The 57,310-nt window shown below is 41.4% G+C and overlaps 2 protein-coding genes across 3 annotated transcripts; both read left to right on the forward strand.

The window, feature by feature from the left end:
- The first annotated feature begins 2,316 nt into the window (after window positions 1–2,316).
- CNDP2 (CNDP dipeptidase 2 (metallopeptidase M20 family)) lies at window positions 2,317–14,819 on the forward strand. 2 transcript variants are annotated; one of them, XM_009706387.1, is made up of 11 exons: window positions 2,317–2,400; window positions 3,353–3,496; window positions 6,148–6,310; window positions 7,906–7,994; window positions 8,920–9,120; window positions 9,335–9,419; window positions 9,988–10,148; window positions 12,102–12,266; window positions 12,774–12,915; window positions 13,524–13,671; window positions 14,106–14,819. In XM_009706387.1, exons 1-11 carry the CDS (start codon window positions 2,341–2,343, stop codon window positions 14,173–14,175), a joined length of 1,428 nt encoding a protein of 475 aa, XP_009704689.1. In that variant the 5' UTR covers window positions 2,317–2,340; the 3' UTR covers window positions 14,176–14,819. The 2 variants fall into 2 exon arrangements, with proteins under 2 accessions (XP_009704689.1, XP_009704690.1); XM_009706388.1 differs by lacking the exons at window positions 6,148–6,310; window positions 7,906–7,994 and having other exon boundaries at window positions 2,341–2,400; window positions 14,106–14,362.
- An 18,211-nt stretch (window positions 14,820–33,030) lies between these two features.
- Window positions 33,031–44,875, forward strand: CNDP1 (carnosine dipeptidase 1 (metallopeptidase M20 family)). The gene is made up of 11 exons (XM_009706389.1): window positions 33,031–33,099; window positions 33,904–34,047; window positions 35,665–35,827; window positions 36,909–36,997; window positions 38,971–39,171; window positions 40,589–40,673; window positions 41,253–41,413; window positions 42,822–42,986; window positions 43,170–43,311; window positions 43,672–43,819; window positions 44,770–44,875. Exons 1-11 carry the CDS (start codon window positions 33,031–33,033, stop codon window positions 44,873–44,875), a joined length of 1,473 nt encoding a protein of 490 aa, XP_009704691.1.
- Window positions 44,876–57,310: the final 12,435 nt, after the last annotated feature.

The following is a 57,310-nucleotide window of genomic DNA, read 5'->3' on the forward strand; positions in this document are numbered from 1 at the left end:
CAGAGGGAAGCTGCCGCTGTGTCCCTGTCCCCTTCCCCACGTTTGTTCTCTCTCCCCGTCAGCTTTCCCCGTCCTTAGGAGACCTGCGACATGCCCCCCCCGCCGCTTTCGGCTTACCTGTGTGTGGTCACGGAGCTGGGGGCTGCGGGGATCTTTCCCTTTTGCTGCAAATCCTTGTCAAGTCTCCAATTTGACCTCAAAGTCAACCTCAGCCCAAAAAGCAGGGCCTGTCATATGGACATGGGGTCGTATGCTGCCGCTTTCAGTGGCTTTAAAAAAAGTGCTCTGTGATAGCTTCAGACCTCTCCTGGCTTGATTAAATGCTCTCATCTTGCCTGTGGCTAAGGAGAGCAAAGTTGTCAGGGTGCACTGATAGTCCCTTGGGTTATCTGATTTCATAATGTCACAGTGCTGTGAAAAGGTGGAACGGCGGAGCCTCTTCTGTACAGGTAGGAAGGATTTGGCTCTCCAGTCTGAGGGATCTACAGGAAAATCTAGCCCTGGTTTTAAAAGCAGAGGGGAAGTAATATCCAGCCTTGTGCTGTGCAGTAAGCAACATTTGCTTTCCCAAGTTTGAAGCCTTCTCAGGTAGACTTTTTGCAGCTGTACAGTGAGACTTGAGTGACTGAATGCCCCCACTAATTTTTAAGACTATTGAACTATGTTTAAGGCAATACTTAAAGTACCCCCTGACTTGGTGAGCAGTTCAGATCTTGTTTGTGTTGGACAGAATATCAGCCTCCATGTAATATGTTGTATTTCGTGTCTGTGCTGGGAAGCTAGAGCCCTGGTGTTTCTATAGGAACTGGTTGGGTGAAGGGGAGGCTCAGATGCACAGGACTGATGCCTGTGTGCTGATTTCTCTGAAAAGCTCCAGGTGAATCATGCCTGAGCTCTGACTGCATGTGAGGATGGTTGCTTCGTTAGGGAAACCAGGATTCAGTGAGAAGCATTGATTTAACTTGCTTTTGTCTATATAGTCCTTTTGAAAGGCATTCAGTTTTCACTATTTGTGACTATTGAAGAGAATGCTTGCCCTGTCTGGTGGTTTGGGGTTGTTCTAATTGGTGCTTAAGACTCATTATCCAAATTTAAACTTGGTGGATCCTGTAAATTAAATAGGAGCCATCTCCAGTGAGTGAAATCTTTGTATGTCACACATCAGTCATCTAAGTACAACCCTGCTTGAAAGAAAATGGATTCTGTAAGTCTTCTTTGAGGTGGTAGGATGTGCTTATATCACAGTATGTTGTGTGGGACAACCTGCAGCTTGCAAGTTTTTCAACTAAGTAGTCAGCTGTTCAAGAAATCCTAAGACAAACAGTCAAATGTTTTAACAACTATCATACTTGTCTTGTGACTTCCATGAAGAAGAAAGACTTAAAGGATCTGGCATAGAGCTGACTGAGCAAAATACTGAATCACAGCAGCTGGTTCTGCTGAATGTGCTTGTTCAGTGTATTATGCAGACACTGGAGTTTTTCTAATGGTCCAGGCACTTGGATTTCAGAGGTGTGTTTGTAAAGCTCATTATTTTCCGGACTTGGAGGAGGTGCTGTATCTTTAGTTCTAACTTGAGAACTAAGTTTAAGCTTGCTGGTTGAGTGGACAGTGTCTTTTTTTAATATGGAATTTGAACTGGAAGGCAGACAGAAAACTGGGGGGAGGTCTAGGATTTTCTCACATGAACTTCAGTTGAAACTAAAACAAAACAAGGAAGTGGTAGCACTGAACTAGTCGCTGATGACTTGCTCATGGCCTGCTGGGGCTGGTTTCTGTTCCTGTGGCTTCAGTCTGGCCTTTGGGAATGCTGAGTGGCAGGTTGGGACTTTAAAGCTGAAGAAAACACAGCTCTTAAGCTGCCTGCTTTTAACCTCCTTTGTGGAGCACAAAGTAAGTGTGCTGTTTTCTTGGACCTGGCTACTAGCATTCAAGCCTATGGCGCGCTATTAGTTGAACTCTCACAATGAAATCTGCTCTTTGAAGTTGCATTTTACTTGAGTAACATTTTGCCTGTAATTCTGCAGTGAAGTGCATGACTTGATTGAAATACCTCTGTAGCCAAGCTTGCTGAGTTTAACTTCCAAAGTTAGGTTGGGGGGGAGGCAGAAACAGTAGTGTTGAGATTAAATATGCTTTTGTTTAGCCAGTTCACTGTGTGATTTCATGAGGAGGAGTGACCTCAAGTTTTATATTAGCACAGCTTGGTGTGTGACATTAGCAGTTGAAGGGTGAAAGTCTTCTGTGGCTGCTTGCTTACTGACTGTTGCTTCTCAAACCTGTGAAGGCTAAATTATTTTTCTGTCACAGAATCTTCAGCAACACCGTTCTGGTTGGAAAATGTCTGCTCTTGAAACCCTCTTTAAATACATCGATGAACACCAAGACCTCTATATTCAGGTAAGTTTTGAGTTTTATGCTGCAGCACAGACAGCTATGGGATATTAAAAGTTTGGTGTTCAGCTTGAAGTTTGTTACACGTATGTAATATGCCCAATAGAGTAATACCAGGTAATTGGGGAAAGGGGGAAGCAGGCAGCAGGTGTGACTGGTTAACACAAGCCAGAAAACTTTGTTTCTTAAGTTTAGGCATAGTTCTGTTCCAAGACCTAAATCTCCATTATAGATTTATTAGGAAATGCTCTATTACTGTGTAGTGCTGGCAGTGACTTATTTAGAGGTACAGGAAGTTTGATACTGATTACCGAATGCCAAACTAGGTTTATACTGTCTCCCCTTTTGAGATGGGCGAGGAAAGATGTAATCAAGGCTGGAATAAAGCTTTCTCATATGAAACAGTTCATGTTGGGGTACGGAGGGAGAAGTTACCTTCTGGACTTTGCTGTTTAACTGCTATTTAATTGCACCTTGTATTGCAGTCCCTTTCACCTGCGAAGGAATCGGTGGTATAGCACTGTAAACTCTCAGGCAAGAGCTATGTTGAACTTGACTTCTGCCAGTTTCTCTCACTGATCTCACATGGGGGGAGAAAGCTAAGGCGGCCTTTCTGAGAAGCCTGAAAGACACTAGCTGGTTCTGGATACTTCAGAAATGGCAACCAGAAAGGCACAATAATGCACAAGCTGTCATACTCTTAAGCTTACCTTATGTATCTGTAGACTGTGTGCTACGCTGCAGGGGCAGCTGTAGGATGGTGAGGTTTTTAGAGAGCTTTTGAGTGTAATATTAAGGGTTAGAGTACTCCTTTGGGCAGAGGACGGAGCTGATTTGCCTCAAGGTTAAGCTTGATTAAAACAGTATTAGATGAATTGCAAGGTGTTGTGTTTGTATAGTGTCTCCCATGCCAGAAGTCATGTGTAGTAAAACCTTTAGCTTTGCCATCTTTCTGTAGCGGCTGGCTCAATGGGTGGCAATCCAGAGTGTGTCAGCATGGCCGGAGAAGAGGGATGAAATCAAACGCATGATGCAGCTTGCTGCGAAGGATATCGAGCGACTGGGAGGCACAACCCAACTTATGGATATTGGGAAACAAAAGGTATGTGAGCATCTACATGTCAGTTGAGCAGAAGCGTCTTTAGAAGATGAGGTGTTTTGCACTAGGAGGTGCTGGCTTCTTATGATCCAGTAAGAAAGGCACTTAGACTCTGTAAAGTATCACTTAAAATGCTGTTTATTAGAGCTACTGCTGTAGAGAAAGACATAGATAAGGTTATGTCCCTTCGGGTACCGGGAACCCCAAGCTGTGCAGCTTCTAGAGGGCATCCCATCGATGGACAGCATGCTGTGCAGATCCCATTCATGGAAATGTTATCCCACTTTATTTAATCAAACTGTTTGATTCCACTGCCAAACAAAAGGGATATTCACATGAGAACTTCTTGCTGTGCTTTTATCTAAAGACAAGGACACACAGGTGGTGTAATCACCAGTACCAAGTGGGAACTGCCTGCAAGCTACAGTTGACTGGCTGAGTTTATCCTGCAGCCCAAGGATACGCACAGCACAATACAGGCAGGAAGGCGAAGCTGTGTCTGCAACATAGCACAGGCTTGAGTGTACTCAGGCTAATGATGTGCATCACTAATTTCTTGATGTCTGATGGTCTTCTGGCCAGGATCACCACGCAAGGGTCTTGTGGGTAGCGGCCTAGAAAGGCGGTAGCCTGTTGGGCTGTAGGATAATGTCTTTCCTGCCGCACAGTCTGAGCTTCCTGTTAAAAATCTTGGTTTATAGTAAACCTTGGGATCCAGATCAGTTAAGTATCTTGTATTACACTTTGGACTGTGTATAATTTTCTAACTAGAAAGGCAGTAGCCTGTTGGGCTGTAGGATAACGTCTTTCCTGCCGCACAGTCTGAGCTTCGTGTTAAAATCTTGGTTTATAGTAAACCTTGGGATCCAGATCAGTTAAGTATCTTGTATTACACTTTGGACTGTGTATAATTTTCTAACTGAACGTGAACAGAGCACCTGCAAACAAAACTGTTAGACATCTTTAACAGCAGGCTGGTGTTGGGCCTTAGACCCATAGACTGTAAAGATACTGACTGAAGTTTCAGTGAGTCTTCCAAAAGACTTTTAGGCTCTTCCAGAAGTGTTACATTTGTCATGACACTGCACTGCTCCATTACCAGATACAGAAAGATTCTTGATAGGATGAGTCCCCTCCTTATTTTTAGCTATGTGAACTGCTTTTCTTCACCTGAGAAATGTATGTGCTTATGTGAACAATGATAATCTCATCCTAGGGAACCATCCACTAGATGTGCTCCTCCTTTGAAGTGCCTAGCTGCTATAAGTCATAGAGTAAGACCCGTACCAAAATTGTTAGACTAGTGTTTGGATAGTGGAATTCAAAATCCTGTTGTACTCAAGTGTTTGGTAGTTTTAGAAGATTGTAGTTGTAATTGGTGCTAATGACTGCTGGGTGAGACCTGTGTGTATCAGGACCCTCTGAGCAGATCTTGCTTTTGGCAACAGGAATACACTTGTTTGTAGCCCTACAGATCCCAGCAGGGAAGCAGCTGACTTTGTGTGCTGCCTTGGGAGGGAATCTGTAGGATAATTCTAGCTCTGCTATGACCTACAGCCTAAAATCCCATCAAAAGTGTTTCAGTTAATTGAAGCAAACTTGTTCCTTTCATCAGTGTAACTCTTTTGGAGGCAGGAGCTGATTTTACAGAGTTTATTACAAGTAATGTTTCTAGTTAGCTTTAACCCAGCTGCAAGAATTTTTCTAACTTTAGTTTTATATTAAGCATAGACAAATCTAGTCAGTGTATTATGTACACTGCTGCTATATCAATTAAGGACAATGTAAAGCAGCTGGTGAACTTGTCTGGTCTAACTTAAGTTTACTGTGGCACAGCAGTTTGTACTGTGTACTGATAAAGTGTAAATCCTTACAATAATGCTTTAATTGCTTAGAGCTGCAGCTGGCCAAGGAGTGTGTAAGCTGTTGATAAAAAATCAGAGCTTGGAGCCCATGTGAGCAAAAAGTCAAAGCTGATCTTGATCTGCTGAACAGTGTCTAGGAGTATGTGTTCACTGGGAGGGGAATACATGCTGACTGAGAATAGCGTGTGATAATTGCTCATGGGGTTTTGCAAAGAACTAAGCCAAGTTCAACTCTTGAACTAAGTTCATTGGCACTACCCTGCCCTTTGCGTAACAGCATAGGCTAGTATAGAGGAAGACAACTGTTAGGCTGACCTTATTTGGGTGTAGGCACGTGTTATACTTGGTGGTACGGCTGTCAGGAAATTTTTGTCTAGGGAGCTATACTGTGGACAGGATGAAGGTGCAGCAACAAGCAATACAGAATGCAATATTGAATGGAGTTTGTCACTTATGCTTAGGTCAGCATTAGATATGGCAGTTTGGCATGCAGACAGCTTGCGCTGCTAAAATCTGATGTAGGATTGTTAGTTTAAAGCGAACGGTTCTGAGGGCCTTGGAACATTTTGACTGTTACCGAGACTTGTCAGGAAACTTACTGGCATGGTGCTGTCATGCCTTCATTGGCACCCTGCTTCTGGCAATCAGTTTAAGTGGCTTAGTTTTGTCTAGCTGCCTATGCACCTAATCTCATACCTTCTGCACTGTTAAAATAATTTATCCATCTGATAAAAATGTGCTGCTCTGACACTCTGCATTTGAATAAAACTTCTTGCCTCTTATTTCTAGCTGCCTGATGGCTCACAGATCCCTCTACCGCCAATTGTTCTGGGAACACTTGGCTCAGATCCACGCAAAAAGACGGTTTGTGTATATGGTCACCTGGATGTTCAGCCAGCAGCGCTAGAGGATGGTTGGGACAGTGAGCCCTTCACCCTGGTAGAAAGAGAAGGTAAGAGTGGTGAACTTCACAAACTGCAGAGCACTTCTTTTAACGAGTATGGTATTTCTCAACTGTTCTAAAGTCATACCCTTGATTGAAAGGGGGAAGGAGAATAAGAACAGACATGGGTGTTTGTTTAATACTGTTGAGAAAATATGCAGGAGGGGAAGTGGTAAACAAGTAGGGCTGCGAAATCTCTCTGGGCTGCTCTCAGGGCTCGTTTCTTCTTCTGATAGTCTAGGCTGTACTTGCACGTATCTTCCTTGTATCTACAACAAAGTCTTAACTGCTGCCTGCCATGGTAACAATTTGTTGCCAGAAAGCTTTCTAGAACTACTTTCTTGTGCTGTTCCTAACTTGCAGCCTGTAAGGTCATGTCAGACTGCAGGGGTTTTGAACTGCTACAGGGGACAAACGCTCAACACAGCTTCTTTATGGCTGGAGACAGGAGTGGTATGGCAGCCTCCCTGGGTTGCCTGGTGTTTGCATACTGTGCTATGACGAGTCCCGCAGGAGATGTGTTTTACAGAGCTGGTGCCCAGACAAGTGTCCCTCTCCTGTAAACGGGGATGAAGAAATCATCCAGTAACTCCTGTTGAAACAACACATTGCCAGTAACTAAGAGGGGACAAAAACTTTCTTTTCTACTTAAAGCTAGTGCTACCAACAGCCTCTTCCTTGTTTGATTTGCTTGGTGTTGGGTGTCAAAGGTCAGATGAATAGAAGGACATTAACCATTCTTATTGCATAAGCGTTAATCATTGCCAAGAAAAGTAGTCTCTGGTAGCTAGTATTTCTACTTGGGCACTTAGTAACTGGCGTTCTGCTGCCTGTGACCAAGTTGGATTATCTCATCTGATAGCAAGAGCTAGATTTGCCTCAGGCTGTGGTTTATCTCTGTGCAGCCTGGCAGTGTAAGAGACCTATTTATGAATGGCTCCTTACTTTGTGAGCCTGTTCTGTCACTGGTTATACCTAGTGCTTCGGGGTTGTAGCCACAGCTCTGGGTTGCAGCAGTATCTGCCTCTACTGTGATCCCATGTGCTGCATTTCTGGGGACTTCCCTATAGCCTGTAAAACTTGTCTTCGATTAAAGCCCTTTCTGGGGAGATTCACTCTTATCTGGAGAATCCAGAGAAGGGATTGGTCACTAACTACTGTATTCTTACTCTTCAAACAAAGAATTATTGAATTGAAGCCAGTACTGGATAGGTTTCTGTTAAAAGGCAGTAGCTTGTTTCTATCCCTGTACAACTGTGTTTGTAGAAAATGATATTATGGTGAAGGATATGGGAATGACATAGCCCAAGGCAGTTATATCTTTTCCAGGCTTACTTTCAACTCCTATCCAGGGAGCAGCTGGGGGAAGAGGTGAGGTAGCTCTAAGTGGGAGAACTAGTGCAGTCCTGCACCTGTGCCACTTGCATGGGTGTATGAAGTGGGATGTAAAACTGCTGACTTCAGAAGAATCAGAAATGAAAGTTAATACAAGCAGAGCTAAAAAGCTTATCGAAAGAAGGTATTTTTCTCATGAGGGCAAGAGATGACTGAAGCTTCATCCTAATTTTTCTCTGCACTGGTTAATTTATATCTTGTTTCTACAGGAAAGCTGTATGGGCGAGGATCAACAGATGACAAAGGTCCAGTGCTTGCCTGGCTGAATGCCTTGGAGGCTTATCAACAAACTAACCAGGTATGTGCCCAAAATGTATCCTGCTTTTTTACCTGCAGCTGAGTCTAGCAATAAATGTTATCCAAGTCACAAACCCTTAGGAGGCAAGCCTGCTTATTCAGCTGATGAGAGGAATGATGCAATAGTACTGTAAATTCCCCAATGTCCCAGGAGGGTTGAGTTGACTTGCTGACGAGTTAGTCTTGTAAATGCTTGGATTGCACTTTAAACATTTTTGCTTTAACAAAATGCATAGGAAGGGAAATACATATGCAAGCATCTGGAGCAGGAAGAATAAACAAATGTGATCACTTTCATGTAAGGATGTCAAATTAGCTTGGCCTTTAGCAGAGCTTAATGTCTCACTACCACTGAGCTCTAAGAAGAGATTAACTTAGTAACACTAAACTGGGAGCTTTGCTCTTTCTGTTCAAGAAAAAGTGCAATCAGAAAAAGCTTCAGGTGTCTGCTTTATCTTGCAAGACAAGTTGCCATTACTTGTGAGAAGAATTACCAGTTCTCAAATGACATCTAGGCATGGAGTATGGTAGATGGGATAGACAGGGTAGCTCTGACTCTCCTACTGTGGCATGCAGTTGCTGTGGTTAATATGAGTTTTCCTAGTCCTGTGACTTACCTTTGGCAACAGATTTCTGCTGCGTTCCCACAGTTAAGAGGCTTGGGAAGAAGTTGTTCCAGAGCTTAGTTAAAACTTTTTTTGAAGAGTTTGAATTCCATCAAATGAAGGGTGGTGTAAGTGCCCTCAACATAAATGCAGTCCAAACTTTGTAATACTTAGAGTATAATTAACAAAATTCACTGTTGTGGAACTAATTTATTCATGTCCATTTTGCTGCTTTCTACATGACAGATGAAAATTACTGATTGCTGAAGGAGTCCAGTGTTTTCATGTACTTAATCTGTTCTTGTTTTTCATTTTTCAAAGGAGTTTCCAGTAAATGTTAAGTTCTGCCTAGAGGGTATGGAAGAATCGGGATCTGAAGGCCTTGATGAACTGATTTTTGCTCAGCGAGATACTTTCTTCAAAGATGTGGATTATGTTTGCATTTCTGACAACTACTGGCTAGGCAAGCAGAAGCCTTGTATCACTTATGGCTTGAGGGGTATCTGCTACTACTTCATAGAGGTAAGTGCTGAAATAGATTGCAAAACCAGTATTATTAAACTGACTTTTCTACTGCAGAAGAGTAAATGCTTTAAGGTACAACAACTGAGTGGTCTGGTTTCAAAACCAGATGCAGTCTCAAAATACCTGCAGCAAAAAGCTGGGGTGAAAGTCTGTGCATTTGACAGTATCTTCATGCTGATATTAACCTGAATCTTAATTCACTTCAAACCAGGTGGAATGTAGTGACAAAGACCTTCACTCTGGAGTTTATGGTGGTTCGGTACATGAGGCCATGACAGATCTCATTGCTCTAATGGGTAAGAAAAAACAGGTTTCACTGAATGCACCTAAAATGGGAGCAAGAGCCATTAAAGCATGAGTGAATTTGCAGTGAGGGGGGGTTCCTAAGGGCTGCTTACGTTAGCAAAGCAATGACCGATGAAATGGTACTTGCCAGGTATGCAAGGCTGATGCCTTCAATACAGAAATATGATGAAGGTCTTGCCAAGAAGTTGTCTGTCTACTTTAACTTCCCCTAAAATCTTGTTGCAAACTTGTATGTTAATTAAATTGACTCTTTTCTGCAGACTCTTCTATGGATGCCATATCAAACTCCTTGGGAATCCTGCCTTCAAACAGCCAGCCAAACACGTAGCAGTAGAATTAAATACAACTCCAAGGAAGTGCACATCTTGGATAGCTGCAAATTCCATAAGTGCCTTGCATGCTTGGTGGTACAGGCTCTGGGAGGTAGAAGTCAGAATTTCACCACATTTACAGAGTTTTTGGAAGGCAAAGACTTCTATTTCCCATGGAAAGTGTTCCCAGCAATGACATCTTGTTTCTCCTGGTTGAATGCTGATATTAGGTGCTTCTTGTTTACAGGTTCTCTTATAGACAAGAAAGGGAAAATCCTCATCCCAGGCATTAATGAAGCAGTGGCACCTGTTACTGATGAGGAGCTGGCACTGTATGAAAAGATTGATTTTGAGCTGGAAGAATATGCAAAAGATGTAGGAGCAACAAAACTATTGCATGATACAAAGGTATACTGTACTACTCCCTCTACCCTGGTTAGCTGTGTTAGTTTAAGCTCTCTGTATTAGTAGGAGACGGAAACTTCTGTGGATACTTGTATAGTTGCCAAGTAATTTAGTAGGCAGAGAATTCATCTGGTGTCTTTAAAATAGTGAGATTTCCTTGAAGATAATTTCACATACTGTATTGTTGACTGGCAGTTCCCCTGCAAAGTGTTAGGTGCTTGGAAACTTAGTCTAGGTTATCCTATGTTTAAGACAAGCAGCACAGACAACTTTAAATTTACTCCTTAGTCTAAGTATAAGTAGCATTTCAAACTTGTAGAGAGCTTCCATTATCTAGTGCTGTTCTTCTAAGGCTAGATAAGAACTGCTAGCACTTTTCCAGAGGTCAGATACCACACCTACACAAAGCATCTGATTTCCTACATCTGTAGGAAGTTCAGTGGGTTATCAGAAATAAAGTAGTTGCTCAGAGATGACTTCTCGTTAAGTGAGAAAACAGCTTGAGATCAACCTGTGTTGAACTTAAGGTTGACATACTGAACATCTTCCTAGAGCTGACAAGCAAGGACTGTTTTGTAGCCATGAGCTAGGCAGCTGCCCAAATCTTTGAACAGGCTCAAGTTCAATAAACTCAAGTTTGAACTTCTCAAATCTTCATCCTGGGAGCTCTCCAAGTGAATGCTTTTAACAGCATTGAATCTTGCAAGGTACAGGTGTTACATACTAAATTTAAAGCATTAAACCCTAGATGTAAATACATCTCCTATCATAAAAAGCAGAAGTGAGTGTTGTAAAAGACAAGTTTACATGTGCAGGTCTGTCTTCTGTCCTAGTACTGTCAGGAGAAGACTTCAGACTGAACTCAAATAGGTATAAGTAACAATTTTATATCCTCAACCCTGTCTTTACATGTTCAGGTTTGTATCAACCAGGAGCACACAGACTTTCTTGTTTAGCCTTATCCTATAAATTAATAGATGAAATATAGCTTGTATATAAGGAGGAGCTGGCAAGATGCTCTTTATGTATGATACTGACCTAAAGCTGTTCAATCTTAGCGAGACTGAAATCCTAGCTTAACTTACCAAGGGAGTTCTAAGCAAACTGCATACATGCAAGAAGGGTCTTAGGGCTAAGGAGAGAGATGGGAGAGAAGGCTGTAATCTTCAAGTGAGAAACAATGTGCTTGAGAGATTTGAACTGTGGACAGTTAAATTTGCTTTGAGAGAAGATTGGAGGCAGGTTGTACCTGGAACAAAACAGTTAACATGAGGGCCACTAAATATCTAAGTCTCCTGAATTTCTGCAGTGAAGTTCAGGTTTGAGAACCTGTAGCTGTCCATACCGGACACAAAGTGTGCAGAGTTCAGTGTGCTGAACAGCTGTGTCCAAGGCAACAAGGAGGAAATGCAGAAGTGATTCTGAAAAAGGCAACAGTGCTTACTTTAACCAACCTGGAGTTCAGGCAGTTCAATACAACTGATGACATAAACAGGAGCACTCTTGTATGCCTCAGTCTGCACAGTGGCAAGGCTTTTAGAAAACTTGTGACTTCATAAGCATGTGACTCTGAAGGCGCCTGCCTACCTCAAGGCAGTGGGGACTAGAGCTTCCAATGCACTGCCTACGCACTGTGCTTGAGCACCTTATAAATGGGATTTGTGTCCTTGTCAGAAACAGGCTGGTCATGTCCTGTAAGTTCCATAGAACTAGGAGAAAGCCAAACTAGAACTACTAAATCTTTTCAGGTGCTGAAAACCCAGCTGTTGGATCAAAATGTGTGCTTAATGGGAGTAACAGTTTCTGTTTATAACTGAGTGGTCTTGAATGAGCTGTGTTTCTCCATGGGAGAAAGCACTGTTTCTCACAAAGTCTTTATTAGATTGAAGAAATTACTACTTTGGTGAACTTTGTCAAACTTCACATAACCTTGTGTCTTTGCCTTTGCTTCTGCAGAGAGATATCCTGATGCATAGGTGGAGATACCCTTCCTTGTCTCTCCATGGAATTGAAGGAGCCTTCTCAGCCTCTGGAGCCAAGACTGTGATTCCTAGGAAAGTGATTGGCAAGTTCTCCATCAGGCTTGTGCCAAACATGACTCCTGAAGAAGTCACAAAGCAGGTATGTTGAGACAGATTGATGGCGTCAAAACAACTAGAGTCTCTAAACTTCTTCTCCATGCCTGAGGGAAGAGTATTTCTGGTTTCTAAAGCAGTTCTGTTTGTTTGCTAGCATCTTCCCTGTTCTGCACCTCAGCTCTGCTCATTGAGGGAATTGCCGTATGGTACCACACTGGACTGCTGTGGCCTGGCTATTCAATTTCTCTCAATTATCTCAAAGGGCTCAGGAGTAAATGCTAATTTAATTGTAGGGCACTTGGATTACCAGGAGTGCATATTCAAAAGCATAAGAGTTTGATGTGTTGGCTAACGGTTCTACAGTATACTGTTAACTTGCCTAAAGGAGATACTCTGACTTCAGAGATATAGGAATTATATAAAATAATAAGAGGAAAGGCATTGCTGCACAATTTTGCCTGCAAGTCCCCAAGATGCTTTTAGTGTAGAGTCTTTACCAGTGTTTGTACAAATGCTAACAGTAGATAAGATTCTTCAACCTTTCTTATAGGTTGAAGACTACGTGAGCAAAAAGTTTGCAGAGCTGCAGAGCCCCAACAAATTCAGAGTGTACTTGGGCCATGGTGGAAAACCTTGGGTGTCAGACTTCAACCATCCCCACTATATGGCTGGTAGGAAGGCCATGAAGACAGGTCAGTGGGTTTTTCACTTGGCATTGGGAGGACTAAAAAACTCTTGTTCCAGCACCTCAAGAAATACTGAGGAGCTCACGTTTGCAGAATATTTAGTGTTCTGCATGTATCTCATAAGTTTGGCTCACCAAGTAACAAAGCATGTCATGTGCAATCCTTAAACTCAAGCCTGAGTTACGGGAAGGAAAGCAACTTGATATCAAGCTCACTCCTCCTATGCTGGAACAAGTCCATTGGTATGGTGTTACTTTTGCACAAGGATGAGACTGTGAGTTCAGATCACTTAGCCAAAGCCCTCAAAGCTTACTCATCCTAGCATCCCTCTTAATCTATTAGGCTGGGGCAACTAGAGCGAATCTAACTTGTGCTGGCGTACAAGCAGGTTTTTAAATGAAGTGTTATTTGTGTAACTGTTTGGACTGAACTCGGTGACTATACTCCAGCACTACACCTCAGGGGAGAAAGCTCCGCAGTTCTGTGGCCTGTGCAGTCTGGCTGATTAAAACAGAGCAAGATTTAGCCAGCACCTGGGATTGGTACTTGATGGCTTAAGGATTTGTTGGAAAAACCAATGCAACTCCAAACTGACTAGAGTATCACTTTTCTAGTTTTTGGAGTTGAACCAGACCTGACGAGGGAGGGAGGAAGCATTCCTGTCACCCTTACTTTTCAAGAAGCAACAGGCAAGAATGTCATGCTGCTTCCTGTTGGAGCTGCAGATGATGGTGCCCACTCTCAAAATGAGAAGCTAAATAGGTAAGAGAATACTTATCCCTGTGCCATGCTGAGTTTACTGTGGGTCTTGGTATATATTAAGAAAAGGAGCAAGAAGAATTGAGCTCTTGCTTTTCTATAATTCTCTGGAAGGCAAAGTGCCCTTTCCCCCTAGCAGAGAATTACTGGTTGGGTAACGGGTCTGTAGCTGAATCGTGATCTCATTACTGCATCTGGCTTTACACACTTGAAACCAGAAGCAGTTTTGTACTTTCTTCTCCAAGCTTGGCTACCCCCTGCCCCAAGGATGGCGTTTCTGTCTTGCTGCGGCAGATGGGGGGAGGTTGGGAGTCATGCCTGTTGCCTGCAACAGTAATGCCTGTAGTGTCTGGTGTGTGTAGGACTGATACTGCGAAAAGCACAACTGCTAGAAATACAGCTCAAAGACAACGCTAATAGAAGCATCTTCTTTCCAGGTACAACTACATCCAGGGGGTGAAGATGCTTGGTGCATACCTCTATGAAGTTTCCCAGCTGAAGGACTAAGTTAGACACCTTACCTTCTGGTTTATGGGTCAGAAGTCTGAGTTTTCTTATAAAATGTCATCAACTACCACCAAATCTTACATGGCTCCCCTTTTCCACCAAGACTCCACTGCTTTGGTGGGAGAGAGGGAAGCATGCAGTTCCACTTGACACAGAATACTGTATACCAAAAATATGTCTTTAAAAGCTTACTTCAGATGACACAGACTATTCCTTATCTGGCCAGTAGTCTTGAACTGCATCTTTGTCCCCTCTGTATCACTTCAAAGTTGTGGTTTGCTGTATTCTACTTTTCCTGTAAAGCAGGAGGAACGGTTTGCTCTCAGCTGTTTAAGCAGCCACATCAGTTGCAGAACTGCCAGCCAAATTTAAGGTTCTTGTTCCTGGATATGTCCTGGAAGTAGTCAAAGTGACAGATTACGGGGCTATACTGGAATGTGTTCAGGCTGTAGTGACGCATCTGTCTTGTGAACTGAGTGATTTGGAAAAGCAGTTTGTCTCTTACGGTTTATACCTGCCTGCAGGTTTCAGTTCACGGTGAATTAAGTTATAACAAAATTCACTCTGGTAATGACTACTGGCCATCTTTTTGTAAAGCTGCCTTTGTACTCCCTAAAAAGGACAATAAATAATCATGCTCTAGAGTCTGGCTCTTGGTTTCTAAGGATTAAATAATGACTTCGGAGGGAAACCAACTTCAGGTAACTTGGGAAGAACTTTTCTATAGCTATAAGGCAGATGAACAATGTGGTTACAGACTGTACTTCCTGGGAATCCAAAGTTTTGTTCCTTAGGCTCTGGCTCTGTAACAGCTTGTTGACTTGAAGCAGATGTTGCTAAATCCTGCTCTCCTGAGAGAAAACAAGCTCAGAAAAATGTTCCAATTTGGCTCTGTAAGCCAGGTCATCGCACTGTAGCACAACTGATGATACTGCAAGGGAGTGGATGGAATTTGTAGGCGTAAGTGGGGAGAGAAGAGCATCACTCATCGCAGCTACTGGCTGACATCCAACTTCAAGCTGTCAACATTAAACTCCATCACTTCTGGTATTTCAAAAAACTGCAAACCCTCTTAAATGTGTGCTAATCTGAACTGGATTTGGCTCGCTTTCTGACATTACCTGAGCAGCACTAGCGGGCTAAGCCAGGTAAGTATGTCAGGCGGTGATGCTTTGCTCTGAAGTGCCTGAGAGCATGACACAGTCCTGTATGCTGGGAAACAGGTGAGCAGCATGTGGTGCTGCCTCCCTTGGGGGCAGAAGGCAGGAATGTCTTGTCTGTCTGGTTGTCACTCTTGCTTGAGCTGGAGTCTTCATAATGGATGGTTGCTGGGGCAGGGAGGAGTCTTCTGTTCTCACTGTGGAGCTTCTACAGTTTCTCTGCCTTATTTGTTTTGTCCTCTTTGGTTTGTCGTGGAAGTTGATGGCTGGAGATCATCTGGTATGGTTAAACTTTGCGCTTGCAGCTGGGGTATGGCCTGAGACCCATGTGGTGTGCCTGTGTTGGTACTTGCTGGCACTAAGCATCTGCACAAACACTGGGCAGTGGCCTGCTAGGGTCTCCTTTCAATGACGGGGGAACTGCTCTGCTCCAACATGTGGCCTGTACATAGGGTGAGAGTGGCATGCCTGAATACTTGAAGGTATGCTGAGATTGTTAGTTAAACAGGGTAACTAGTCCTAGCAGTCAGTGTGTTTAAAGCGGCTTCCTCAGTTGCTGAACTGACACCTCTGACTTCTCTAAATGGGGTAACTTTACGCAAAAAGACAGTTCCCTGGATATTGATGAGTTCCTATTGCTTATTTTCTACCTATCAATTTGAAAAGCATCAAAACCTAAAAAAACCACCCATAGTTCCTGGACTGAGGTAAGACTAGTTTCTCACAATGTAAAGAAAAAGCTTATTTGGGCAGGATGAAAGCTGATAATGTCATGAACTATGTTCAGAAAGTGAGCATGTCTGTAGCTGTCATATTTAATTTGTAATGAATCTTTTGAGAAATAGTTAATTGGCTCAAGCTCTGCACTGAAGACACTGCATCAGGTCCTACGTTTCCTGAATAAGTACAGCATGGCAGAGTTGTGAAGGATGCCCAGAACAGAAGGTATGTTAAGGGGTTTGCGGAAGAGGCTGGGAAGCAGATCCTGTTGGATAGGCAGCAGAAATACTTTGGTGTGGGGTGAGTGCCAGAACCCTGTGAAAAGGAGATTAAAATGGGACTTTGGCCTGAGCAAAATGTAGGGGCCTATTTAAGCGCACAGGAGTAAGTTGCTAAAGGAACAGGTCCTTTATGAGACTTAATGGGATCTCAGATTTGTTTAGATGTATAATTTTAAAGTTGGAAATCATCAAGTTCTATTACCTTGCTACAGTAGAGCTTGCTTTAGCTGTAACCTCTCTAGTCCCTGCCTAAGGTGACCACAAAAGCAGTAGTACTTGGCCTGAGTGACCAATGCAAGCAGAAGGAGCAGTGGTGCCAGCTTATTTCTGTAGCCTGCCTGCCTTCGACCTGACTCCTTGAAGACTTCTCAAACTCGTATCTGTTGCAGAGATCTGGTTTGCTGCATCTTTGAATCCTTGTGCATCATACGAGGAGTTTCCTTACCCCAAGGGGTTTGAATAACAGCACTATCGTACAATACGCAAGTGTCTGATACGACATAGTGTGAACTGAACGTGAAAACCAAAATGCATCGGTGAGGCACAACCTCCCAGCGCTATCTCCTGGGTGTACAAAAGGCTGCTGGGCATTTTCCCCACAGAACTTCATAGCCTTGCTTTTTACCTGTTACAGTTTACCAAAAGGCTTTGCCAGCTCCAGCTAATACCTAACATGAAAGCCTGTATAATTAGTATCCCTCAACTGATGCTTGTTAAAAGACTCCTAGGTGAAAGACTTGACTGCCAGACCAATCTCTGGTTAGGGGGAAGTATGGCCAGGAGGAGGGCAAGACTGCAGATGTTTCAGGTGGCTTTGCTTGGCCTTGGTAGCTGCTAGGTAATTTTTGCTGTGCTAAGAAACTCCTATGCAATGGTAAGCACTGGAAAAATGTTCTGGCTGGTTTTGCAGTTTCTTCCTCATTGTCTTTGTCTACAATCACCTTAACTTCTCTAGGGTGGAGCTATGCCAGGAACAGTTTTACAAACGTGAACAGCTACAATCTCTAATTTTCCTGAGTAGAGATGTGCCAGCTCTATTTGTAAGGAAGGCTACTTAAAGGAATGTGGTTATGAACTTCTCTAATCTGATAAGTGTCTGAATCTTGGCTAACACATGCCTGCCTAGCTTAGATTTATTTACTGCTTAAACCATTACTTCAAGATGTTCTTTTCTCTTTCATGCCCAGGTTTTACTTGTCTACGACTTGGCTGTTAGGGGTAAACCAGGTAGGAACCCAGCTTATTGCCTGTTGACCCAAATGGCATGTGGCTGTAAATCCATGAGATTTTTTTTTTGCAAGCTTCTGTTTAGCCAAACCATGTCAAAGTAGGCCTAACACCTTCAAATACTAAAGTAGTCAGAGCACTTTTGTGCTTTCTCTGTGCTCTCCACCTCCAAGACAATTTTGCTTTTCTTGTCCAGATTCCCTTCAAGACAAAATAGATGGAACTGCACAACTTTGCTTTATTTGAAAGCTGGAGTTTTATTAAAGATGGGGGAAAATTCGTATATCTTCACTTTGCTAATTTTTCCCTTGCTTAAGTAACTGAAGTCAGCAGCAGTGGTTCCCTGGAAACTAATTTTAGGGACCTGGGAGGATTGCTTGCAGAAGGAAAGGTGACTTCTTAAAAGGCAGCTGGAAAAAAAAAGGGATATCTACTTGCCACAAAAGCAAAACACCTTGTGTCCTGTTTCCTAATGTGGAATGATAGCTGGGTTCCTGATAGGAAATTGGGAAATCTCTTGGTGGCACGTTGCTGTTTGCAAGTCTAGAAGGCCTGTACTTCCAGTTCTCCCACCCCAAGAATGGGGGAAGATCTGCAACATGCATTTTACAATCGTTTGTCCACAGGGTGAAACCACTGCAAAATTGAGAATGCAGACTTCTGGCTTGTCATACCTCGTTGCTTGCTAGATTTCTTGTGTTTTAGCAAAATCCTTGACAGTGCATCTTGATATGGAATATGCACTTAAAAGAGCAGCTGGAGTTATTACAAGCTATTATCCCTAAATGAATAAGCCCTAACTGCCTTTTTAAAATGTCACTTTTCTTTATTTTTGCTGTACTGGGAGACAATAGCATGCACATTAAAAACACAGCCCTGATTTTCAACTATGTGGCAATCCATTTTAGGCTTATCAAGCACAATGTTTCCTCATTTGAAACTGCTTTGAACTTGCAAAATAGACTTTGGTTTAGCATAATGAGAGTTTGGCTGTACTAACTAAATCAAAACTTATTTTTTCCATAAGGTTACATGATAGACTGTCTTAATTTCAAGAACTTAAGCTTTGTGATCTTGACCTTGAAGCAGTGTGAAGAGCGGAGATAACATAGAGCTAATCTAGATAAAGTATGCCAGTTTGTTCATTCTGTCAAAGTGCCAGCTTAAAAACCTTACAAATTTTTTTGGTGTTATCTGAAATCATTCAATTAAAATAGAATAGATTCATGTGTTAAGTACGCTTTTACATTATGAGGAGTGAATCTGAATAAATCACCTTTCTGATAATTAATAAAGCTATGCAGGGGATTTAAATCACTCTCCAGAGAATCTGCTTAGGCTACACAGGAAAGCTTAGCAGTGGATAATTTTGATTCTCGGCCCTTGCCAGCTTGATCGTACCATTCTACATCACGATGTTAGGTTATGACAAACCCTGAATGCAAAGACATGTTTTTCTACTACTTTTAAATATTCATCTTTCTATTAATTTTGCATATCCTTAGAGATTCTGAGATTTCTTGAGGACTGCTTGAAATGCATGCTGATAAGAGATGCCAGCTGATGCTGACACATTGGTATGCAGTATCGTCCTTCTGTCTAGGCAGGCTTATGGTCTTCTCAATCATGGAGACAGCCCGTGGACCTCTTATATTTCTGCCCTTTAGATTGAAAAATGAGGTAACAAATAGAGTTGAGCAGCTTCTTTTGTCATCGTTACCGTGCGATGCTCTCCTTTGGCACGCAGCCGTGCTGCACGCAGCGCATTTGAATCGTGCGACCTGTTGCATCCTCAGAGGATGTGCGATCTCCTCTCAAAAAGTAAAAGCGAATTCCACCAAGATTACCTACGTAGCTATAATCTATAGCAACAGATTTGACCCACAGCACAAAGTGCCAAATGTTATTTGAAAGTGAAATCTGTTGAATTATTAGATATTCAAAGTCTTCATACAGAGACATTTCTTCTGTGTTAGCTGTTGCTTGTGAATGTGTGCCCCACAGCTGTCAATCACAATCCGCTCATCTGTACTCAAAAACTTTAAGTGTTCATAAACAATGTGCATGACTAGCATTTAAGGAAGGATCACTTGAAGACTGCTGTTACTATATATATAAAAACATATATAGAAATGCTAAATGTCTTGATGTAAAGGTGCGTCTTTGGAGGACTGTTTTCTTGCTCTTTTGGACGGGGTAAGTAAATAGAATTGTAAATCTGAGCTGTTAATATAGGCAAAATTGTAGCTAAGGTATATGAGGAAATTAAACTTTGTGTTTCTGAACTACTTAATGGATTTAATGTCCATGCAGTGAATAGTGGAGTCAAGGTGAGAGACATGAGAAGAAATGCTGTCTTCTCTTGGACTGTTGTAAATGCTAGCAGGGGGAATTCTGAGATGCTGCTGCTTAATTTCAAGAAAGCCTGTTAAACTCTGCCTTAGACTTGCAGCAACTTGGAAAGTAACAATATTACTAAACTAACTAAAGTGTTAAAGTAGTACAACAGCTGCAAAAGGCTTTTGCAAGCTAGAATGCTGTATTGTATTTGTTTATTTGTAAATATGCCTTTGATAAGGTGGTGTTTTAGACTATCTTGCTGTATTAGTAATGGGTTGACATCTTTCTCTTGCATTATCCATTATGTACTGGTGCATCATTAGACACCTTTAAAATGCAAAAATTCTGTTTCTTTTGATGAGCTTTTTAATAGTACAGAATATCTGGCCTTTGTGGCCTTCTGTTCCCCCTCTCCTGCTATTTTTTTCCAGTCATTCACACAAGGGAAACTGGTCCTGCAAGGGTGACCCATGGGGTTTCCCAGGAATATGACCGGGCTTTCACTTTATAATGTGATAGTTATGTTGACTGGACTGAGTCTCTTCTACTTCTTGTATTAAGACTGTAGTTCTTGTAATGCTGACATGGAAAATGCTAGCAGGCAATGACCTTGAGTTTCAACTTTATTCTGTAGTTGCCCCTGTAGTAGTTCTCAGGTTTGGGAAGTTGGCACAACAGTATAATAACACTAAATGGAGTGGGGAAAAGTAACTTTTTGTTTCCAAATTCCTCTCCGTTAACCTCTTTACTATTGGAGTGAATAGCAACCTGTAAAAATAGCAGCAGAAGAGCAGCTATTTCCACCAGTCCACTTGAAGATACTTGTTGCCATAAGTTAAAGCCATCAGACAAAATGCACATCTCTTTAGGTTTTTCTGTTGTATGTGTTGAACACTTAGCTGGAGGACTCAAGTTCAAAGCTGTAAGAATACAATATGGATTCAAAACACGGTATAGGCTGCATGTCATAATTTTCAGGAATTGGTTGTCAAATGCACTTAATAAAAAGAAAGGAAAAGATTTCTTTCTGCACAGCTTTGAATTCTGTTTGTATTTCAGAAATATCCCATAATGTGTTGTCAGCCGTAGCCTGAACTCTTGTATGAGGAGGCATGGTGCTGCTCGTGATTATTTTAAGGCAGTTTTCCTTCTGACCGGATGGATTCAGAAGTACAAATCAAGAAGGGGAACGACTGCATCAGGAGCTCAGGCACACATTGGTTACCAAGTCTGTTGTCTGGCAATGGAATTTCAATACAAAGATATGTGAATGAAGATAACTTGAACGGGGAGAGACTGGGGAGAGACAGGTAGACAGCAGGTTTCAGAAATAAAGTAAAAGGCTTCATGAGAAAAAGGTATAAATGGATGTATAAATACATGTTCCTAGAGTATGGACAGCCGGAGTTTATCAGCTTCCAGGCTTTAGTCTGCTAATGTTCCTTTGCACTGATCTGGAAATGATGTTTAATGGAATTGGGCTGGTTATGAACGTTTAAGTTTGTAAAGCTGCATATAATTTTTGGAAGATTTACTTGGAGTTGTCTGACACTCATAGATGGAATTTAAATACCTTGACCGGTTCAGAAGTCCTTATTTTTTAAAGTTTAATATGAGTTTTAAGGAAGGGATTTGAGAAATCAGAGAATAAAACCTTGTCTTTAACTGCAGGTAAGTTCATGCATTGATTGGTTTAAAATAGAAATACACTAAAAAACCAGCAAACATCTGAGGTTGGTTTTCTCCCATGGAAAATGGGCGCACCAGATTTACTGAGTATTAAATTAATAGAAAATGATGCTGTATTACATTGCCTGCTCTGTGAAAGTCTTCCTATAGGATATGACAGGTAATTGAGTCATCAACATAAAAAATTAATATTTAAGATGATACATTGCATTTTCTTAATGCATTGTAGTTCCACATCTATGTGCAAATATGACCCAGATTTACTGGGACACAGCAGTCACCTTGAAGCTGTGCTCAGTAACAGCTGATGAGCATTATCTGTTCCAAATGTAAAACAAGTTCAGCTTCTCTGACCTCATTAGAAGGAGCTGAGAGCATGGCAATAATAAATGCTCCTCCAGCTCCTTCCAAGAATTTGATTTATATGGAAGAAAGTTTTAATGACACAATCCCTGCCACTAACAGACCAGCAGTCCTTAAGGATGTAGAAGAAAGATCCTGAGAATAATTACTTAGCACTAAAATTAAAAAGGGGGCTGGAATAGGAATTTTTTTTTTCCATAGCACAAAGTCTGCAATACAACAGTCTTTTCATCCACTTATATTCAGAGACATCAATAAAGAAGTGAGGCTAACATACCTAGAAGTGCATGGGAATCTCTTCATAAACTTAGATATATGCACTGGGTTGCTTTTGAATTTGAATGGCTAGGGTCTGTGCTCATCAAAAATAATTTGCATTCTGATACACTGTTTATTAGTCTCTTTCCAATTATTGAATATAAGAACTTGGGGTGATAAAATGAGAAAGTGGTCTACAAATCTGAGAGCCTGCTTTAAGTCTGGATCTAAATTAAAAGTAGAAGATACGGTGATTTTGAACTGTGAAATGTTCAGAAACTTGTTTGCTTTAGAGCAAACCAGTAAATCTTAATTTCACACACTTTGCATAAGATTATAATGCAAAAATACAGATTGTAATTAATCTGTTCCAAGTATAATTTTATCTGTGATAGAAATGAATGTGTCATCCTGAGTCCTTTGAACCTACCGAGTTATTCTACAACTCAAAACTGAAGAGCAAAACGGTATAAAAGCTTCTTTCTTGTAGCCTGTGATTAGGGAGAATTGGTTACTTCAGGTAAGACAGGTATATTGGCAAATGAGGCATAAACTTACAAGCTTGATCTGCCACTCATTTTTCACAGATTTGTCAATATTCAGGGAGTTTTCAAAATTGACAGGAGCAGAGAGTGACTTGTATCTTACTATTAGCAAACGAACACACCAAATACCAGAAAGCCCACTCTCCGAACCCCTTATTTCAGTACTTAGTGACACGTGTCGCCTGGATAACTTTCATTTATCTTTCAGTTTAAAGATCAAAAATTCTCTGTGTTTTCACAGTGCTCTGAATTTGAGAGCTTGATCCTACTAAATCTGTTAGCCGGTTTAAGGCCCAATTACTAGTAACAGGAACAAACAAAATCACCAGATAAGATGACACCATGCTGAGATAATTCAAAAGGAATCAGTCACGCTACTTCAGGGTGACACTTTTTTTTTCCTTGAAATGTGGCTCTTTGAAAACTGACTATTTATGAGGAAAAAAAGCACTTTTTTTCCCTTTGCTTGCAGGATTCACCTAAAGACTCAACTGTGCGAGCTGCATTATCTTTCTAATATCTCCACAGAGCATTTTCTCGCCTCCCGGCTAAGAAAGAGCAAGTCTAGGTAGATAAAAGATGTGTTTACTCGTGGCTGGGACGGCTGCACACAGATGAAGGATCTGACATCTCCGACACCTTTGTATTCAGCTGAGATCACTCACAAGGTACTAAATGGATGGTTTGGACTCAAGTGCATCGTGTTCCAGAGTTAGATTCTTCTATATGAATTCTTCATGTAATTACTGCCTTGGAAATGGAGGTATGTGCTGCCTCTAGCAATACTTTTAATCATAAGTTTTCCTTTACCCCAGCAGTGAATGATCAGATAGGTGAAAGCAGACTTACTGCAAGTGGAGAACCGAAGGCTGACACTATAAACAAATTTGTACTTCTCTAAATGTGACAGAACTGGGTCCATTTTATTATGTCGTTATCTTAAGTCCCCATTTTTTTTGTGCTATATTACCTGTGTATGTTGCATATGCTCCTCGGGTAGGTTTTTGTTGCGGGAATCTACTTGCCCAGCCAGTTTGCCCATAGGTATCAACATGAAGACAAATGAACCACCCTAACCTCTATGGCCTCAATGAGGGAAGGCACCGTGGGGAACTAAGGGGAAGTCAGAATATGCTTTTTGGTTCCTATGTGCTTTTCTGTAATCTAAGATATTGACCTCTGGTGTAAGAAATACAAAAAAAAACCCCACCAACCTGCTAAACAAAAAGTTTGTTTATATTCTGATAGAGGCATAGCAAAAGACAGATTTCCACAGAGACGTGAAAAAATGCTACCTCTAAATTTTCAGTGTTTCATTATGGGTAGTTGCTATGTAACTGCATGCCATGGATTGAGATTTACGGTTGGACTCAATGAGCTTAAAGCTCTTTTGCAACCTAAATGACTCTATGATTAGATATCCAGCTGTACCATCGGCTATGTCCCACCACGTAGGAAAGAACCAAAGAATACAACATGGTCATGCAAATAAATGCAAAGCAAAAGCTATTGGTGTGTCGAACTGGTGCGGTTTGTGGTTAAGACTCAGATTTTGAAAACCTGGAGTTGTTTGGTGAGGCTGCCCAGTAGCACTGGGCTACTCGGGAGGGTTTGGGATGCTGTTTGGTTTGGGATGAGCCTTGGAGGGGAGCCTGGAGCCCTGCAGTGGGGAGCCTCAGTTTAACGAGCATCTGCTCTGGGCTCCCAAAGCATCTGCTTTACCCTTGTTGTCAGTGGCGCTTTAAGAGAAGAGACGTGCGATGAAGTATCTCAAACTCCTCCTTAAGGAAGTCACAATGACAAAGACCTTGCAATGGTCATGTCTGTTGCTGTGAGATGCAAGGGTACTGTGTGTGTATGTATAATTTATACATACGTATGTATATTCATATATGTATAAACAGTGGTTTCCTTTATTTTTAAGGTATTCAAGAGCGACTTATATTTGTGAAGAGAAAAACCTCTCTTCTTCTTTGACCATCTCCCAAATACACATCAATGTCAGGAGGGCTGCAATGGAAAAATACTCACAAGCCTTTCTTTGGCGGCTGCTGCTCCTGGGACACCCGGCCAAGACGCAGAAGTTGACGAAGTGTCAAATGGAGGTAACTTCATGGCACTCCAGATGCGTGCCTTGAGGGACACCATGCATGCCACCACCTCAGTGACTCGTGCCCCGCTGATTCCTGGACCCCACAGAAAGTTGGGAGAAGGCAGCGTGAATGAAGAGCTGACTACATAAAGTACTGCATGGTTAGCATCAGCTTCACCCTGTGAGCTCATATAGCCACTCTCTGGGAATGAGTGAGTTATCAGCTGGATCAAAACCTCACCTCCCCAAAAACCTCACCTCCCCATAAGGGAATGCTGCTTTATTTGGCATATAGCCGCTCTCTGGTTGGGAATGAGTGAGTTATCAGCTGGATCAAAACCTCACCTCCCCAAAAACCTCACCTCCCCATAAGGGAATGCTGCTTTATTTGGCAGAGCAAAGCTGTCCGAAGGATAGCAAGATGGGAATAACCTCTTGCTATTACTTCAGTGTGATTAACATCTGAAAATACTTTTGCTTAATGATGAAGTAAAATGAATTTACAATCTTGTTCTTGGAAAAACAGGACAGTCTCCTATCTTGGCATTCACTGCAGTGTACTGGAAAAGGCGCTGGACAAGAAGAACTTGTTTGCTCCTCTCCAGGGTGCACCACTTAAAGCCTGCCTGCTGGGAGATCTGTGCCCAGCGAGCTTGCTGAATTAGCTTCTAGGAGGTGAGAAGGGTTGGTGGTGCTGCTCTTCCTTTACAGAGCATCTCGAATCTTTGTGGCCCTGCTCCTGGAAGGAGCTGAGCATCGTTGCTCCATACAGAGGACGGTCTGTAGCCACCAAGCCTTGTGAAGCACTATGTGATCTCTCATCTGGGTAAGGGAGCCTTTTCTAAATTAATCTCCTTCCACTGACATAGCCAGGTGCTATTATTGATGTTCAGGTAACGACTGCTAATTCAGGGTCTTGGGAGTCTCTACCAGTACAAGCTGGCTCCACTGTCTGACAAGCTCTTGCCACAGGTGATATTACTTAACTTGTGGTCCCAGGTTTTGGCATCAGTTTTGATTATCTTGAAACATGACGGCTGGGAAATACTCTCCAAACTGCAGTGTGAAGTGGGAAGGAGTGAGGAGGTGGAAGGTCTTGCTGCAGCTGCACAGGGAGCAGAAGTGGAAACCCTTGTAGAGGGGAGAGATTTTGGGAATTGTGTGAAGAGCCCTCTCCATTCCACACTTACACTTCTTGGAGACAATGGTAACCGAAGTTATATGAAGGCAGTATATTGAGAAATGACAGTAAGCTGCAATAATAACCAGGTACCACTGATTATGGCATTATGATATCATTCCCCTTTTTCTGCAATACACCTTCGAGAAATGATAAACAGCCAGCTTGAGCTAGAGGTAGCCGCTTATAGAGCGACAGGTAGCGTTGAAAACCGTCATGTCATTTCTCTGTCAATGAAATATTGCTCCTAATGGCAGGTTTCTTATGTATTTGCTCACTCAAACTTAATATTGTAATTACTTAAGATACCTTTTTAATTAAGGTAACAATTAAGACACGCTAATTCTGCTGAAACACCAATGACATGAAGTTACTCTTGTTTGTACCACCGCTTTGTAACCAGCCGAGGCTGCTGCCCTGAGGTAGTAACAGAAAGACAAAGTAGGAGACTGTCTCTGCCTGGGATAGCTTACATTTTTAAAGGACAAGAGAAACAAAGAGACTGATGGGGTTTTTTCTTTATCCTATTGTTTCAGTTCTGCTCTTATTTTCCTGTAACTAATCTATTTCCTCCTACTTAAACACTTACTGTATTCCAAAGAGGAGTTGTCCATGCCACTGCTCAGCCAAACTATTCAAGTTGGTTCTTTAATTTCTTGTGGTTAATAATCAAAGACTGTTTTTATTAAGGAGATAAAGCTGCCTGCATTTAAAAATGCTGCTAAACAATGTTGGTAATGTTTATGATACTCCATAAATGGAATAATGACCATAAAAATAAATCTCTTACACTATGGACTCTAAACCTTGTTCCAAGTTACCGGTTATAAAATAAGGAGCAATTAGCAATGAAATAATAAGTTAGAAAGTAATCATAGCTCTTTTTTCCACAATAGTACAGTTTCTCAGTAGCAGAAAGTGATAAATAAGCAAATAGTTGAATGACTAAATTTAGTAGACCTATTTCTAATCTCACTCATACTGTTGTAATTCAGGAGTAACTCCAGTGTGAAGCAGTTAAAGTTTGGATAAAGGAAGGCAGGATTCATGTAAAAAATTGCATTTATTTAAAACAATTCTAATAAACACTTAATTTTGCCCAAACTTTTGCATTTAATTTGCAAATGAGTTTTTATCTATTAACCAAATGAAGACCAAGTACTTAAAGGAAGAAAAGGTCTTTGTAAGGCTCTGAGACAGGACCTTGACCTCCATTTGAAGGCTGATGCTTGTTACTGAATCTGATCATGTGAACAGCGGTTCTTTCAAAACGGACTGAGGACCGTAAGGATAGAAACTTTTACACAAACACGAGCACCTAAAATGTGCCACAAGTTCAGAGACCCGCTGGTATGGAAGAAATGGCAGCAACAGGACGGTGAAGCTATCCACATCCAAGCGAGTACCACGCACTTAGATGGGGATGTCAAATGCCATCCCAGCAAGTCAGAATACAGTAAATATTCTTCATGAATACTCAAATTTTCCTTTTGGTGCTTACTGTGTTTTAAGGGCATTAGGAACCAGATTACTAGCTCGGCCTTGCATACTAGTGCGTGTAGTTTGGTACTCAGCTGTACCTCCCCCAGTTCTTTCCTGTTAACCTTTTTGCTATGAAAAGAGCAAAAGACAGTGCAGCTGTCTTTCCAAGAGGGACCTTTTTGTGCCAGTGTTTATCTGCTTGCAAACCAACGAGCAGTCAAGCTCAGAAATTTTTCTTAGCTAAACAGCAAATTACTTCTCCTCAGTGGGTGCAGAGATAGATACTACTGCCTGGGAGAAAGTCTCCTCCTTAAAAGAAAGGTATTCTTTTCTTTTCCAGTTTTCAAATCAAAGTGACAAACAAAAGCCATCTCTTTAAGTCCTCCAAAATACTACTGTAAAGCAGCAATGTTGATGTGCTTTCTGATGCTAAAAAAATTCCAGGGAGAAAAGGAGATGGGAAAATTTCTCATGGCTTGATGTGGTAGCGTATCCTGCTTGGATTATTATACGATAGAGAAGCAGACTTAAGCACCTAAACCAAAAGTTAATCTTTAACTTAAAAGTAACCCTTCATAACTGCAGAACACATCAGTGAACTGAGATAAAATGTCCCTGTTCTGCAGGTAGAAGAGGAGAACTTGCCAGTTCAAACTCTCATCGCCAGCCATCAAGGCAACTGCAAAACAAGAGCACAAAGAGAGGTAAGGACTTTCTTTTTAATATCATCTGTATTACAGCAAAGCAGAACTGCTAAATAGGGTCTCCCTGTTTTCTCTAAGGGGTGGGCTTGAGCAAGGGCAGTTTTGGTCGTTGCCATTTGCCAAAATGCCCTTAGGGCAGCTCATATTGCAACACTTTGTAAGAGCTGACGGCTGGAAACGACGCCGGGCCTTGCAGTGTTACCTCCTAGCAAGTGCCAGACCTCACCTACGCTTTCCACCGCACGTTTTCATTGCTGTTACGTGGTTTGTTGGATTTGACGCCATTTCTTTCATCACCTTCAAGTGCAGTCAGGTTCTGTGAGCAGCTGTTCATCTCCTTGCAGGTGTCTGGATCTCTGCAGCTCCCGGTCGTTACAAGGACGACGGGTATCTGTGGTCAGGGCTGTGCTGGAGAACTCCCACGGGAAAAGTCATCGTCCACCTCCTCCAAGGGTCTCACCCAGTCAGCTGGAGAGGTGACTGAGGTCTGGTTGCCTGCTGCCACCAAAGGTAGGCCACTTAGCAGTGAATGTTGTTAAGGGGGTCATTATTTAACTTCCTTTATCTCGGTTATCTTCCTTGACTGTGACTGCTTAGAGGGAATGTTCCTTTCAATGGAGCCCCACCGTTGGTTTGGTAAATTAGCCCCTACTCCCGTACACATCTTTATCTCCTTTCATGTTCTTCGTATTATTTGCGAACAAGGCGACTTCTGACTTTGTTTTTCTTTGGGTTGGTTGCAAAATGTTCAATTTTCCTTGGCACACGTCTCAAATGCTGCATCACAGGGAGGAAAGCACGTGAGGCATGTCCTTCGGGAATGGTGGGGAGGGCAGCAAAGCACGTTCAGGAGCTGCTTCTCAAATATTTGTAAGTTTAGTTGATATTTTATCAAAGACTCATCCTAGTTAAAGAATCAACTTGGATTTCTTGTTAAATCACCGCCTAGAGAATGCTAAGTTTTCTTTTAACAGTACTTAAGGAGATGGGAGGAAGTGAGACGTAAAATGTTCTTACTACTTAGGAATGAAGGAAGAGAAACTGCATGACTGTCTTGCATTATTTCTAAAAATAGTTGTACTACGTTTTTCCATAAAGCAGCAACAGCTCTTTAAAATGAGATCAAATAAAATACACTTGAAATTGAACACTGAAATCTTTGATATTTCCCACCCCTCACCTTTATCATTCTTTCATATCTTTTTTTCCCTTCCTCGTAACAATGAGCTATTTTAGCCTTGCCTGAAATCTTTCTACTGCTTTATTAAACCGACTCCCTTTTCTACACAAGCTTTCCCAGTTGCGGTCCAAATGCTTTCAAGCAGCATTGTCTGTGTATTAGGAGTGCATTAACATGAAGTTCCATCTGCTGCTCCCCTCCCTCCCTCCCTCAAGTACAGCACACCATAGCTCCTACCTAATTTCTTGTTTGAATTATTGGCATTTGGTGCACTCCGCTAATCTGCAGGACTGCGTAAGTATCTCCTCGCATTCATTTTCCCAAATTTGCCACTGTTGATGCTTATTTTTGTTCATGAAAGCAACTATTTCTGTGATATTCTATAAGCTTTTCTTGAAGTCTGTCTCTGTTTTGAAAAGATCACGGAATTATTTCAAACATTCCTAGGATGTTTTGGTTGTTTGAATGTTTGTTTGCCTTCACAGCATTTTAGTCTCTTCATTTCATTTTTCTTGAACAGTTAAAATGAAACACGACTTGAAGACATATGTCTTTTGTCTGCATCTTTCCAGGTCATTTATACGTAATGCAGATAAAAAGAGGAAAATACCATCACCACAGCACACGTCCCCTGTATAAGCAGCCTTTTTCTGATTATGACCTTCAATGTAATATTAAAAGATATGTGTTTCTTTAGGTCACCGTAAGGTGCCAACTATACATATACTTGTTCTTTTTACAGTGAAAACTCATAGAATTCAGCAAAATTGAATATTTGAACAGAAAGAAGGAAAATCATATATGATGGAGACACTGCTACTTATCCATTGCATGAGCCTGGTTACTCTAGCAGCCATGTTCTGACCTGTGTATGATCCTCCTTGTTCAAGTGTGGCATACCCAAAAGGTCTTTTTTGTAAGTAACTGAACCTGGAGAAGCCTGTCTGGTTTTCCATGGTAAGATTAAATGAGGGCACGTTCAGTGGCATCTGTTGCAAATATTTTCCAAATTGAGGTTTGGAAATGGCAAGGTAGCAAGAACGAGTGAGATATGTGTGAAGCTGAGGCATCTGGCAGGCTTTGTGGTAAATGAAGGTAACAGCTCTGAAGTCTCTCTAGATGAACATCTGATTAAAATCCTCACATGCTGGGATGTCTCGACCTGTGTTGGCAATGCCCATGGCAAGACTAGGATTTATTCCACTTTCGGATGAATGACCACACTGTACGATGCCTGATCCTATTGCTCTCTTCTGGAGGTGCGGTGCCTTGCGCTTTTTTGGAGCCCATCACAAACGTACCCATTGGGGGTCCTGTCCTCTCCTCAGCCCATATGGGAACGAGCTCCCCTCTGTCAGACCCAGCTCAGAGGTGGAAGACCCTACGTCTGTAATAAGGACCAGCGTGAAGGTCAACTTTGCTCTCCTGGGACCCACTGCTGACTAAAGTGAGATGGAGCAACATCACACAGAGCCATTGCCTGGTCCCCCAAAAAGAGAAGAAAACATCATAAATGATCTCCACACTCAGCTTTTACCTAATACCGATCATCTCCCTGTACCTTGGGCACCTTTTGGACATAATCTCCAGTCTCTCAGCTCAAATGCCCTCCTGTACCCATCTGGGCAGTGCCCCAGCAAACATCAGTGTCTCATCTTTGTCGGGGAACTCTGTGCATGGGGGACCAGTTACCACCACCCCAGCCTGGGACTCCTGCTCTTGGCTGCCCGGTGCAGCCTGGGAAGTCCTCCTGACCATGTCTGTGATCGCACTCCTACGGGCTATTGCCCTCTCTAAAATGAACTTTGGTTGCCAAATATATGCAGCCACTTGCACAGTTCGAGGCTGGAAGAAATAGCCAGACTATGGATTTTAAGTTTGGCGTGCTCGTTGCAAAACTCCTGTTGTTAAGGTTTCCCTGCTGAAGCTCTATCCAAAGATGACTATAACCTAAGCTGCCAAAGCTCAAAACCTCGTTCTCCAGCACATCTTTGTTGCTGCTGTCTCTTCTGTAATGTCCTGAATTTTTTTCATGCTTGCTTCAAGAATTCCTGTAATAATCCCTTTTGGTTTAGGCCAAATTGCTGCTGCTGTGCCTGGTGATGTCAATATTTGAAGGGAGTGGTTGGCTAGATTCACCTCTTGGAGGTAGGGTCTACCTTTTTATGGAGAAAACAAGGCGAGAAGAAAATGGTACTTTGATCATCACTTAAGGATTTTTTTTCCCCAACAAATATTAGCATAATATTCCTACATTTAAATAATATGCCTACATTTAATTTCTCCATCCTAAAAATCCCACCCAAATTTGGGTTTTCTTGTCTCTGTTAAGTCATTTCTGTAGCAGTGCTTTGCAGCTTCACTGTTCTGCAAAACTGGCGTTTGGTCTCTTCCAATACCAGTGTTTCCAGTGTCAACAGATGTCAGAAACTGGACACTGAGGATTACATCTAGTGTCACAGGCCTTCTCAGAGCATGACCTGTGTCACAGGCAATGTGGATGCAACCTTGCTTCTATGGGAAGGCTGGAAAATGGAGTCCGTCCATCATACAGCCAGGATCTCCAGCCAAAATGAACAGTATTTCCCTCCTCTTGATCATCATGCTTGGCTTTGCAATCTTTCTTCTCTGTCAGAAACGTAATTGAAATTATTAATATTACCATAGCCTATCACCTTAGCAATGCATCAAAGTTAAGGAATTGTGGATGGACCTACAGCTGCACGTTTTGTTACCACTACAGAATATTTTTAGGATCAAAATGTTGGGTTTTCACCTTGACGTCCACCCCCTCGCGCAGCCTGATACAGCAGTGATTCTGAATTTAGCCCAGCCAAGTATTTAGCTATCTGAGTATTACTCTGTTAACACGAATTCAAAAAACTACAGCAAGAACTTCAAGGAAACAGGAAGGGAAATCTGCAGGAAGGCAGAAAAACACTTTTAAAAATCTTGTGGTTTTTATATCTTCACTTATCTTGTCAAAAACAAGATGGCAGAGAGGTTTGCAAGCACTAAGTGACTTCTGCACTTAGCAAGTTTTTCAGTATTGACGCTGTTCTTATTCAACCACAAAAGCTATTTGTTGTCTAATACTCTCTGGTGTCAGGATTGTTCTTCCTTTTTCATGTAAAATATGCAATGTGTCTCAGTGAATCCATTTTTCTCCCTCTTTCTGGAAATGAAGAAAAAGAAAGATGAGTCCCCTGAGCTGTTGGAGTGTGTTGGTGTTCGCAAGACTTCCCCTGGGCTTGTCTTCCCAGAACATAAAATTTGAGGTTGGTGCATCGAAAATTGATGCAACGAATGTTTCTTTAGAAAACACTTCCCCTAATTTACTTAGAAAGCAGAAATTGTAAAGCTGCTCCCTCTTTGGTCATTCTTTCACTTTTTTTCTTTCAGAAACCCGACTATGAGTCGATCGAAGGTTTTACGTGATAAAATAATTCAGGTTACTTTTTCTCCTGGCTTGAAGAACTTAAATGAGACCTAAATAGGCTCAGCCCTTTGCAGTTATCTATGCTTTCTAGCACTGAAAAGAAGTGCACATTGCAGGATGTCTCTAACATGTTGAATTTTATCTTTAACTTTCAGATAGCATCATCTCAGCCGTGAGCTATTCTCCAAAGCAGTAATGTCGTCCTCATCCTTGGAGACGGAGATCTTCCAGTACATTGATGTACATCAAAGTGATTTCATCAAGGTAGGAACCACATTGCAGTGAAATGATGAGCACGGAACTGGTGCCCTCTCGGAGGCCTGTGCTCTACAGGCCAGAGGAGTGGTTGCCACCAAGGTAACGAGCAGGGTTGCAGGTCTGGTATCGAGTGTGTCCCATGTGCTCCACAAAGCAAGGCTGCAAGGGGACAGTCGGTGCTGGGCACCCTTTGGGTGGAAGAAGGATTTGCATGGACTTCCACAGACCGGATGGCTGTGGGCATCCGTTGAGTGTGTGCAGAGAGAGGCTCCGCTGAGCCAAAATGTACCCTTGCATGAGAGAAGCAAACCAGATAGAACTGATTTTTTACATCAGAACTGATTTTTGTAGGTTTGCTCTTGATAAGGAGAGGAGTCTCGGTCCCATGCTGGTGCATTTTGTCACTTCCCCGTGAAAAGGCAGAAACGGCATTAGTCCAGTCGGTATCAGTTACGCTTTAAAGCTATGAGCACTTCTGAATCCTCAGGAGGATCACCGCAGTAACTCGGACATAATGCAATTTCTGCAAAGCAAACTGGTCAGCACTTAGTCTACTCCCTTTTCCATCAGGTTTTAGATCCACGGCTGTCAGTGTGAATGCCTAAGTGTGAGCACCCTCCCTGTTTAGAAAACCAGGACTCTCAACCCTGAGGAGCAATTCTTCTCAATTCTGAAGCCTTACGGCATCTGTGACATTGCTGTGATGGGATAGAAATGAAACCGTCTTCCAATGTGACACTTCTCATGTTCAAGGGCCAAACGCTGCGGCATCCTGGGTGATTTAACTGCACTTCTTTCCTTCCTGCGCAGGATCTTAAGGAATGGGTGGCTGTGGAAAGCGATTCTGTTCAACCAGATCTGAGGAAAGAAGTAATACGAATGATGGCGTTGGCAGCAGACAGACTTGCAGCGCTGGGAGCCACCGTTAATTTAGTAAACCTGGGGTCACATCAGGTGCTTGGCTGATTCTTGCGTTTAAAACATTATATTTGCACGTATGGTCTACCTATGACATTCAATGCTATGTATATGCATATGTATGTTATGACATACTGATATTTTTAGTAGCTAGACAACAATTCATCAATAGTCTCGAGCTATGTGGTACCTGCTGAAATCAGTCCCTCTTCAGACTGTCTGAGAACAGACTTGGGAGACCACACAGAAACTCCAAATGCCAATAGGTGTGCTCTGCATAGCAGGGACAGTTTGATGCTTTTAACTGGGGGGAAGCAGTTTGCCAAAGTAAAAGGCCTGAGTTTTTTACCAGGGCTCATTTTTACATTCTTCTGGGTAATGAAGCACAATAGTTAATGCATCATTCATCACCAAAGCCTCTATATGAGGGAGGGAGCTTTTACAAGGAAAATGTTGCCAGACAGAAAGGGATAGCTATCTTGAGCCTCATCTTTGGTTTTGGGAGCTTCTGACAAATGTTCTAAGTCATTTTCTTAATGATTGTTGGAAAGCAACAGGCAAGAGTTAATCTCTGAGAAATCTTTGCCTCTAGCTTCCTTACCTTACTGTATCTGGGGCTTTCTCCTGCCCTGGCCCGCTAGATTTCTGTTCTAACAGGAATTCAAAAATTCACTGTTAGTGATTCCCTTTTCCTTCCTCTGAGGCTTCTGGGGAGGATTGTGAGAAGCTTAGCACAAGGACCTTGCAGCACAGCAATACTTTAACATTACAGGTTATGTCATTTGGTAGTTGTTACAAATGCATTTAAAATTAAAACCTTAGCACGCACTTGGCATGCAGTTAGGATTGCCAAAATATATAGCAACAGTCTGTGTTGATAACGGCGGGGAATGGATTACTTGTTGTTGGAGCGGAGACCGGAGACACTTTTCTCTGCCTAGGGCCAAAATATTGTTTCACGAAATGAGTTTTTCCTGTGATTGCTTGGCAAGAAGCAGCTAACCTTTTGGGTTGCGACAGGCCAATGCAGACCGATATTCCCAGTGACGACACGGGAGCGCACACAGTCCTTCACTTCTCATTTCCCTCTCTTGACCGATGTGGAGTTGTGTTCTGCACAGCGCTACGTTAGAGGGTTAGTTTAGAGCCTTAACCTGTTTTCAAAGCAGTCTGAAGTAGCTGCCGCTGCCTCCTGCCAGCAAAACTTTATTTTATATCTGTATTTGAGGTTACAGGCCTCCTGCCCTCTGCCTGTGGTGAGGTCAAACCCCAAATTAGTTTGCGTGGCTTTTGACTATTTCAGTGTCACAACATAAGCTTTTGTCACTACAGCACACAGTCAGCTTTATCTTCGCCAGTGCCAGGAAGTCAGAGTTTAGTAATGAGGGCATCTATGACATTAAAATGTTAGAATAGCTCTGTAAATTCCCTGCAGAACCTAAACAGGTGGGGAGGGAAAAAAAAAAATCGTCATTTCTATGGGTAGGTTAGAGCTGGATTCAAAGTCAGATTTGTGTACCGGATCAAATCAGAGCCAGTTAAGTATGTAGAAGTATTTTCAATACTGAGAATTCCAGGGTTTTTTTATAACATTTCTAAGTTTTCAAAGGTTTGTTTTTCTTTAGTTGCTTTTTTTTTAACATTTCTCCACAGTTGCCTGATGGCCAGGACCTCCCACTGCCTCCTGTGATTCTTGGGGAACTGGGGAAGGACCCACAAAACCCCACTGTGTGTTTCTACGGTCACGTGGATGTACAGCCTGCCAAAAAGGAAGACGGCTGGAAAACTGACCCTTACACACTGACCGAAATCGATGGTGTGTACCTGGTCCTAAGTTTTGTATCGTTATCTGAGCACCTGACTGAGATGCTGAGTGGAAGGAGGCTCCCTCTATATTTAACCAAAGCATGAGGACGTCTCCGTCTTTGGGACAAATCCCGCAGCTTTGAGTCTTGCTGACAGTGCTGTGACTAGCGAGACCCATTCAGTGAGGAAGAGTCACATCAGGTTAACGCTGCTTTATAGAGTATTCAATAGAGAATCCGTTTCTGCTTTAAAATTCTTGTTGGGTTGTTGCATCAACCATTGTCCTCCCTCGCACTTCCCGTTCTTGCTTCATGATCCTTTAGTACCTCCGCCTGCCACGCTGAAGTTAAGGAGGGCTTGCGGTGGAAAAAAATGTGAAGACCCCCCTTAATGTAATCATCCTTCCACTACCTTCAGCTGAGCATGAAAAGCTCCATTCACTGAAGGAACAAAAATGATGGGTAGAGGGTCAGCGGATGAGTGAGACCCCAGAAATCCTGATTCGCGGGCCTGTGCTATAACCATTAAATTGCCTTTTCCCATCGGTTGGAACCAGTTCCAAACAGCATTACTGGGGTAACTCTTCTGCCTCCAGTGGGGACCGGCACAGAAATTTATCACTGTACACGAAATGGAAATCTGTCCCTGTATATAATGCTTGAAAACCCAAAAAGTTACGTACGTACCTAGACTTGTAGCTTCATACTTCTGCTGGGGTATTGAGCTGCGGGGTTTTGGCTGCGTGTTACCTGGGCTGGCTGATGCGCACAAAAGCTGTGCGTTGTGCAAACTCTTCAGGCGCGACTGGTGTGAGCAAACAGCTTCTAAGAACAAAAGTGAAGCTCAGAAATTGGCATGTAGCAGAAACCACAATGTGATGTATATAAAAGGAAAGAAAGAAAAAGAAAAGTGTACCAGTCCATTGGGAAACACCCATCACCTTATTTAAAACAAGGCAATGAAATTACTGTTTTGACACTTCACTTGACACACCACTACAGCTTCTGTGGCAACAGGAATTTGCAGCTTACGTTGAAGTGACGAGAGAAGTTTCAAAGACTGCTTAAAAACTTTCCTCTCTTCTTTTTAAGGAAATCTCTATGGGCGTGGAGCAACAGATAATAAAGGACCTGTCCTAGCTTGGATAAATGCAGTGGAAACATTTAGAGCCTTGAAATTAGTAGGTATCAATGAGGACTTTATTTTTATTATTATTATACTTAATTATTCATTATTCTGTCTCTCGAGGGATGCATTTACATTCCTGTGAGTTAGATGATACGTCTCTGTCCCAACAGACTACATATATTTTGAAATATTAGCTTATTTCTAATCCTATATCCAGGGCACTGGTCCCACTCCGCTAAGAATCTGTCCTTGAGCATTTCTATTTTGAACAGTCTGTAGGCAATGCAAATATGGTATTGCGGTCATTGCCCTGCGGAGGAAAGCATACTGGGGGAAGCATTCAATATATATCACATACATTAAACAGCTTTGATAGCCTTTTCTCTTGAGAGCTTTTAAAATGGTAAAATAACATCCATCACAGATTGCTCATGAAGACTCATCTCTGCTGTTACATTCTGCTGATCTTTGGTTTTGTCTGCCTACAAGTTACTTTCGATTTATGCATAGGTATGAAGAGAGTAAGTATCTAGAAATGCTCGTACATAATGGGCTGCTCTTCCAACAATTTATTAGATTTATCAAAGCAAATGCTTCAAATGGGTGCATTAACCAAGCACAAATATACTCAATTAGAGACTGACGTATCTCCAAGAATCAAACTTTTGCCTCAATTACTACAACGACTGACATGGTTATCTTCAAATCAGCCTGCGTATTTAATAATTTTGGGTTAGCTGTATCCCCAGTGCAAAGCTAAACCAACAGACAGTCTAAGCTTATAACTTGGTTAGCAAGCATCCTTTAAGGTCAATTTGCACAACACATTTTGTTAGATCGCCAAGAAACAGTTTTGTGCATCTTTTATGATGTTATGGCACAAATTGAGAGTTAAGTCTTGACTTTTAAAGTCCTTTTTCAACCTTCTGGGAAACAGATTTTTTTTTTCTTGCATCAATAGTACCGAATTGATCTCCGTGTCTCTTAAGTGTTAGCAAAGACACACGTTATTTGCCTACAGATTAGCTGTTGTAAGTGGATATGGTTACGGGGCTGTCTGTCTTTCTGCGTATTTGTGCATCTTTCCAGTTTTTCAAATCACTAATAGCTATTTTGGCATTTTAACAAGCAAACAAAATGAAATTTTGGTCGTTTGAAGGCTTTCCCTAGAAAACAGCACAGACCATCAAACAATATTCATGAACAGTTTGTGTCTACATATTTTTTGTGGTCGTTCAATGAACCATTGGTGAACCCATCCATAACGCAAGTTCATTTAATTTTGCGCATTCGTTCCTGAGTTTAATCGGAGCATTGAATCAAAAGAGAAAACGTCTTAAAACCTGTAATGAGAAAATGAATTGGAATGGGAAACTAAGCTCAAATTTATTTTTATTATGGGATGTGTCAGCATTTCTAACTTGTACTATTCCATAATAAAAGTTCTCTTAATTACCCTTGGAAATGCATCCTTATGAACTAGTAGGCAAACAAATTCATGAACGCTGAAAGGACAATTATGGTAGAATCACCAGCAGCATTTTTACCACCATGTGAGTAACTCTGGCAATAGATAACATGTTGGGAAAACCACAGCAGTGGACCTCTGCCAGTGGTTCCTGCATGGGCACTAACGGTGGAAATATAAGAGGCAGGAAATTTTCTGTGAAAATGCAACTGTTATTACACAGTTAGAATTTCCAAAGCAATTAGAATATTTAATAGCACTGAAAGTCCATTTAATGAGACAGTCCAAGTTTTCTGAAAACACAACAAAGGAAAAAAAAAAATCACTTATTCTCCTTCAAAAATGAAAACTAGATAAAAACATGAGGAAAACCAAGTTTTTCTGGGAAACTATATGTGTCTATATCACCGCCCTTTCTGCTGAAGCAAGCTATATATCCTATGTCCTCCTTTTCCTCACATGTACTGCAAGCCAGTCTGCTTCTGATTTTAAGTTTGTGGGTTTTTTATTTTTGAAAATGCTTGTTCCTTACCCAGGCTTCTCTAATGTTCATTTAGGCTATGCCAGTGAACTTCAAGTTTGTAATTGAAGGCATGGAAGAAGCAGGGTCCTTGGGGCTAGAAAAGTTACTTGAAGAAGAAAACGAGTGCTTTTTCTCCGATGTTGATTATATTGTGATTTCGGACAACCTCTGGCTCAGCAACAAGAAGCCTGCCCTTACGTATGGGAGTCGGGGAAATGCCTGCTTCTTTGTGGAGGTAAAGGACACGGGTTCATTTGAACTGGGCCCCTGACCGGAGAGCAGTGATGTACCTGTAGTCACATCTACATCTGCATGCGGAGAAAGACTGAGAGCAAGCTTAATATTTACAAGTACAGAGCTTTCTTCCATATGCTTTTTGGCTTGTACAGATTTCCCCCCTCATTTCAGTTAATTTAGCCTTATTTACTTCATTAACTTCTCTTCAATCATCATTTCTCCCCTTGCTTCCTTTCCTATCCCATTACTCTCCTGCCACTCCCCCAGTCTTTTCTCATCACCTCCTCCACGCATCAACTCCCTTCTCTTCTAGCATCGTCCCTACACCCCTGGCTCCCCAACTCTCTCACTCCAAAACCATTTCTGCTGCTGCCTCTCTGCCCTTTTGCAGCAGATACTGCTTAGTGCGATGTAGCTGCCTAAAGGGACTCAATTTAGTTGGCTCCCTGGGTTTAAAAGCCACAGAAAATTTTTGTAACCGTTGGCAGAAGCAAATAACGGTGCACTGTAGTATATGTAGCAGCCGGTATGAGCTACTGTGAAATGAAGAGCAGAAATTTCTCATCTGGAAACTTCCTGATGAAGCATAAAAGGAATTCAGAGAGAAGATTAAAGAACTTGAGAACTAAAGAAACATCTGCGTTAACCTTTATGTCTGAAAAAGAATGAAATTTGTTTCTAACCAAAAGAGCCTCGGCAGCCTTGATTCAATTCTTCTAAGTCTTGGTTAAGAAAAACGATGCTATTGAAACGTCAAAAATGATCTCTGCCTGCTACCAGACAGTTGGCTGTAATGAGGTTTTGAGAAGAATAAACAAGTTTGTTGCAGGAAAATAGTTTCTGATAAACCTGAGTGGGAAAATGTTGACTGGAAAAAGAACCCATTTAATAAACCAAATGCCCCTCTCTATTCTAAAGCTGTATGATTCAAGAGACTGCTAAATTCTTATTTCTTGCAATCTGGAATTAGGGTTGGACATATATTTTTCTTAATGCAAAACAAGTAAGGTTCTTTCTTGCCTTTGCTATGAAGATTTTGCATTAAATAAAAAGGATAGAGAACTTGAAGAATTTATTCTGCAATGTTAGAAACAGTAACGTGCAAGTGTTTCGCTTACGATGTATTTAATCTTACTGAAGCAAGAGAGGGACCCTTGCTCTCAAATGCCTGTAAGTGCCATAGACAGCTGAATTTCTCTCTCCAGCGGTTAACAACAGAGCTCTATCTTCTCTTTACCGAAGCAGATTGCTCCTGACATGATGTTTTTCCATTTTATAAATAGAAACACATGATCGTTTTCTATTCATTCATGGCCTCGTTTAAAAAACTGAAGCCAGCAGTTGCTGTGGAAAACAAACACTGGGAGAAGAAGGTGGTAGGGAGTCTTTATGTGTAACCAGTGGTTTTGGTACAGGTTGAAAGTGGCGGCAAGGACCTTCACTCTGGAACTTTTGGAGGCATCATTCATGAACCGCTGACGGACCTGATAGCTCTGCTGGGTAATAACACACATCATTGCTCGGGAATAAGTGGGGAGCAACGGCTAGCTCAGATCAGCCTAACAAGGATCGGTGCCATGTTTAATTGACCTGAGTAAGGCAAGTCTAACTGAAGCAAGATTCCCAGGTTTCCAAAGCTCAGCATAGCTATGGTGGCAGCAGCTGAGGAAGGGACTGTCCCCGGTAAGGCCAGGACCTCAGACACAAGCCCATTAAGCTGATGTCAGTCACGCATCAATCAAGGACGTTTAAGTATTGCTGGCAACTTGAATACATACACATGTAGCGAAACCTGACTTTTTAATGCTGATTTGTATCTCAGTAGGATGATGTTTTCATGTCAGCAGCTGGGCTGACACACCACACGCTACACACAAAGAGCAGCTCAATGGTTTTCTTAATAAATATGCAAATACATCAAGTTGGGTGCCACAACTTGACGGATGCAAACAGTTGTTAGTAGCTAGTTGTTAGGCTTACTTATTTGGTACAGAGTAAGGTAGAAGGGGAAATGTGTTGTGATTGCCAAATGGAAGAAACAGGTCCCACTTCTTCTGACATCTCTATCTTATTTTGTAGACAGCCTTGTGGATTCCACAGGTCGAATTCAGATCCCTGGAATCTATGACAGCGTCGCTGCCCTGACGGAGGAGGAGAAGAAATTATATGAATCGATTGAATTTGATCTAGAGGAACATAAAAATAATAGTGGCGTGAAAAAATTCCTCTATGGCACCAAGGTAACATAAAATCTGTATAAATGGTTAGCAGAAAGAATTTAAATCACCCATTTGTAGCGCTTATGTATAAAGCCAAACTGAAAGATATTTTCAGTCAATGGTAAACCCAAAACAAAATAAAGGAGCACAGAACATTAAAAGGTAAATAAAATTAATCTGCTGAAAAATTAAGCTACCGCATTTGGGGAAAGTGATCCGAAATATGAATAATCAATGAAAAGGAATAATGCAAAACTAACGGTATTGCTCCCCCTTCCTTGCGCTACCCCTTCTCTCCCCCCGTGCCCAACCAGCCAAACAAAGTAAGCATTAAAACCTCTGCATACCGGTTACATAGCAGGAAAGAGGTTGTATTCAGCTCTGAGAAACAGGAGGCAGCTTTAGCCAGATGAGTTTCGGGTGGTTTTTATTGGTTTAATTCAGATTTTGATGTCTGCTGAGCATGCCAAAAAAGCACCCAAAGCTATAAGCCTCTCTTTGCCAGCATTTAAAAATTATATCCTAAATAAAAACCAGCAGGTAAGGGCTAGCTCAGAAAGATCTCTCTGCACAAGAGTGGCAGCTGGGAGAAAGGAGTGATTCGGGTTTTTATCACTAACGTAATTATACTGGTACCAGCTCTAACACGGATGCTTTTATTTCCATGTCAAAGCTTCCAAATTAGCCAAAGCTAGGCTGTAATAATCAGTAATACAGAAGTATAATGTAACTACACGATATAAGTTTTGATGCTTTACCTATATGAGGATGAAGTGGTGCAAATTTTTGTGTACATAAAGCTCCAGTCTCATAAAACTGGAGTAGAAAGAAAAGGAGGAGCGCCCTGGGCTTCTGCATGAAGACCAATTTATATATTTAGTCTTTCTTCCTTAGAATAAACATTTTTTTTTTTTTTTACCCTTCTTATCTTCTCCAGAAAAATAGATCAACTTGGTTACTGAACTTTATCATCTTACCTATTGTATTATTTAATGCTCATTAGCAGAATTTCTTCCCTGGTATCATCTGGGAGAGATCTGGCTAAACTGGTCATAGGCTTCTCCTGCAAGAAGTTCCGAGATCAACAGATGGTCAGATCAGAAGTTGTTCTGATTTTTCATTGAACTGGAAAAATTTACTTCCAAGCTCTTTTAAAACAGTGCTCCACTTTTCTTGTTGTGCAGAAAAAGCTGGTTTCACCCAAATATTTCTAAAGGTAAACAAACGTTGACTGAAAGAAGCAGTATTTTTTAAAATGGAAAGATGTGCACATGGCTTTCGATTACAAATCAAACAGCTTTAAAATACAGAGGTCTCCAAATACAAATTTTAGGATGGAAAAAGCTTGTTTCTTCACGTTGCTCTATATCAATTGCGAATGGCTCCAGTGTTATCCTTTCTTTTTTCAATGTTGGTTTTTTTTTTGAAGGAAGAAATACTTCTACACCTGTGGCGTTACCCTTCTCTGTCCATTCATGGGATTGAAGGAGCTTTTCATGAACCGGGAATTAAAACAGTCATTCCGGGAAGAGTCATTGGCAAATTCTCAATCCGTCAGGTCCCTCACATGGACCTTTCGGTTGTGAAACAACAGGTAAGAGGCAAACCTTTACTTTGGCCTCTCTGTAAAGGAAGTCCCTCTTAGCACCTCACAAATTTACACCCGAAGTTGTAAACCGAATGTTTCTAGCATTTATTTGTTTCTGAGTGGAATGCGGGTGTAAGCCTGAGTTGCAAGAAGACGAACGCTTCTGCCTGCAACGTCTTTTCCCCGCAGGTGATGGAGCACTTGGAGGGTGTCTTTTCCAAGAGGAACAGTCCAAACAAACTGAAAGTGTCTATGCCTTTTGGGGCAAAGCCCTGGCTCGCTGATGTTAATGATCCCCTATATAAAGCAGCAAGAAGGGCAATAAAAACAGGTATGTACCTTCTTTTTTTTCAGTTCTTAATGCGTCTGCAAGTGCGCAGGGGAAATTGTGCTCATCCACAGAGCAAAAGGGATTTCCCAATTCAGCGCTACAGTCACTTACCCCTGTGAATCTCATTGATTTTGATAGAACAGCGCAGCCACATCTTCTACGCCTTTGCTGAATTAGAGTAGCCAAAAGACCTCATTTAGTTTCTTTGTGTACTGATACAAAGCCAGAGGTTTGTAGAGTGCAGCAGATTCATGAAATCAACTTCTACTCAGAAACTGGCTATATGCTCAAATGTATGGCAGCAGAAGAAAGGATCTTTATTTCATTTAATAATGGATTAATTCTTCCCATGTATTTCAGTTTTTGGAGAAGATCCAGATTTTATTCGGGATGGTTCAACAGTTCCTGTTGCCAGAATGTTTCAGACTATAACGCAGAAAAGCGTGATAATGCTTCCGATCGGAGCAGCCGATGACGGGGAACACTCCCAGAATGAGAAAATAAGCAGGTTTCTTTTATTTGTCCGTTTGTGCTATAAGAGAAGGGGGGAGAACTGAAGTCCCCTGGTACCCACGAATAAACACGGCCAGATGGGAAGCGCTGCTGTGCACTGGGCAGTCCCAAACTACTGTCTCCGGCAAACTCGTTGCTGTGTCAAGCAGAAAGCAAAATTCATAATCTATCGCGTACCGCTACACGCGTCTCATGGAGCGTCTACTCAGTCTTTAAATACATCACACTGGCAATTTGCATTTCACTTAGCAGAAAGCAAAATTCCTAATTTATCGCGTACCGCTATACGCTTCTCATGGAGCGTCTACTCAGTATTTAGATACATCACACTGGCAATTTGCATTTCACTGCCAATGAAATTTGCCTCTGGTCTGAAAGATGATGATGTAGATGGGCACTCTTGGGTCACAGGACCCATTTTGAAGTATGCCAGTTGGATGTATGCAGGTGGATGTATGGTTAAGTAAGGATTTTGACGGTTTTCAGTACAAATGGATATAAAGGTGTATTTATATTATAGGGATCAAAATTAGCTTAAACTTGCCACTTGTGTTCATCCTTTGAGTCGCCATGGTAAGAACCATTCAGTGTGTTGCCTGAACATTTGTGCAGCTTCTGAGTCGAGTCATGCTGAGCTCCAGGAACTGGAGAATCCTACCATAATTCTCAATTTATTTTTTGTTTCCCGTCAGTATAGCCTCAACTCTTATAGCTACAGAAAATAGTAATTAGGGGATGTAACACTGGAAAGAGTTTTCTCAGCGAATCTTTCAGAGGAATGCCAATTGAAGGATGTCCAGAATTTCTGTGCACTGGGTCCCTTTTTCAGGTGACCAATCTTGCAAATTCCTCTGAAGACTCCGAAAACTTCACCGCACTATGCCACTAATTTGAAGAGCAGAACAACCTGAGAGGGCTTCATTCTCTTTCTTTCCTCCTTCACAGACACAACTACATTGAAGGAACCAAAGTGTTTGCAGGCTTCTTCCTGGAGATATCGAAGCTACATCGGCACTTACATGAAACTTCCAACACAGAGACGAACAACTGATAAGACCATCACAAGAAAATCAGCAAAGCACTTTTTTTAGTCTTAAGCTTTCTAACTTCCTGATCTGGAAAAACATATAAATTACATATTCAGTGGGTCGGAATCAGTGGAAAAAAATAAATGCCATTCTATTACTTAGCGTACTACTAAATGGCATGCATTTGTGATCTGATAAATCAAGTGATCTTATCCCAATGCAATAAAATAGGGTTAGTGATAATTCATTCTTGCTGAGTGGAGTATGTTACATTTTAGTTTTAAAATTCAGGGCAAAGGGAATTTTTACATTTATTAGTCGGAATCGGTGGAAAAAAATAAATGCCATTCTGTTACTTAGCGTTACTACTAAATGGCATGCATTTGTGATCTGATCAATCAAGTGATCTTATCCCAATGCAATAAAATAGGGTTAGTGATAATTCATTCTTGCTGAGTGGAGTATGTTACATTTTAGTTTTAAAATTCAGGGCAAAGGGAATTTTTACATTTATTAAAATTACTTTATTTTTCTTTTGTAGTATCGCCATGTTCATGCTGCCTAGCTCATATTCCAGTTTCTGAATATGAGCAATAGACAACATGGTAGTTTCCTCCTAATTATATACAAAACTGCATTATGTAATTGTTTGAAGAAAGATCCACTATCAAGTTAATCTCTCCCCTGTCCTTTGCAGAAGGCTGTAAATAGGAAATGCAATACAACTAGCTTGCTGAATTTGATGTGAAGACTTGCCTATGAACATCTATTTACAGGAATAATCACTGAGGTCAATAGAACTGCAATAGTAAATAAACATTTCCAGGTCTGGATTCTGCCTTTTCCCCCCATTTAATCCAAATCTCCTCTTACTGTGCTGTGAGCACAGTTTTAAGAATCACTACCTAATATTTTTCCTTCACGTGACTTTCTTTTTGTACAACAGAAAAAAGTTTTTGTAAACATCTGTTCTGGCCAAAGTCTGTCATCAGAAGGGTGTTTTTCCACCCAATTTGCAACTGGTTGTTGATAATTACTTTTAAAGCATCATTTTACACTGATAATTAAATCAAAGGCAAATTATATATTTTGAAATGAAAACAGTAGTTGAGAGTTCTGCTTGCTGTTTAGGCAAAACACATAGTAGAAATCACAGAATTCAAATCTATATTTTTTTTAATTTCAAAATGTGATTTTTACTATATCATGTAGTTAATTCACACACAACCAAAACAACTGAACAAGATTTAAAGAAAAACTTAGTAGTGTTATCCCTACTGTTAAAACCAATGATATTCATTAAATTACAGAAAGTAGTTGGCATCTTTCCTTTCTCTCCTGCTGCTTCTGTGCAAAAACCTGCAAGAATAAAGGTGATGAACAGCATAAGGTGTGGGTGTGGAGTCTATAGAAAGGAATATTGTACCACCGATAACTTTAACAGCTGATGCGGGAAGTTATCAGGATAAAAGCCTTGGCTGAATTAAAAAACATAAATAAACAAGCTTCTGATTTTTAGTTAGCTCCCCTGAAATTCCTAGGAGCTGGACATAAAAGTAGCTGGCCTCTTAAGAGGCCTGGGAATAGTAATAATTTGGGAAACTTCAGTTTCAAATCAGGTTCTCAATAAACACCCGTTTTCAGACTTCCTCGGGGCTGTGAGGCTGACGGTTCAGCTGGAAGAGCGGAGCAGGGATGCTGGCTGCTGACGGTGCTCAAGGGGAAAAGGAGGACCCAGCTCAGCCTCTCTAAATTGCGTTGGCTCTGCAGACTGCCTGACGGCAGTGTAACTTCTGGTGCCCGTGGCAAGAGAGAGGATTCCAAGACAAGGACCAAGCCTCCAAGATCAGAAGGTTCCCGTTTGCACATTGTTAACTTGCAGAACAGGTCTTCTGCAGTCTCTCGGCTCCCTTCACTTGTTGAAACCATTTAGGAACTAGCACGGTAAGGAATGTGGCAGGGGCCAGCACTCCAGTGCCAGCGCAGGACTCGGGGCAGATTGGGTCATGCTTAAGAGCTATCGCTCCGTAAACATAAATAACTGAATTTTGCTGAAGTACAATTGACATAAAATTGACCTAAAACGTTATTTGCAATCTCTTGTTTTGCAGTGGCTTTACAAACTGACTTCAACGGTCGTTGAAAGAAACAGCTACTCATAAATACGACACTTTCAGCAGAAGAGGAGAGTGGAAAGCTTGGTGAGATGGTGGAGGTGGCAGATTTCCTCATGAAAGAGGTATGGAGGCTGTGTTTCTAGGAATATAACTGCTCTGAAAATCACTGTAATCCATGCTGTCTATGGGTCCTACAACACCAAGAAGTACAACTGAAGGTGGGCTTATGCTATATGTAGTGTTTTCTGTTGCTCTTTGGAACACCAAATAAAATGCAGTCAACAAAGACAGCATCATTTTATAAGCACAGGCACTATCAGAGCAATGCATTGAAATAAGATTCTGCTCTGAAATAGCCACTTACTGTCAAGTTAAAATGATGAGTGTGAAACAGTGAGACCAACAAATTACGCAGACCATCTTCACACCTCCTTCAGCCCCAGAAGAGAAAAATAGCAGAAAACTTCAATTTCAGATTTTCCTGGCCATGAAAGAAAGCATTGGGGAAGCCACTCCTGTCCGCGGGGGTATCCAGAGCTACCCTTTCCTTCTCGGATCAAGACAGGGCATCCACCAGTCATCCTGTCTTTTCCTTTTTTTATGTTGTGCAGCATTTCAGCCTTTGGGGAAAAAAAAAAAAAAAAGTGTGCATTTTTCTAAGGTTATACACCGTTTCTAGCAACGTTATTTCTTGGTTGCATTAACAGCTATTTGTTGCCACAGTAAGTTAAAGATAAGTCTAAAATAATAGTGTGAGAAATAGGATTCAAGTTTGCTTCTATTTATTAGCCTTATTCTAAATATTCCATATCATGTGTCAGAGCATGTTAGATATCCTGTAGTTAGTTGGTCAGGATTTGAGAAGTCGTGTGTACACTTTGTGTATGTATATATATCTCTTTCTGTATATATATGTGCACTTACAAGATCTAATCCTGACATTGTTATTAAAAAAAATTCTCTTGTTCATACTGATTCAGATTTTTCGTAAGGGCTGACTAATGGCTTTTGGTTTGGGCCAATTTATGTGCAAAACTACAAATGCTAGGATATGTTTATTAGAACAGTTTACACAAAGTCACAGAAAAGGGACACCAAAAAGAGGTGACTTTTCAGCATAAATCGGACTGGTTAAACTTTATTCTAGACTAACTTTTACACTGTGATAAAGGTCTGTTGCTAATTTGCGTTTACTTCAGGGTACCTCTTCCCAGTGAAACCTAAGTACCGTTTGATTCACTTATCATATTCCGTATAATCAAGAGGATGCTTTGCTGATTAAACCCACTCGGGTAGTAAGAAAACAACTTTGTGGGGATGTCCAGCAGCAGCATCTATACCTTTGAGAGCTTGATTCAGATATTAGGACTTGGATGCCTAATGCCACTGGGGATGTCCTACAGCACCTGAGAAGTACACCGCAAGGACGGCACCTCTAATAGTGACGTAGACAGCTAAAGAAAGAGCATTGTTTAAGATCACTCAAACCCAACAAGAAGTAGTATTTGAGGTTACTCAACAGTAAAGAAACATCTGTATCAATAGGAACATCTGTGCATACCTGATCACGAGTCATTTAACCATGCCAGCAGGATGTAAGCCAACCCTTGAGTCAGGTCCTTAGGCAACTTAGAACCATAAAAGGATAAAATGAGAAAGGGACTATTCCTCAAATGACTACCAGAGACCCTCTGAAGACCATTCCCCAAATTGTATGCGCATGCTTGACTATAAAATATACTACTTTGCATATGTAAATGATTTCTGAGAAGGGGAGGAGAATTCCAGAATTCCTGGAATTAACATGAATATGTATGATTTGTACAGATAAATAATAGCTTTGAAACTTTGCATGCGTGCATGTGTTAGGAGGAGTGATCCCCCACCTGAAATAAAGTAATGCCTGCTTTCTGATACTAAAATTAGAGTTTTATTTTTCCTGAAGTTTCGGTGACAACAGCACTAGGTACCCATACAGAGCGGGTCAAGGGCTGCCTGACTCCCTGGTACAGCGTCCCAAGTCTTCCCTCCTGTAGGCTGTACATCCATGTTGTAGAGAATCAAACACTCACGGGTGGGATCGTATTTTCCTACTGATTATTAATATGAAAGAAGAAATTGGAACATTTTAATTTCTATGCCAGCAAGAAGCCACAGTCCCCTTGTTCCTGCTGGAAACTTCCACCTGCAAGTAACATGTAAAGTTAAAATGCTGATGCATGAACAAAGTTCTGAACACAATTTTCTCAGTTCATAGATCCTGTTTAGTCTCCCTGGCTCATCTCCATGTTGCTCATCACTGAGGCGTGAGGGGTGCCTGCGTGTGCAAAACTCGCCCGTGGGTAAGTGTGCGTAACTTGCTCTCGCCTACCTCCAGAGCCTGTCCCTTCTGCTAACCAAAATGCTCACTGCCAGCTGTTTTTCACCATGGGATTTTCTAAGATCCTAAAAAACATTTGCAGTTTCTCACCCCTTCTCCTTTTCACTTGCTTTCTCAAATACATTTGGTTTTAGAAGACTTCTCCTCTAGAAAGATGCTGACTCTGGAATTGGTCAGAACTGCAGACGTTGTCATAGTTTTGGTGCAAGTTACTCTCTTAAAGGCAAAAGTGTGGTACTTTGCCAATACTTATTTGTGATATTTGTGGGAATTTTGTGGTACCATATTTGTGGTACTTGCCAATACCCCAAGGTGAAGCTTAATTGATTTTCAGATTTATACCTTGTCTCATAGAATCATAGACTATCTACGATTGGAAGGGATGCGTAAGGATCATGGATAGGTCCATATATGTCTGTATTTTGAGCTGTGGACACATCATGTCCTTTAAAATATTTATATAATGATTTACCCCTTAAACAGAAATATATGAATAGAAAAATATGAACAGTTCCTTGATAATAGAGTGCATTTTTGTCTACTTAGCTCTACTGCCAAATATTTCAGTGAACTTTCCCACTTGCGTTCTTTGGAAACAGCTATGAAGAATGCCTTCACGTTGCAGGTCGTTTTGACAAATATGTAGTAAATGCCTTTCCTGTGATACTGCTACATTAGATCACATTAAAACAGACCAGGAAATTCAAAATGACCTGCTAACAATGCAAGCGTGGTGGTAGACCACTTTGCAAGCTCTCTGCAGATTTTTTTCAACTGAGGTATGAGCTTGAACCGGGTGTGAATCTTCTTCCTCAAGTCACTTAGAAGTCATTTGGCTATCATCTCCACGGCTTTCTGAGGAGGTCAGCGAAAGAGCCACTGACCGTTGTAACGGGGTTTTCCTGCCCTGCCTGAGGACCAGCAGCTCCTGCAAAGCTTTTCAGCTCATTCTGCAGCCCACACAGAATGAGTTGAGATGGAGGAGGACGGAGGTGGGTCCTAGTTGCTTTATCTACCCTCACAGAGTTTTCAAAATTGCAACTACTACCCGAAAGCATGCTTGCATTTTGTCACACAAGTCCTCGCAGGTTCATTGTGTGAAACTTGCCATGTTCACTTACTCAAGGCAGGAGCGACAGCTGTGTTTCTCTGCGGACATAAATTAAATAGATGTGTAAAAGTGCTTGGTAAAATATTACTAGGCATTGAATTTAGATTCTATTTGCTAAGAAACTTTACCCTCGGGAGAGGGGAAAAAAACCCAAACAATGGGTTTAAGTTTTAAGTTTTAAAGTGTACACTGCACACGGTACGTCCTGACAGCACAGAAAAATGGTCATGTTCTTTACCCGATGAGCATTTGAGAACTTCCGGGAGAGGAAAATACCCAAACAATGAAACCTTGCTTAAGCTTTAAAGTGTACACTGCACACGGTACGTCCTGACAGCACAGAAAAATGGTCATGTTCTTTACCCGATGAGCATTTGAGAACTTCAGTGTGTAACTAGGAAAGCCTTCCCACAAAGCTGACAGTTTACACACGCTGTTATTTCAGTGGATGTAACTCTAAGAGGACTTGGATGCATGTGCCAGGTGGGTAAGATGCTGACTTGGTGAAGATGAAAAATAAAGATTAAATCTGTATTTCATGTAGCGTGACTTTCTTTGCAAGTTCTTTTCTGATCTGATACCGCATTAAATCTTAAAGTTAATGTATTGATGCATAATGTACCAGACTTGATGTTTGTATTTGAGATATTTGTCTTTCACAAACTTGCTTTGTGGGTTTGCAAGAGATTAATTATACAGTGGCAGAGCCGTAAATACTGGCAAGCTGGACATCTTCACACATAACAGATAATACAGGGTAATAAATGAATCTCTTTTATTTTACTGCAGTGAATTACCTTTTTATTAAAAAAATCAGTACAACAAAAGCAAATCCTTGGAGATTTGGCATTGTCAGCCTCCAGACAGACTTGTATATAGCCATAGTTAAAAGAAGCCAGATGTTATATATGTATGTGTGAATAATACTGACGTTGCTACCTGTCTCAGATCATCAGTGATCTTGCACTGTGAAATAATGTGAAGGGCCAGCCGATTGCATGTTCTCCACCCTTTAGATGCAGTTACAATTTCCTTTATTATTTTATTATTATTATTTTTTTATCTGTAAGAATAATTTAAACATCATGCCAGCCACGTCTTTTTATTTGTGGAGCTGAAGAGGATTTTTTTTTTCTTTCCCCCTCCCTGAACTTCGAATTGAAACTGTAGTGTCTCTAATAGAAACTGGAAAATACTCAACATGACATGCTCCTGACATGCAGCCTTCTGGTGTGAAGAAACAAGTGGTGGCAGAGCCCTCATATGAATTTCATGTAAGTTTGTATCACTCTTTTTTTACACTTAGAAATTCAAGACTTAGTACTGCTTGACTCGTCTCCTGTACATTATTGCCTTCCTGACAAGACAGCAAATTCTGTACGCAGGGTTAACATCACCAATTTGGCAGCAACCTTGACATTCCAGCGACTGCTTCAAATGCCTACGGTTTCATTTAATCACAGCGGAAGGACCAGTAAGATCTGGGAAGGACGTACGTCCTTTCTCGAGCCGTTCTTTTTGGGTTCTGGATTCTGAAATTTAGTAACATAGTCCACTTTTTATTGAAAAGCAGTGGAATGAAAGAAAATACATTTTAAACAAACCAACCAACTCATGACGAAGAGATGTTGTGCTAGCTTCATCACTGGTGAACTAGTACGGGCCCAGGAAAAACAAATTAATCTTCACCTGTAGTTCTCTCTAGCTGGTGGTCTGTCTTAAAATGGGATTTTCTGAATGGAACAGCCTAAAGACTTTAAAAGACAGCATCCACGGGTCAAAAATTTGGTTGTCTGATTCAAGTAACCTCAGTATTTGGCAGCAAGGAAAAAAAAAGAAGAGATCTGATTTATTGGTACACTCATATTGATGTTTGATTCCAGAAAGCCCTATGCACGGAAACGTAAGTGATGTCACTCGTTTGCAAGTTTTGTATTGTGTATACAAAAATGTTAATTGTGCTTATATACAATTGCTTTATACAACCATTTATTACTATTTATTTTTGTGATATTGACTACTGTGATATTGAGGAGATAGCCGGTTGACTACTGTTAGAGACTTTTACGTATCAGAATTGCTACACACTTCTCTTAGCACTTCTCAGCGGTGCTGTACCACGGCTTTAGAGAAACGTAACTCAAGATTCCTCAGTACCTGATTCGAGAGACACGTCTGACTCCAGGTGCCTCTGTGAAGACCCCTCTCGGTGCACACGTAGAGATCCCCGGCTCCTGTGCTTCTGTGGTGGAGGCTTCAGGGATCTGCTGTGCGGCCGTGCGCAGGATCAGCATTTAAAAGATAGAGGCACTCTAGTGGTAACTTCTTAAGCTGTCAGTCCAAGCTTCCTAACATCAGATCATAATTTTGCTAGAAAAAAAATGACCTTGAAAAGTCCTAATAAATATTGCCTTCGCTTTGCAATAGGAAAGATTCTTTTTTTTTAGCTACAGTTACGTCTTCAGTTATCCAAATATAAACGCAGAAAGGATAAACATTAAGCCTGTAGAAATTCAGCTTCGCTCCTCCTAAGGCACGCGTTGTGTTCCTTGCATTTGGAAAAGAGGCTGGCATGACCCACCATGGTGGAACAAGTCCACTTGTTTCATTTCTTCGAGAGCTGAATCGAAAGCCTGTGACGTTACTGGCAACTGGAGGCCCTGATGATGCTTCTCGTGGGCCACACGAAAGGATCTGCAGGCACTGTTACTCTCTCTTGTTAGAACCTGTGACTCAAAGTATTGGCCTTAGGATAAGGGGGAGAACTTCAAGCATTATCCTGTTTTTTTTTTCAAATTGTACATGCAAACTTAAACTGCTACGAATAGTATTTTTAACTGAAAAAACTATTTTCTTCTCTTGAAGCTGCATAAAATTTTCCCTTTTCTAGATGTTATGAAATGATAAGAAATACAAACAGAGCCCTTCTAAGCATTCATTAAAACCTGTGTGCTTTCTTCCCCATTTTTCTCAAACATTTATATTGCAGTTATAGCAACAGGCAAAATTGGGAAACTACCTAATTTTTATGACATTTTTACTTGTTTGCATAGAGTTCTCTACATCACAACAGAAAAATTTAACAAAAGGTACGCAGCAGAGGGTGAGCGTTTTTGTTTATGTGAAAAGGGGTAACTATTTGTACTTCAAACACGATACCTGGCACAACTGGGCTGCGAACCCACGGGATAATGTGAAGTGGGTAAGGCGGCGTAACCTTTAACGAAGAGCGAGCGTGGGTGCCACGAGCGGTGTGACCTTGCTGGCACGTCACAGCACAAAGGTGCAGTCATGTCCTGACGCGGCCGCACCTCCTCTGGTTTCCAAAGCAAGCGGGGCCATGAGGTTGCAGACCACGTGGCTCCGCACCAGGCGAAGTGAGGGAGCGGGACGACGCCACTACGACAAACCGCATCGTTGTGAACAGCATGCAGCAGCAGATCAGTCAAACCGGAATCTTGCATTTTGCTCCCTAAATCACAAACCTTGACGCTTCTGGCAGTCATTGCCCAAGCACCTTAAAACACTGTAAGCATAGTGTTCTATTTTTCAAGACCTATCTGTGAATTTTTTTTGTGATGCTGTAGTACATGATTCAGACTAGCATGCCTTTCACTTTGATTATCTAAGAATGCATACATTATCTCATTAACTTATTAGAGTATTCGCTTAAGGGAACCAGAAGGGAACAGTGAGGCCCTTTTGTTCAGTCACCAAGATACATGAAATAAGATTTTACCCAGTAATTCATGCGCTGAATTACAAAAAAAAAAACAAACCAAACCAACCAAACTAACAAACCATCAACAAACACATTGAGGAAAAATATTTAGTCCCACTTTTCAACTGGAAGAAAAGCCACCCCTTGATAACGCTTTTCAAAGGTTGTTTTTTCTATGGGGGTAAAAAAAATATTTTGCACTAAAAAAGGGAAGGTATAGGTGTGTATATATGCATAGGCAAATTGACATTTTTAAAGTTCTTGGTGTTTACATCCTAATTATTCTGTTTCATGTTTTCTTACGGGTGTAATTGCATTGTCAGAATAAAGATATATACAGCTTTTCTTCAAAAATCTGGGAACAAATAATGGTGGTTAAGAAACTCTTATGGACAATACTGTCAACTGCTTGACTATCCTATGGATACTGTGCAGCGTCCTTTGGAGGGCCTGTCAGAAACATCACCTACACAGCCACCGTCACGTCACGGGGTTATTCTTCTAAACAAATTTGATGTGCAAGAAAACACGTAATTCAGAGTTGGTAGGTATGATTATCGTGACTGCCTTTGTCCTGCTAGATGCCCGATTTCTGGTAAGAATAACGACAAAGCTCTGCGTGTTTCCCATACATGAACAAACATGGAATATTAAGTAGGGAAGGTAGACAGAGTTTTAAGCTACATAGCTAAGTAAAGAGCTGGTACTCCTCTTTAAACGAGCAACATTCCTAGTGAAATCAGTATTTTGGTGTGGAAGAAATAACAGCAACTGCAGAATCATTCCTAACATCATATTCTGTTAGAAAACAAATACATGCTATGTTTACAATCCATTTATAAACTAATCTATTAACGAATTAATGCTTTACTAATTAATCATTGACTTATTTATTCAGTTCGCATGTCAATATATTTTAATCGGTATAAATATTTCAGAAGAACAAGCATTTAAATTTTCAGCATGCCTTTGAAATGACATACCTAAACCAGACCATTAAATGTAGGTATGTCTGTAAACATTTAATAAATAGAACTTAGAATTACAATTTTAAAAATTTATTATTTTTGTTAAAGATATAATTTTTCTTTTATTAACAGTGATTCTGCCTTAATTGTTGCTTCTACTATACCAATGGCTCCCTCTTCAGGCTGTGCCTAAAAAATGTTGCCTCTCCATTTTCTGTTAGAAATGCTTAAATTTACAAAACTCCAGCTCTCATGATCATGCCGTCTCCCTCGATATGTTCCCTCTCAGTACAGTAAGCAGATGACGAAATAACCGATGGACCAGGCATGCTGACCTGGATACTACAAACGTTTAAATAACAGGCGTTACTTGAAGCTTAGACCTACAAAAATTCTTAGCCATATGAAAGGAATTTGTAAACCAGAGAAACTGAGCTTGAGGGACATCAAAAGGTTGTTTTACCTGTTGTCCCATGCTGAAAAATACCCAGAACAATTAGCTTATTCTTAATCAGATCGTTCTTAAAACTGCCAATGATTTCCAGTCTCTCGATAAGCTATTAAAGTTCTTAAGTGTCCTTATAAAGGTAAATATATATATAAAAACACTAAAAATATCTTTATTATAAATTAAGGAGTCTTCCTCTGTGTAGATTTATTATTGTACAGAGGGCAATTAAAACATGTCCTATAACCCCTAGGCACTGGACAGACAAAAAGATATCCCTGCACTTCGAGAAAGACCTTGAGGGGCTGGAGCGTGTCCAGAGGAGGACAACAAAGGTGGCGAAGGGTCTGGAGCACAAGTCTGGTGGGGAACGGCTGAGGGTGTTTGATCTGGAGAAGAGGAGGCTGAGGGGAGACCTCATCGCTCTCTACAACGGTCTGAAAGGAGGGTGTAGTGAGGTGGGGGTCGGCCTCTTCTGCTAGGCAACCAGTGACAGGAGAAGAGGGCATAGTCTGAAACTGCACCAGGGGAAGTTCAGGTTAGAAATGAGGAGGCATTTCCTCACAGAAAGGGTCGTGAGGCATTGGGATGGGCTGCCCAGGGAGGTGGTGGAGTCCCCATCCCTGGAGGTGTTTAAGAAAAGGCTGGAGGTGGCACTTAGTGCCATGGTCTAGTTGACATGGTGGTGTCAGGGCAAAGGTTGGACTCGATGATCCCAGAGGTCTCTTCCAACCCAATTCTGTGATATCCTTCTTGTACCTAGGTTCTGCGTGATACTTTTATCTACTGATACTCATATGTTTTCAACTTTGTTCACTCATTTCACTCTTTACCAAGACTCTGGTCATTCATCTGGGTTCTTCATTTTCACTCGATGAATGGCTCAGGCTGCAGTGACCACTCTGTCCACAAACCACTCTTACAGTCTTTACAACCCAGTCCAAAATCGGCAATGCTGTGTCATAGGGCTAACAATTAGCCAATGTCTAATTGGCTAAATGAAACTCTAAGTTGTCATGCTTAATTAGTAAGCCTGACACTACCTCATATACACTGTACGACTGGAAAAAGTCGGTAAACTCCAAGCATATTCACAATGAGGTGTTCTCTCCTCCTGACACCTCCCTGCAATGGTCTTGAAGACTGCTAAATGCTGTTTGACTAAGATACTACATCTATCTACTAAAAAATACTGTGCAACAAAACATAAATGGTAAACCAGCATTTTAAAACTCATAAGCAACTGCGACAAAGCAGCTGCAAAAAATTGCATTCTACCAGATGTCAAGACTCTTTAAATCACGCTTCTTTAATTTTGGTATTATACTAATCATATGACTTAGCTTAAGAAAGGGGGAAAGAATATGAAGTGTTTCATTGTTATAGTTTCTTCATGAGCTTATAAAACACAGTATCTTTTAAAAATTGTGTGTGTGTCCCCGCCTCATTCAGCTGTTTCCTTTCTGAACTGTATCCTCTGAAAACTATTTTAAGTACAGCTGGAGAGTTTGTATCACCTTCAAATAACCTCAGCAAACGGCTGCTGTGCACTGCCTCATCTACTTAATTCTTTCCCACTCCTTCAAACCCCCTACCCTATGGGCTGGAGCCAACTCTCACTGCACTGCCCACGCGGAGTGCGACTCTAAACCACCCGTTTATTTTATGTACACCCCTGCATGCCACAAGCTTACAGTCGTGCAATCCAGCACC

The sequence above is a fragment of the Cariama cristata genome, unplaced genomic scaffold (assembly GCF_000690535.1).
Source record: "Cariama cristata isolate BGI_N322 unplaced genomic scaffold, ASM69053v1 scaffold368, whole genome shotgun sequence".
Lineage (NCBI taxonomy): Eukaryota > Metazoa > Chordata > Aves > Cariamiformes > Cariamidae > Cariama > Cariama cristata.

What these genes read in the sequence shown, in the direction of transcription:
- CNDP2 (XM_009706387.1), top strand. Translation starts at nt 2,341, where the DNA reads ATGTCTGCTCTTGAAACCCTCTTTAAATACATCGATGAACACCAAGAC. An exon ending in TGGATATTGGGAAACAAAAG is followed by an intron (nt 3,497 to 6,147) that starts GTATGTGAGCAT and finishes TCTTATTTCTAG; the next exon opens with CTGCCTGATGGCTCACAGAT. An exon ending in TAGGAAGGCCATGAAGACAG is followed by an intron (nt 12,916 to 13,523) that starts GTCAGTGGGTTT and finishes TCACTTTTCTAG; the next exon opens with TTTTTGGAGTTGAACCAGAC.
- CNDP1 (XM_009706389.1), top strand. Translation starts at nt 33,031, where the DNA reads ATGTCGTCCTCATCCTTGGAGACGGAGATCTTCCAGTACATTGATGTA. An exon ending in CACACTGACCGAAATCGATG is followed by an intron (nt 35,828 to 36,908) that starts GTGTGTACCTGG and finishes CTTCTTTTTAAG; the next exon opens with GAAATCTCTATGGGCGTGGA. An exon ending in GGACCTGATAGCTCTGCTGG is followed by an intron (nt 40,674 to 41,252) that starts GTAATAACACAC and finishes CTTATTTTGTAG; the next exon opens with ACAGCCTTGTGGATTCCACA.